Source organism: Tyto alba, unplaced genomic scaffold (assembly GCF_018691265.1).
Source record: "Tyto alba isolate M040663 unplaced genomic scaffold, T.alba_DEE_v4.0 Super-Scaffold_15, whole genome shotgun sequence".
Classification (NCBI taxonomy): domain Eukaryota; kingdom Metazoa; phylum Chordata; class Aves; order Strigiformes; family Tytonidae; genus Tyto; species Tyto alba.
The window spans coordinates 4,272,345-4,344,433 of NW_024881277.1; the positions used below are offsets into that span (position 1 = coordinate 4,272,345).

Here is a 72,089-nt window from a genome sequence, read left to right on the forward strand (position 1 = left end):
GAACCTTTGCCCTATGGGGAAAAACTATTTATTGATGGGTCCTCTCAATGCCTAGAAGGGAAAAGAATATCAGGTTATGCAGTTATCTATGGGCAGAAAATGGTAGTGTTAGAAAAAGGGAAAATAGCTGCTGGGTGGTCAGCGCAGGTCTGTGAACTCTATGCCCTGAAACAGGCGTGGACATATTTGAAACATAAGGAAGGGACAGTGTACACAGACTCAAAGTATGCATTTGGAGTAGTCCACAAATTTGGGGAAGTGTGGGCTTGTGAATGTAAAAGGGAAGGAGCTAGTACACGAGCAGGTGGTTAGAGAAGTTTTAAAAGTCCTGAATCTCCCCTCAGAAATTGCAATTGTGCATGTGAGAGGGCATCAGAGGGGAGCATCGATGGAAATAAGGGGGAATAACTTAGCAGATCAAGCAGACAGAGAAACAGCTACAGAGTCATCAGCAGTAGTAACGCCAGGGGATTATGAGAATTAAGTCGGGAATTTCACAGAACAAGAGGAGAAGGATATACTTAAAATAGGGGCTGAAAAATATCCAGAAGGAAAATGGACTTTACCAGTCCATGGAAAGCAGATTTTAAACAAAACATTATCACGAGAACTTCTGTCATTAATGCATCAGTAAACACACTGGGGAATGCAAGCGCTTTGTGATTTTTTCTTACAGAATATGGGTATATAGGAATAAACACGGCAGCTAAACAACTAGCTGCTGATTTGTCAAAAAGTGAACAAAAAGGTAATGAGAGGAAAGGTGGCTGGGAGATGGGAGCTAGCCATACGGCCTTTTCAGAGCCTCCAGGTAGACTTCACAGAGGTACCTCAAATACAAAGGTGGAAGTACCTGTTGGTATTAGTGGCTCACTTACCTCATTGGGTGGAAGCAATCCCCACACCAAGAGCAATGGCAAGCGTGGGATCCAAGGTGTTATTGGAAAACATTATCCCCAGCTCTGGATTAATAGAAAGAATAGACTCAGACAGAGGAACACATTTCACTTCAAAAATCTTACAACAACTATCTGAAGCTTTAGGGATCGAATGGGCGTGGCACACCCTGTGGCACCCTCAAAGTTCTGGAAGAGGAGAAAGAATGAATCAAATTTCAAAACAAACCTCGACTAAGTTAATGATCGAGACTCGGACGCCTTGGATTAAATGCCTGCCGTTGGCCTTATTAAGGATCCGTACTCAGCCACGAGCGGACCTGGGAATTTCTCCCTATGAAATGATGTTTGGATTACCATGTATGAGTAATAACAGGGATATTGTCAGCACAGAAGTAGAAAATCAGTATGTAAGTGTGAAACGATCAATCCTTAACTCCCGAGTGGGAAGGTCCATTTCAGGTGCTGCTGACCACCGAGACAGCGATCCGAACAAAAGAAAAGGGGTGGGACTCCTGCCTCCCGAGGAAAAGGACCGGTGGAAAAGCCTCGGGAGTGGACTGTGGTACCATCAAGTGATAACTACGAGTCTACCTCAAAAGGACTAAATAAATTTGTTGGGAGGGGACTGGGTTCGGGCGTGACACTGAAAATTTACTTACTCGCTGTATGGGGAACCACAAAAAGATATCAGGGAAAAAGCTGTTTGGTAATAGACTATGAGCGTTTTGGGTTAGATCGGGCATTGCTAGAAAATCAACCTATTAGGGTAATACCACGTCTCGAGTGCATACACGAATTTCGTGAAGCGTGGGTTTTGTGTGAGTGTGAAACGTGTAACCGCAGGTGGTATTGTATATGGAGAAAATTGTGTTATAACTGTAACAGGGACTGTGAGTATAGGGAAGGGGCACGAACTGTAACCTTGATTTGTGGGAAAAGGAGGTTAGTCCCCGAAATTTGGGATGTCCCTGAGAGTCGGTGGAAGGACACTGACAGAAAGAGCCAAAAAACGTTTGCTTAGAAACAAAGGAAGTGGCTACAAAGGAGCTGCACTTGAATTGACTGTTAAAACACGGATTTGTTACATTTGAAAACAGTAGAGGGCAAGACCAGGTTAACCTCTGTGCTCGTCACCAAGAAGACCTTTATCTCAGCTGTGGGCTGCATGCCCATGGGCATGAGAGGTGGGAGTATATGTTATACTGGACCTCCGCTCATCATCCTGATCTAGTTCGCTCTAATAGCGGCAAATCCGTGCAACAAGTGATTTATTGTTATGTCCAACATCAGAGTGTGGGAAAAGGTTGTATTTTACGTCCTTTGTGCTGTCACAGGCTGCTTGTTTTTACCATGTTTAATACCCTGCTTTATATGGCTAGTATCTCATGTTATTGAGGGGATGCAAATAGCAGCTATGCCGGTAAACCCTGAAATGGCTGCATCAGCTGGTGCCCACAAAGATAGGATATTCAGAAAAGAATGAGACAAGTGTTAGTAAGCTCAGGCAAAATATGGTATTAAAAAGAAAAGGGGTGGTTTGGGAGAAGTAACAGAAGAATTTTGCTTTCGCTAAAAGTGATTAAACAATTCCTTTTATTGAGTTACTCTTATTAAAGCAGTATTGTTAAAATTATAACAGTTAAGCAAGCCTTTTGTGATCACAAGTTAGGCATGTGGTTGAGCATTGTGGGGAGTTGGGCAAGCAAGAGGATGGGGGGGGTGGGGTCTGTGGTTAGGTGTCATGTAAAGGGGAATCTGGATGGGGGGGCTGGGGAGGAATGGCAGCCAGCAGAAAAGGGTTAAGCAAAGAACTCCTGATGGAGAGGGACCTGGACTTCACCCCCCACACACACACACACTAACCACCCGAGAGGGCAGTGGAAAAGTACTGAGAGAGACAGCCTCGGAGAAACCAAGAAAAAGGAGCTGGGCAGGTGTCAAGAGGAGAAAACCCGCCGTTTTCGCTCAACCAGTGAAATCTCCTGGAGGCTCTACAGAAAGAAGCCCCAGCTGGGGCAGACTGCGCCACTGCGCCCAGCGCTGTGTTCTTTGCTCCACTGACTTTGTCCCCAGTAAAACTTTTTTTTTTTTTTTTTTATATACATGAGCTTGTTTCTGACATGGCTGAAGCAAAATGCTTTATATTACATTCTTCACAGTAGTTCCCGTGCAATTCTGCCACTGCTGCCACAACGCGTGTGGTGGCACGCCCCAGCCAGGGGAAGCCAGGGGCTGCAGGCGTGCCCTGGCCAGGGTCGGAGAAGCCCCACCTTCACAACCCGGTCCAGCCTCGTCGTTCTTGATGCCTGAGGACGGTCGGTGACACCTCGGTGCCAGGGAAAGGTACAAGCTGGACACCCAGCTTGAGGCCAGACGCCAAACTTGAAGGCAGCTCAAATGAAGGGCTGTGAATTCAGTCTCGGTTGGTTTAGCTGCGCCTGCGTCTAGTCGTGCTTTGGATCGGTCGGTTGTGGTTGTCCTCTTGTTTCGGGGCACTGCGGGCTCGTCAGTGCCACTTGTGAAAATGCCCAGAGTATGGTTGCAAGAGCTGGCGCTTCAGTCCACCATGCGTGTCTGTTACCCTGACCGTGGGATGGAGTTGACACGATGGGAAGTGCTTCTCAGAAGGGCTCTTTCCCCAGCTGAACTGGCTACAGCATCTTCCTGTCCCCTCTGACAGATTCTGTCATTTACCATCATCTTGCCGTTTGCCAAAAATGCACTAAGTGGAATGCGAACAAGCTCACGTGCAACCTCCTAGTCTCCCAGCAGGTCAGGATTTTCTGTCTGCTGGTTAAAGTGGAAAGGGTCTAGTGCTTAAATTGTCCTCCATGAATGACATGTCATTGGGACTAGGCACTAGGTACACCCCCAAATGTCCCGGCTTTGTTTCTAAGCGTCATGAAGGGATGTTGAGAAGTATGGCCTCCTGGAGATACTGTGTTCCTGATGAGGAACGGTTACTTCTAATTCAATTGTCCTTCTTTCTTTCTAAAGAGACGGACCAAGAGACTGTGGAGAACGAGGCGTTTCGGGGAGGACGCAGTCAGGCAGTGAGAGTGTCTGATGCAAAAACGGGGGCAATTCAGTCAACAGGCCTCCCAGGTAATTGCCGTCCTTTGATCCTCCAGCACCACGCATCAAAATCACTCCGTGTCTTCAGGCTCTTCCCCCAGTGCCCTCTACCGCGCGTCCTGTCGGCAGCACAACCCAAAAGAGTTGGTGGTACAGAGCGAGTGCTTCAAAAGCAGCAGCCAGGACCGGCTCTCTGAGGATGCCGGTCACCTCTGGGCTGTGGAGGTGCTTGCTGTCAGCGCGCCGGGGAGATGCTCCCTCGTAACCCTCCGTGGATGCAGAGAGATGCTCACCTCCCACCACACCCCGCTGACAGGACTTTCAGAACTTAGTCATTTGGGGAACAAGACCATCTGAGCCACGCTCAGCAGATGATGGGAAATGCGACTCTTAATGGAACGTACCCCCCTGCAATAGCTGCAGGCCAGAGCTTGCCCTGGGTCCCTAGAGGCCCCAGGCACGGCAGCGGGGGATCCCTCCTGTGACCTGAGGTCCAAAGGGATGCACTGACATGTCGGGCACAGGCTTTGGGGAAACCTCCACCATCCTCCTGCAACCTCTGCGCCTGAGCCATTTCCCTTTCTCTGAGGTTTTGCCTTTCTCTGAGGCTTTCCCTTTCTCTGGTTTCTATGCAGTTCTGTCCAAGCCCGGGAACGCCCACCGCGCCAGGATATATGGATTTTTTCGAAGCAGTCCAGGTACTGAGCCATCTGGCAGGGGGCCATAAGTGGGAGACGCGTCCCCAATTCTCTGAGGCTTTCCCTTTCTCTGGTTTCTATGCAGTTCTGTCCAAGCCTGGGAACGCCCACCGCACCAGGATATATGAAGTTTTTCGAAGCAGTCCAGGTACTGAGCCGTCTGGCAGGGGGCCATAAGTGGGAGACGCGTCCCCAAAAGCGGCGGTGTGCAAGCAGGGCCCATGCTGGAGGGAAGGCGAAGAGAGAGGGCGAGGTTCAGGTGTCTCCCGAGAGGGCCTGACTCTGTCCCCTCAGGGTGTGGGTGCGGAGCTGGGGAGGGAGAGCTGGGGGTGGCACTCCCTGAGGCAGGGATGGCTTTTGTCCATCTCACTCAAAGGGTCGATCGGTCCAACGGGAGCTGTGCTCCCCGACGTGCTCTCCATTTGGCCTCATGAGTTCAGTTCAGTGGGACAAGTTGTCCCAGAGGGCCAGGGAGAGCCTCCATGCAGCAGCACTAGCAGCGAGCCTCGGAGAGTGGAGGTGGGCGAGCGCAGCAGAAATTGTGCGCAAATGCGGAAGGTGACCGAGAAGGGGGAGCAGACCGGGGACACTGCGAAAACTGGGTTACGGCCACCCCAGAGTGCAAGCAAAGCTGAGAGCAGAAAGAGAGGCTCCAGAGCGCGTTGATTTGCAACGGCCTTGGGAGTTTCCTTGGCTTCTACCGAAACCAAGGAAACAGTGCAGCCCCAGGACGTTCACCGGTTCAGGGAGGCCAAGCAAGTGCGAAGGAACATTTCCTGGCAACGTCAGACCTCCTGTGAGATCACCAGTAGCGTGCAGGACACGCTAACGTAGAGCATTGTTCCTCCAGGTGTGGGTGGCAAGACAAATGCAAATGCTGCGGGTCATGGAAACTTCATGGAGTACTGCGTGGAGGGTGCCGTGGCAGTCCTGGGCTCCATGCTGCTTGGGATGGTGTTTTGTTGTGTGTTCCACCTGTGGAGGAAGCGAAAACAGTGAGTGTTGCCAAACTTGTGTGTCAGATGGCTGCTATTAGCCACGAAGCATCTAGAGGCCAGGTATTCTGGCGTGCCGAGATAGTTACCGGCCAAACGCTCCGACAGACAAGGCTGTCCCCTTGTCTGGGCAGGGACGGGCACGGGAGCCGAGTGCTGGTCTCTGGCAGGCACGCCGAGAAAGGAGAACAGGAGGCTCTCCTGGCCCTGCAGTGCCGTGCCCAGCTCTGGGCCCCTCGCTCTGCCGGGGTCAAGTGCCCTTGGCGGCACGTGCAGAGCAGGCAGGTCAGGCTGCTCAGGGCCGAGAGGAGATGAGCCGTGGGGAGGCGAGCAGAGCCCCAGCCGAGGGGCGCAGGGCACCCCTGTTTTCTGCACAGAGCTCTCTGTGCCCACAGCTCCCACGTGCAGCCGGGTGCCCACGACCCGTGGGGTGCCCACGCTGCCCCGCACCCTGGCACCCACCCGGCACCGCAGCCGCCGCGGGGCCTCAGCAGTCTCCTCTCTCCACAGGCGCCCCTCCGCAGCTTCAGGAGCCTAGCCCAACCCCAGCAGCCATCCCTCGCGCCCGGACAGCCGTCCGGACGGCCCACCCCGGCACCCCTGAGAGCTGGACCTGACACCAGCGGCCGTCACCTCTGCCTGGAGAACTGGCCGGCCTGGCACAGCGCTCCAGGGGACCGGCCCTCGCCAGCCCGGACAGATGCCTGGCCCGCCCACCTCCACCCCGGCCTCCACGTCCGTCCGACAGCCGGCGAGCTGTTGTGGGACCAGCCCAGCACCCTCCAGCCCCCGGAAGAATTGAAACCACCCCCCCGTCCCCCGAGCCCATTGCCCCAGCCCTCCTGACAGACTCCTGACCCACAGCGCCAGGGATCGACCATTTATTTCAGAATAGTGGTAGTAGCAATAAATAGAGGTCAGTAGCACACTTGTCTGGGTCGTAACGGCAGCAAGCTCAGGAACTCACGGGTTCTGGGTCGAACTTTGTATCGGGGCACGAGGGTCAGCGAGGGAGGTCCCCGTGGAGTAGATCTCCATTTACCCTTTGTCCTGGGTTGAGTGAGTGGTGGAGTTTTTTGGTGGCAGGGGAGGGGGCTATCGGGGAGGCCCCCTGTGAGAAGCTTCTCGAAGCTCCCCCAGCTCCACGTCAGCTCTGTTTGGGAAATTGAGCCAATCAGCTGCGCCTCTGCAATAACGTATTTAAGAAGGGACGTGGTGACAGGCAGTGGGACTTGTGAGGAGGAGTTGCTGCAGCTGCATGAACACCAAGGTCAGTGGAGGAACGGAGGAAGAAAGGAGGGGGGAGGTGTGCCGGAGCAGAGACCCCCCTGTATCCTGTGGGGAGACGGCAGGGCGGCCCCCCCCTGCCACCCATGGAGATCTACGGTGGAGCAGACATTGATTTATGGCCTGTTGCTCCTGCTTGCCTGATCAAGGCTCTGTGCCCGAAGAAGGCCAGGGTCTCATGGGAAAAGGTAGCCCCACTGCTGTAATTCAGCGCGGGGAGGACTGCAGCATGCGGGGGAGTCCCACGCCGGAGCAGCTCGGGAAGGGCTGCAGCCGTGGGAGGGACTCCAGTCGGAGGAAGTTAGTGACCCATGACAGAGTAGTGTGGGGAACGCTGCGGCCCATGGGAGGAATTCAAGTCGGAGAAAGTTTGTGGAGGACTGTCTCCTGTGAGAGGGGGACCACGATGGAGCAGGAGGAACAAGTTTCGGACACTCCCCTCACCGAAGATAAGGGAAATGGCAGCGCTGCCTGCACCCCCCATTCCCTGCCCCTGCGCCACTGGGGGAGGAGGTAGAGATATCGGGAGCAGAGCTGAGCCCGGGAAGAAGGGAGGGGTGGGGGGAAGGTGTTCTCAAGATGTGGCAATGCTTCTCACTGTCCTACTCTGTTATGTGTTGTGAGTGTCTATAATAAATGTATGTTCTTTTTTTCTTCCCCTAACGAGTCTGCCTTTTGCTCATGATCATAAAAGGGGGATTTTCCCCCATCCCAGTCCTATCTTGAACCCCAAGCCTGGCTCTCTGTCCCTTCTCATTGCCGGAGGGGAAGGGAGAGAGAGCTGCTGCATTGTGGTTGGCTGCCAACCAGGCCTAAACCACAACAATGGTATCGTATCAAGCGGATAGAGCGAACATATTGGGCTCTTCCAAAAGGGTCGTGATCTTCACTCATAAGTCAAAGGACCGATTGAAACAAAAAAAAAAAGGCCCAGACAATAGGCCTCAAACCAAAGTCATTGAGAATTGTAACAAGGTAAAGTTTGAACTTACTTAATTTCAAGAGAGTTGGATTGTTTCATTCTTTCCATATCACATTTTACCAATTGTGTTTTGAGATGATCAATTTCTTCTTTGTACAACTCAGCACCTTTATCTAATTTTGCCTGAAAATAAAAGATTTAGTGTGAAGAAAGGCTTGTTACTTAGCAGTGAATCTAAAGGTTGCTTACTTTGTATCTTTACTAATACCTGCTAGATTTTGCAGGTACAGGACTGGGAGCAGGAAGTTATTCTGGAGTAAGAACACCCATGTTATCAACTAGCGCCACAGTATTAGTTGGTATCCTAATTCTGGTGTATTACATGCAATCATATTTTAGCAACTTTTGCTGACTTGTTTGCATATATAAGTCTGGGCATTTTGAACCAGTATGGTAATATATTACATAGAAAAAACAGCTCATGCTTCAGTTTCCAAGTTCCAGATTTTCTTACAAGGTTTCAGAAATGCATCATGTACAACTGAAAAATTTAGCTTCTAATATAACAAGGGTTCTAAATTTTGTCTCTGAAGGCTGCATTGGTAGAATTTGAAACCACAGGCCAAACAGGCAAGTAGAGTGTTTTAATTAAGAATGCCATACAGAACAATAAAGAGATGCTAGAGAGCTATGTTTCATCTACAACCGTTCTCAAGCATGCTCACTCTCTCCCTCTGAGATGAGAGGAGAATGAGAAGAGTGTTTTGCTCATACCTGAAGACTCTGATTCTCTGTTCAGGTGGTTTTGAGGCACTTCTGTCTCATTCACTCTGGCTTGCAGTTGGGTGAGCTCACTTGTTGCTGGTTTTATTCTTATCTGTGCTTCTAATTTGTTTATCCTGTCATCTTTGACATTTTTTCCCCACTTCATTTATGACACTTTCCAACTTCTGAATTTTTATTTCCATAGCCTATTCAAAACCACTGCATCTCCTAGCATATTGCAAGATTAAAAAAGACAACCCAAAACCCCACACCACATGTGTCTAACAGAGTAAAAAGAAAACCCTAACTCCCCACCTCAGCCCCCCCCACTAACGTTTTCTTAAATTACAAAGGTGGATTAAGGTAACCATTTGTTTTCTGAAGACTTAGCTGATGAGCAGTAACTAACTGCTGACATTTAGGAGAACAGAAATCCCACCGAATGCCAAGAACTTACACACAGCTTTGTAGAAGACTTAAAAGCTTCTCCATGTCCCCTGCCAAACTCATTTTCAGCACCTTCCTATAAACTATAAATTCCTAAAAAGATTAGGCACTTTTTACGCATGTTCCCTTCTCAGAAATTTGCTATGTTTGCAGTAGCAAGACTGAGTCATTTGTAGAAAACTGAATTCTCACAACAGCCTACCTTAAAAAGGTGATGCAGGATTTTTAACTCAGGTTTGAGAATATTACCTGATATTTCCTTCTTGTTTCATACAAGACCTAAAAAACTTACTTTCAACATAGGAAATACAACAAAAATAAAACATACTCTAGAATTACCTTCATGGTTTAGAAATCAGCTTTATGTATAACCACACACATAGGTTTGTCGGTTAAAAATCAAAGATAATACAGTGCTTTACATCTAAGAACAAGCTGTGGAATGACAAATTCTACCTGACTTCACTCAGTTTTACTCAGGAAAATTCAGAATTATTAAGTACTACAAAAACATACATGAAGATTTGCAAGACTTCCTTAAAATGCAGTTCTTAGGTGACTTCTGACTCAAGATTATCTCCCTTCTAAATCAGTTGAATCTGTTTAAAAAATAAGCTTGTAGGGAAGATTCTTTTCCTTCAACACTGAAGGAGGCTTTCTAGTAATGACATACTCATGTTGTTAGTGTTTTAACACTTGGTCATTTCACTAGAAAGATCGCTTTTTTACAACACGTGTGAAACAACTAAAGGATTTTAATTATACCACCTGAGCACACTTGATCCTTTTAATAAGTGTAAATACGAAGTAGCTCAAGAAACTGGTTAAAGTGATAAGTATAAAGCTGAAAGCAAGCGGCAAGGTCCCGTACCTACTATTACATGTTCCGCCAGCATGCTGATTTGTCTCTACAGTAATTTCCTGTGCACGTGAGCCAGCTCTTCATACCGCCTCTGCTAATTATTCTTAAGAACCACATCACCCTCCATCACCTCCTAATACCTCTCAGTGAAGAAATAAATGGGTGGATTGATCTGTTGGTTTTTGTCGGTTTATTTTTCATTCTGTGTTTATTGGGTGTTATTCTGCAGGAACTAACACAAACTGCATCCTCAGAATTTGTTACCTCTAAATTCTGTTATACCTACAATCACTAAAAACAAACAGTTATAGGCATTATTTTTTTTCCCACTACATTTTCTTTAAAGATCTATTTGATAGCACAGCAAAGAGAAGAGCTGAAGTATCTTTAAACTATTAACTGTCCTCTCTTTGCTAAGACCTGAAGGGAGCATTCAGGTGGGGTTTTTCTTGTTTGTTTGTCTGGGTTTTTCATGGGTTGTTTTGTTTTCTTTTGGTTTTTAAACTACAAAATTCACATGATGGGGGATGGTGGGAAGGCACAAGGGGAGACTGTAAGTTAAACTTAGTATTTAGAAACTGAATTACAGAATTAGCAATTACAACATCAGAACATATTGTTTATCTTGTTTATGGTTCTGCATTGATCAATGTCTACTCACCTATCTTCAAACTACTTTTCACGGAAAACAGTTTTAAATGACTAATAAACATTGTATATGTGCCTGCTAATCTCATCCTAAAGATTGTTTCTCAGGGGAAGGAAAACAACAAAAAAGGAGTATGGTAACTCACCTCTGTACTCCATACGGCCTTTCCAGAATAGGCTCCTTAAATGGGGGTGGAATATGGCCAAAATAATCTGGATAGGCCACTTCTGAATATTCAGGAATAGACTTTGTGGTTTTCACCATTTCAATATAAAGATCACAGTCATGAACTGGTGATACATCAGAAACTTCAAGCATGACTTGTTCCCCTGATGAACTAGATCTGGAATCCTCCTCCTCGGAATCCACTCCAGTGCAGCAGAGTTTTCCCAGCCAGACAGATGATCCTTCAAAGAGGCTACTTCCACAGGGTGAAACATGTTCACAAGGTTTACTACAAGCAAGTGTGGTAAGGCCCGTTTTGCTTTCCTTCTTTATTACACACCCAGTACCATAATACTGATCATTTTTCGCACTGTTCTGCAGACTGATTCTGTCCAATCCTTTCACAATTTCTTGGCTTAGACACTGGCAAGTTTCTTTGGAAGCAAGTTCTGTTGCAAATACCTTAATAAAACAGTCGGGATCCTAGAATATTATTTTGATTTTAGTTTAAAAGTATGATTTTGATTTAACATGAAGCTACAGTAGTTCTGAGAATATAAAGTACACTGAGGCCCTTAGGATTAAGCAACTAGTATGCTGTGTGCCTTGAACACTATGGACTCTGAATTAACACAATGGGTACTGGTTATGGATCTTGACTTGAAACAATAGGTACCAGAGGAAAACTGGTACCTATTGTTCAAGTTCCCTTGGTTCACCAAGGGAGAGGTGAACATTAACCAAAGATGGAGTGAGCATGCGCAGGGATGGAGTTCAATCAGCCGACACAGTGAGGAAGACTATCGACAACCACCAGAGGACCCCGTCCAGTATAACCACGCATGCGTTAGGGACATTTGCATATGATAATAATTCCCAGGAAATAACATGAATATGTTAATCACTGCCCTCCCCCCATTCTATTTAAATCAATCAGTAAAGATGACCAATGATCTCTGTAGAATAGGAAGAGAGGTAAGATGAGGTAACAGAAAGCCAATCATTATTAAGGTCAACTTAAACTTTATGAATTTTGTTGATCTTCTGTAACCATGACTCTGCTGAAAAAGTGTATAAATATGTTGTGCTTTGTACCTGTCGACGAACACGTCTTTGGCGGAGCTATCCCCCGTGTTCCCCAGCACTGGAATAAAGAAGTGCCTGCTTATCTGCTGTGTGTAGGTAAATTCTTTCGGATTGCGACTGCTAACAGTTCCTTTGATCATTTTGCTCATGTAGACTACTGTCTTTAATAGTTTCTTTCTTTGGTAGTTCCAGAAAGGCTGGCCTTCTATTGGATTCCTCTGTCAATAAAGGATTGCTCTCCTTCAAAGCAACTCCTTTTGTTGACTTGTTTGTTTCAGCAGAGTGCTCTTCTCCTGCTGTATGAACAACAATAGGTCCACTCAGATTTGCATCAGCTACAAAAGGCTTTGGTTCCTTGGAAACTAACTCACATTCCTTAAAAAATAAAAGAGAAAAAAAATATTAAAAAAAAAAAAAATTAAACAGTTCCTAAAGTTTCATTAATATTAGAAAACCTTCTATTGCATTGTTCCTGAGGTATGCTTCGCAATAATCCAAAATAAGCATAACTTAAAAGACAACAGTTATTATGTTTTAAACTTACATGAACATAGCAATGAAGTTTCAGCTTTTACAAGAAGATAGTGTCACAGCAATAAACAAGTAGTTATTAAGTAGCAAGCTATCAAGTCAATGCAATTCCCCAGGTACTTCAACCAACTGCTTTAAAGAGGTGCACAGCATTTAAGGAAATACCTACCATGATGAATTTTTGTCAGAAGTCTCACATCCTTTCCTACAATTTTACTTCCTGCTGTGTGCAATAATCAGACATTAGAAAACAGTTTTCCTTTATATCTGCCAACAGCCCCCTTTTCAGTCAACCCATAACATCTAACTGAATAACTCACTATATAGCACTCTCATGTAGCTCTAGAACTGCTGACTCTCACTTTTTGGCTAGAGGAACTAACTAACCCACTAACATCTCCCCCTCCCACCCCCTCACCCCCCCCCCCCCCCCCCCCCCAAAAAAAAAAAGCAGACTATACCAGGGTCAATGCATCATGATGAGGGATGTGTGGGTAACACATACTTTACCTGAAAGTTTTCTAAAAGTTCCGGGAAAAATTGCTCATATATTTTCAGCTCTTCTATGGGTCTTCCCAATTCCTGTCTAGTTTCAGTTTATTAATATCAGTCTCAATATCATCATTCTGAAAGAGCACCAGAATAAATTAATCTTGCGTCCAGAATTAATGAACTTCTAAAATAATTACATTCACCTTTTAATTCTGATGCAGCCATTCCCTTAAAAGCTGAATATCACTATTTTAAAATTAGCTAAACTATCTCTTTCACCAGGAAGGTTTAAGCAGCTCAGTTTTACTAATATGCCAAAGCCCCCGTGTCAACAGAAGATTACAAACATCTAAATTTTCTTGCTTTCATACAAATATATTATGCACAGACATCAGACGACACTTCACATGAGATCTGTGCACAGTCCAACTATTGCAACCTGGAATGTGGAGATTTCATCTGACTGCAGTGACAAAAGCCTAACTGCTTCTATGGAAGATAATCCCTTCATCAGGGCTCATGAGATCCTTGAATAAAATTTGCCTGTCCATACAGTTCAATTAACTCCTGAATGTATGTTCCATAAAAATATAGAAAAAGGCTGTTCTGACCAAATGTTCTTTTTCATGTCCTGACTGGCAGCTGGAGAGCAGAACAAGACTTTCCCAAAGTGCTACAATACTGAGAGGTCTGATCTCTACCTCTACAGCTGGCTGAACTTCAAATTTACTGTGCTGAAACACTGGCCTAGTCAATCCCAGTCCAGAACGGCAGAGAAAGTTAAGAGCAGCTCCTACATACTGAGCAGCTCAGGTGGGAAGAATGGTCTAAGAGAAATACAAGTTAGGAACAGAACACTGCTAAGACTTTGCAGCTCTCTTCCACTGTACTCCAGACACATCAAGTGTGAAGCAAACAAGTTTTGATAAAAATCTGAACAACAAAGGCTGACATTTTCAAGCAGAACCCACCTTCAGTTTCAGCAGCTTCTTTAATTTTAGGAACTTCCCAGGAAACCTCTTCAAAGTCCTTTTACACTTAGAATATATATGGCTGTATACATGATTCAAGCAACTTAAAAACCCATTATGCCTGACTTCTGCCTGTCCATTTTATCTCATACCAACCTTAAAATGTTGGTCCTTACCATCATCATTTTCGGTTTCAACTTCTGGTTCTGTTTCAGTATCTTCATGATCATCACTTTCATCTACTGCATCATCCACTGTGATACAAAAAAGCTTTGTAAGGCAGATTACACATTTAATCCAAAACATTTAATCTATGACAGAGTTACAACACCGGTGGATAGGGAAGAGCAACAGATGTCATCTACCTGGACTTCTGCAAAGCTGCTGTACTGCATGACATCCTTGTCTCTAAATTGGAGAGGTGTGGATTTGATGGATAGACCACTCAGCCGATAAGGAATTGGCTGGGTGGTTGCACTCAAAGGGTTGTGGTCTATGGCGAGTAAAAAGCAGTGACGAGTGGCATTCCTCAGGGGGTGGTGTCAGGACCAGCACTGCTTAACATCTTTGTTGGGGACACGGACAGTGGGATCAAGTGCACCCTCAGCAAGTTTGCCTATGACACCAAGCTGGGCGGTGCTGTCGACACGCTGGAGGGCAGGGATGCCATCCAGAGGGACCTGGGCAGCCTTGAGAGGTGGGCCTGTGCAAACCTCATGAAGTTCAACAAGGTCAAGTGCAAGGTCCTGCACATGGGTCAAGGCAATCCCAACCACAGATACAGGCTGGGTGATGAGTGGATTGAGAGCAGCCCTGAGGAAAAGGACTCGGGGGTGTTGGTGGATGGAGAACTGACTGGGAGCCAACAACGTGCACTCACAGCCCAAAAAGCCAACCACGTCCTGGGCTGCGTGAAGAGAAGTGTGGTCGGCAGGTCGAGGGAGGGGATTCTGCCCCTCTATTCAACTCTCGTGAGACCCCACTGGGAGGGCTGTGTCCAGCTCTGGTGCCCGCAATAGAAGAAGGACATGGACCTGTTGGAGTGGGTCCAGAGAAGGGCCATGAGGATCATCAGGGGAATGGAGCACCTCCCCTACGAGGACAGGCTGAGAGAGTTGGAGTTGTTCAGCCGAGGGGAGAGAAGGTTCCAGGGGGACCTTACAGCGGCCTTCCAGCACTTAAAGGGGGCTACAGGAAAGATGGGGAGGGACAATTATCAGGGAGTGTAGTCAGAGGGTGAGGGGTAACAGTCTGAAACTGAAGGAAGGTAGATTTAGATTAGGTGGAAGGAAGAAATTCTTTCCTGTGAGCGTGGTGAGACACTGGAACAGGTTGCCTAAAGGGGCTGTGGCTGCCCCCTCCCTGGAAGTGTTCAAGGCCAGGTTGGACGGGGCTTTGGGCAATCTGGTCTAGTGGAAGGGGTCCCTGCCCATGGCAGGGGGGTTGGAACTAGGCGATCTTTAAGGTCCCCTCCAACCCAAACCATTTTATGACTCTCTGATACATAAACTCAAAAAAACTTTATGTTCTGGATTTACTTTCTTTTTTACTTACCACTTGAAAAAGCTGTGAAAACCAACTAGTAAACATTAATTACTAGTACAAGATCTACAAAATAAAATGCTTGTTTGACAATGTTGCAGACCCAGTTTATTACACTTCCATGAAGTTTTAAGTAAAATCAAAGATCTCTGGTTTAAACAAAACTAAAAAATACCCAACACCCTTCTGCCCCCAAAACCCCAGCAAGACAGCAGATGGCTATTAGAAATACTTTAGAATGTGTATGTGTCGAGAACATCTCAGCATGGCTTGAGGTCAGCACAAAAGGAGGTGGCTCTGACATGTTTTCCCAACACAAGTAGTAATGACCACATCCAACGAAACAACTGAGATCTCGGCAGCTTTTAGTCATGTCAGCTAGTGTTGCCCCTGTATCAGGGAACAGTGGGAGGAGACACCCTCTTCACCTTTTTTGTCTTGTTTAAGTGGGTGCGTAACAATCTAAGGAAAAAAAAAAAATCAGGAACATATCACTGGAGATTCAATCGGTGCGGAAAATACTCAAGGAGAGTGGTCACTGCAACTGCTCAGCCTAGACAGGCTGGCAACTAAATTTCACCCCCAAAGCATACAGCAACATGTTATTTTTTTAGACACGTGGAACCATTGGGACACTAAAGACTAGTTTCCACTTAATTTCTACTTACTTTGATGTATTTGGACTCCAGTTTATCTAGGACTTCTTCCCTTTTTAACCCAGAAAAAGAAGGGGAAGCAAACCAATTTACACATGACTAAGAAGAAGTGGGCTAACTCCTTAATATGTGGAAGTGAGCATTAGCTGGTTATTCTGGCAGGTGTTCTGCTCACTAGTGGCAAATTTGATCTTTTTTCTAGAGCTCTCATGTGGTTTGAGTGCTGAGGTTTTTTTGTTATGCTTTCTGAAAGGTTTTCCATGCAGAAAACTTTCCGAATGCCAGTAAACAGCTCACTCAGAGGCCTACAAATTATACTGATCTTCTAGTGTATTCAGAATGATTACATGTCTTGATTTTACAATACTAACTACACAAGAGTATACTTTTAATAAACTCAGATCTGTACCCACCCCAACATTCTACGTGTCTTTTAATACAGAAGTTTTTCCTGAAAAATAAAATCCTATGTATTCTATGCCCCTAGGTTTTTCATTTCTTTTTAAAATAGATAACAAATCTATTAAAAATAACCAACCACTATTGGTAGCCTACTTCAACAGAATACAAGGTTTCTGGTAGTAGTAAGTAGAGGTTTAATTTCTGTGGATTTTGGAACCCATTTCTTTGAAATGTCGAAAACACACTTGGAAGACAAAACATAAACAAACTCTGACCTCCTGCAGTTTGAGTGTGATCCATCTGAACCCCAATCAGATAGAGGTCTTCTTTCACGCAATGACCACATTTTATTTCAGGAGGTACTGTGAATAAGAAGATACTAAAAAGTCTGACTTTGCCTCTTCATTTTAAAGTAACTTCCTGACAGCAACTTCATCAGTTGCTTACTCAGGTACCAAGATATTTCACCATATCTGAAAATGCATTCAATATTATCCAGAACTAATGAAGAGTGTTCACAATGGGATGAATCTATTTCCAACAAAGCACCATACAAATGCTCTGCAGACAACTGTTGCCTCATAGACTGCAAGAGTCCAAGAAAGCAGCTCTACCTTTCTCATCATGCAAATGAAGGACTAACCACAATAATTTAAAAAACAGTGCTTCAAATGGCATGTTAATCTAGATTCACTACATCCGTTTTTTCCGAGTAACAGAAAGAAATCAAGGAAGATACACTCCTGTAAAACAGGGTGTACACTAGATTACATTTCACATAGGAGAATGCGAGTTAAAAAGAGAGCCCATTGTGCTGGGTTTGAGTGAGTGGGGAGGTTTTTGGTAGCAGGGGAGGGGGTGATAGGGGTGGCCCCCTGTGAGAAGCTTCTCGAGGCTCCCCCAGCTCCAAGTCAGCTCCACCTCTGCACCAAAACTGAGCCAATCAGCTGCGCCTCCGCGATAACCTATTTAAGAGGGGACGTGGTGAGGGGCAGTTGCTGCAGCTGCATGAACACCAAGGTCAGTGGAGGAACGGAGGAAGAAAGGAGGGGGGAGGTGTGCTGGAGCAGAGACCCTCCTGTATCCTGTGGGGAGATGGCAGGGCGGCCCCCCCTGGCACCCATGGAGATCTACGGTGGAGCAGACACTGATTTATGGCCTGTGAGGGACATCATACAGCCGACTAAGGTGGCTGCACCCGAAATCAGCTGGGACTATGTGGGAAGAAGCAGCCCCTTCTGTTGTAGCTCAGTGCTGGGAGGATTGCAGCACGCAGGGGTGTCCAACGCTGGAGCAGCTTGGGAAGGGCTGCAGCCATGGGAGGGACTCCAGTTGGAGAAAGTTGGTGTCCAACGCCAGAGCAGTTTGGGGAACAATGTGGCCCGTGGGAGGGACTCACGTCAGAGAGAGTTTGTGGAGGACTGTGTCCTGTGAGAGGGGGACCACGATGGAGCAGGGGGAGAAGTTTCAGAAGTTCCTTCCACCCCCTCCCGCCCTGAAGTTGGAAGAAGCGGCAGCACTGACTGCACCCCCAGTTCCCTGCCCCTGGGGTAAGGAGGTAGGGATATCAGGAGTAAATCTGGGCCCAGGAAAAAGGGAGGGCTGGGGGGAAGGTGTTCTCAAGATGCGGTAATGCTTCTCACTGTCCTTCTCTGTCTAAGTGTTGTTGTTAGTAACTGCATTAAATCTACGTTCCTTTTTTTTTTTTTTTTTTAACACCTAACGAGTCTGCCTTTTGCCCGTGACCATAGTGGGTGATTTATCCCACCCTGTCTTACCTCGAACCCCAAGCCTGGCTTATTTTCTCCTTCTCAGAGCTGTGGGGCAGGGGGGGAATGAGCGGCTGGGTGGTGCTCAGTTGCCCTCCGAGCCCAAACCACAACACCCATTTAAGTTTGTGGACTAATATGTGTAGCCTATGATTTACAGTCCAGGGTTTGATGAACATGACATTTTAGTTCCCATTTTAATTTTTTATTTTATATATCAGAACCATAAAATATGTGTAGACAAAATTTTAATCAGTTAAAGCTTAACATTAGAAACTGGTGCTCTACACTAACAGCCACAGGCCCTTTTCTAGCTGAGAAGAATATCAGAATCCAGGTTTTAGTGGAGAACACAAAATAACTGCAGTTGATTCCACCTTACTTAAAGCTATGCTACATACTCAAAGATAAAATACTACAAAATGAACATACCATCAGGAGGCAAATTGTACAGCTGAGCCACAGGACCACTGGCAGGAATAACTGGGAGTTGGAAATGGAAAGCACTTCTAATAGTTGGTAAAGGAAGATGATTTTTAGGAAAACATTTTCTCATTATTAGGCTGGCCGTGTTGATGAGAGGATCAAAAGTTCTTACTGCAAGGCACTCCTATTAACAGGGAAATAATGAAAGCATGATAAAAATTTATATAACACACACACACTGTGCAGATACAAAATTTGAAACAAACTTCTTACTGCTGTCATCCATACAGTTTTGCAGCAACTATCACTCAAATTTGAGAAACTCAGGGTACCTCTACCCCCACTACTGGCTAATCAGTATGACAACTGGACTTGATACACCAGAGATTAGTGTTTTTATGAAAAGATTTACTCATATGAAAGTGTAGGAATTTACAATGTCAAAACCCCTCAGGACTGAATAAAACCTCTCAAAATAAATGCACAAGACCTTCTGTTTTAAAGACACACCATTTCAAGATTTAATTTCTTTCCCCAACATTAAAGTTTAACTGCTCATTTACAGAACAGAATATTAAATATTTCTGAATTATTGTTCTTTCCCTCAATCTGCCAAAGAGAAATCCCAACATTAGTAATTACACAAATCTGTAAGACCAAGGTATCACACTGATCAAAACATGAGAAAACTCAGCACCCTGTAATAACTGATACAGAAGTTTCCTGTAATTTGTCTGAAATGGCTTTCTGCAAATCTAATCATGCCTCGGTTCTTATCCAACTCCACTAAAACTACTAGGAATGCTACAGGTTTTATACAACTGTCCGGAGAGAACGAGTTTTTAACTCCTTGTCAGTTCCAATCCTGGTGCAAATTCTGCTGAGATCACATTTGTCAGGATCCGCTGCTGCCAGACAAGATAGCCAACGTCTGGGGACAGACGATCGTTTCATTACCCTTGGTTCCACCGCTTCATGAGCATCACTGACAGACTCGTCACTAGGACCCAAAACCTAATTATTCAGAAAGGTACCTGAAGAAACCCTGCATTTCTCCCTGCCATCCAACAGCTATTTTCAGATGTACGTATAAAGAAGATGTGCAGGAGTTATGCTAGAGATGACCGTTACTGAAGGGCTGAGGTGAGCGCCTGTAAAAGGCTCTTTCTCCACCCTGGATCAAGCCCAGTTCTGCAGAAGCAGCACAGCCTTTCTGGTGTGCAACTGAAGAGACGGTAACTTATTATTAAACGTATATGTACATACCACACAAATATTAAAGCACCAAAGACTCCAGATAAAACTACCCTTATTTCTAAATTTCCTAGCCTTGATTTTGTTTTAGCCACAGACTTAGTATTATCTCTACTCTGTGTGTGTACACACACACACATATACATCTCAACTAGACAAACAGTTTCTTGTAGTCAAACACTTACCTGATTTTAGCAATGCAGCAAGTGTGTCTAAAGCAACCCTGTCAACATAACAAGAAAAGTCAAACAACATTGTAAAGCTACATAAAATATTTACGGCTAACAGATATGTTTAACATCTACCCTCACATCCTTCTGGTTGCACTGTATCACAGACTTTGCTCTTAAAATTTGGTTTTAATAAAATATCATGCATCTCTGATATATCTGATGTATCTCAGATATATCTGAAGTCTGATGACGAAATCTAAAAATATCATTGCAATGGCTAAAAAAACTTTCCGCCTTTGCAAAAAAACACCAAAAGTAACAACATAATGTTTATGAACCATAATCAATGGATGAGATCCATTTGAAAGTCATGTTTTTATGTTAGCAGCAGAACAAGTACTCCCACACAGGAAAGGACATAATTTTAAAAAAATTAGGTCAAAACTGGCAGTGTATAAATAGATTGAGAAGTAATGCTCATCAATCTGTACTACAATACAATGTGTAAAATTTTGCTTGTACACAAAGATCTTGTCTCAGTTAACTCAAGATGTACAACTAGAAGATGTATATACTTCTTTTTACCCTCTTTGTAAAGGTAGACTTCATGTATCTGATCTTAGACCATAAACAAGGATATCACGATTACTTACATCATGGAACAGTAAGTTAATATGTCCAATTTTACCTGGGGCTTAAAGGGGAAGGGCATTTTGTTCAAAGATACTCCAGTGCCCACAGATAACAGATTTAGATAACATAACACTATTTTTTTGCACTGAATTCAGAATATGAACAACATAAGATTATTACTTTGCTATCCAGATGAAAAGTCCAGTTTTCCACAGGTATGTACTTCAAAAGAGGTGCTAATGTATAAAGAAGGGGCTACCTCCAGTTAGACCTATTTATCTATTTTTACCCTAAGTTCACTTAAAAAAAAAAAAAAAAACAAACAAAACAAAACAAAAAAAAAACAACAACAATAAAAACACAGAGGGAAGCAAAAAAAAATTTTAAGTCATCACTTTAAGGTATGCAGTGAATTTATTTCTTTTTCTAACACACAATAGCCTACTGCACAGATATTGCTGGTGCTTGCTACTCTATGTTTTACGATTTTGCTCTGAGAGTCTATAATTGCTTTGAAATAAAACAGAAAGAAAATTCTATTACAAAATAAAACAGATAGTGTCGCTCTAAAAACTCAATGAAGATATGGGAGCCAATTCAACTAATTGAAAAATGACGGGATTATCTTCATCTGTTTGTCCTGATTTGAGGATAACTATTGTAGTTTCCATGCAGGAATCTTAGAGACAAAAAATAATATTTATATTCTTCTACCAGTACTGTGAATAGACATTCAAATATTTTCTGTTACCTTACTGGGGAAAATTAAACTGTCAGATTTGTGGTTCTGCTTGCCACCTCCTTCCACTCTGGCTTTCAAATATGAGTTACAATTAATTTCTCTAATATTATTTTCCATTTACAAGTAAGTTTTGAAATGTATCTAAGGTTTTTCTATATACTATATTAAAGAGACCTTACTTACTTCAGAAGGCTAGTGTTCTTTTTACTAAAAGGGCCAATGAACTTAAACGTCAGTTCTACTACTCCATTCTTTCCCAAGGACACTGCATTAACAGCTGCAAGAGTTAAAAACAATCCATTTTAAGATAGTAAGGAAGGCAAAAGAAAAAAATAAACTAAAATCTACGCAAGTTCATTTTGAAGTACAAAAAATGACAGATATGTTTGTGCTTTAAGACATACAATGACAAGCAAATAGTCTCTGTGCATAATTAGTGTGATAATCCAATCCTGATAAAATTTGAAAGAGAAGAAAAACATTATTACTTTACAAATAAAATCATATACTACTTCCAATGCATGCTTCTGCTCTCTTTTCTTCCAAAAAATTTCTTCCAATTTTCTTCCAAAAAAAAAAATCTCTGTTTGTCAAGACAGCAGGGTTTCTAAAATGTCAAATCTGACAAGTTTTATGACTTGTTATTATCCTTCAGTATCAGAATAGACAGGTACGTCCACCAGGATTTGAAAGCCAAGCATTCACTGTAAAATTTGGAAATGCCAACCGATCCAAGCTTTCCTGAGCTACATGTTAGGCATGTATGTTCTCAGAAACAAACAAACAAAAAAATCTATTTGAAAGGGAACAAAATAAATTATGTTAAGACCTACATTCTGCTCACTCAGTGCATACATGGCTGAAGCCCAATGCCCACTGAAAATACAAACTGCTGAAACAGGCACAGAAATTCAATTCCCAAGCAAGTCTAGCAATATGCACTCCTAATGAAGCAGGAAGAGAGCAACTAAAAATTGACTTCAGCATAATGAATGCTGCGATTAGTGTAGAATTTAGTACTTGAACCCAAGTTGCAATTTCATCATCATGAGCAGCAACATTACACCACTGGAATCTAAGAAAAGTTAGGACTCTATCCTGGTGGCAACTGTACGCAATGCTTAACCAGTACTACTTATCGGAATGTAATAAACTGCTACTTTTTCTGTTTATAAGGAGTGGGAAATACAAGATAGAACTGGTCTACGCAGAATCCAAATTAGACACTCCGTTCAATTTCCCATTTTCAGGATAAAGCAACTTTTCACCTAAGCTGTGTAACTATCTGTATTCAACGCTCCCATTTAGAAGCATTTTACCTCATTATCAGAAGTGCAAGAGAAATAAAGTTTCCACATTTTAAAAGAATTGGGACTTTATGAATTATAGGTGCTCATCTGAATGTCCTGAAAACATAAACTTACAGATCATCCTATGGATTCTCTTGGAGGAATGTGATTAAGTTCTCAATTTCTCATATTTATTTAAGAGGTTTAATGGCCACTTTGAGTTCAAAGGAAAAACTTAAGAGCATCTAAGCAACAGCAGAGATACAGCAAGAAACACACTACTTTCCTCAACTTCCTACTGCCTGCCCAGACAACGAATTCGGCTCTTGTGGAAGAGTATTAGCCCAATAGTAGGGCACTTCAACACAATGAATAAGGGAAAGGTTAAATAATTAAAATATGTCCTGTGTGAACCAAGTTTTACATTAGTGATCTACAATGAAATAAAATAGTAAAAAGAAAAATAAGTGAGCGTGTATAATAAAAAGAATAATTATTTAATTTGAAGTGCTTTCGCAAGCATAATGTTAGTATTTCTGGTTTAAATCTTAAAGGATCAGCATTTATGAAAGTTAGATGACTCAGTTTCACACATCCAATAGCACTGGTTAAAACCCCCGGCAGTGTTTGTATATATATATATATAAACACACAAACTGAATAAAAATCGAAGACACACGAGATGTACAAGCACGCTTCACAGCTTTTATTAGAATTCAAGCAATTTGAATTCTCAGATAAAAATAATTATTTTAAACATCTAACATTGAACAAGCATGTAGATCGGATGTTTCAACTGTATCTAGGTAAAAACTTTTGTATCACATGGGAAAAAAAATAACTATCAGCAGTACTTACAGTTGGTTGAGTAAACTCTTAATACTTGAAGACATGGCAATATTAGCCTGTGGTTTTGCAAATTCTGCTTCACTAAATTCAATGATATGTTTAGGGCACCATTAATTCTTGCTTTCATGCCAATCTTTGTGTCTGACGTCAAAGAAATACAAGATTATTCACACTAATTTTGAAGTTGTTATCAAAAAAAAAAGTTAAACGAACTGTGAATTTCTTCTGCTGTCAACTCTGCTAACCTATTTTTCATCATTCTTTCCTCCCCTCTATTTTACTCATCTTTGTGTTCTCCTTTACCAATTCTGAATACATGCACGCTTACACAATAATAGAAAGAAAATTTTTTTGAAGTTACAATCATAAAACTACAAAGTATTAAGCCATATTATGTATGTATATCATTATCACCTTTTTGACCAATTTTTGCAAGAAGAGTATGAAGAAGCACCATTAATTCTCCAGTTGGTGGAGAGTCTTTGCTGGCAGTCAAAAGCAACTGCAATAAGATCTGTGTCCCTCCTTTAGTGACTAAGACGCCTGCCCTCCGACCGCCACCTAGGAATTAAAACTCAACTGATATCTCCGAAGCCAAAGAACAATTAAGAACCTAAGCTACAGTTATCATAAGGAAAGTCTTTAGAACAGAAATATTTTCCTCATATGTGACTGCACTATGAAAGAACCTGCTGGCCTTATACTTACAGCAACGTAAATTATTTGTGTATGATTATTTGAAAGGTGGCTTCAGTCTTTGTGTTCTTTTTATTCTGCATACAAATCACTGTTAGCAAACATTCGAAACAACCCCAAAAAATTACTAAAAAAACACAACCCTGCCTCCCAAAGGAAAAACACAACTTCTGCAGAAGAATACAGGAATATAATCACAAATTGCAAACTGCTCCTTAATGAAAACTTACCAACTGACACAATCTCAATGAGGATATTCGATATATTTCAAATACTTTGAGGATCTTTTGTATTCTGCAATGTAAAATAGAGGGATTTCTTTACTTAATGTAGAAGTCTAATACAGTGGTTTAAATACTTACAAGCTCAGAGAAACTGCCACCACTAAATCAAACAGAATTTAAGATGTAACCACCCAGCTAATCATCTACTATGCAGCCTGAATTAACCAAAAAAAACAATTAAAATTTAGTTTGCAATATGGCATATTAATTAGAACTGATAGTTGACAAATAATTTCTTACAATATTTAAAAATAAGGGAGAGAAATTCTTAACTAGACCATATCTAATCATCACAGTCCTACACAAGTGTTGGAGACTAGATAGGATAACAACGTATTTGTAGTAATACAAAGCCCAGTGATAAAATGAAAACTTGCTACGTACCCATAACCACACAGATCGGAAGGTTTTACCTCTAGGGCTGACAGGATAACTTCTATTCCAGTGGAGCCCTTAGAAGTCATCTCCTTCTTGGTTTTTTCTGCCAGTCAGAAAAAGACCATTTTTCTTTTAATATACTAGCTTGTGGGCAAAATGCCCTGTGATCACATACAGATTGATCAGAAAATCTACACTACACTGTAAATAATAAAATCTATTAAAAACTGCATATATGTAGATAATACTAACTAAAATAAATCAAAGAATTAAGTGACTTTAAATCTCATTTTTGCTTTCACTTGTTCAACAACCTTGTCCTAGAAAAAAAACACTCTAAGGGTAAAATCTGTAAGAAAGCTCTCTTCCAGATACTTCTACTTCTCATATATATATATACACATGTATACGGTGAATTATCACTTAAATTATAGCTGTTTGACAATACAAAATGCACTCAGTGTAACCAATACTATATCAGACAACATTAAACATGGCCTTAAACAGGTGCTTTAAACAATCAGTGACAAAAACAGACGGCTAATCAAGTCCACCGAACAGAAACAAAAATTAAAGTCCACCTCGGAAGAAATACGAGAAGGATGGCTCATCAAAAGAAAAACTACTAAAACCATAAAACTGAGATATTTACCTTGACTCTGAACCAGATGAAGGATCTCTGAGGTAACATATCTGGCATTGTCTGCTTCTCCTAATACAGAATCCAAATTGATCTTCTCCAGCTGTGACAGCAGAGACATAGTCTGAGAACTGGTAGAAACACTACAAGAAAGAATTTTTACATTCATTTTTCCACCTCGATCAGAGGAAAAAAACACTAACGACAGAAATCCCACGTCAGAATAAGGGGAGTTGCTAATTCACCTTCATACTTTATCTCAACTGGAGAACAGTCTTAATTCTCTTTAATTCTGGCAAATTTACAGATTTTACAAAGCCTGCATTGCAGCAGACTAACTATGTATAACAGCATCTCCAAGAGCAACAGTGAACAGGGAAATTAGTTGCAGCAAATAAAATCCAGATGTAGGTACAACTGTTGTTAGTTCTTCTGATCCTTAGAAGGATCCTTCTGTGCAAAGAAAAGAAGACGGCTGATCTACAGCTACTTAGTTTCTGCTCCCCGACTCCCACAGACAGACACAACCACTATGTTTGTCATCTCTGTCTTTCACTACTTAACCCAGATCTCATGTGTTCTGAAGACAACCGATAATTATTATACTGGGGTGGATTTAGACTTTTTTTAGCATCCTCAGGTGAAGTTTACCAGGCTTGTTTGATCCCCTACACTGCATGTCTCCATGGGCAGGAAACCCTTTCTCCAGCCCATGACCAAAGGCCACAGCTCCAAATGCCCCTCACAACAGCATCTTTCTTGCAAAAAAGAAGCAGGAACAAGCCTGACACCACCTCAGCTGCTGCCAAAGCGCACAGTGTGGCTCTAGCTACCCAGACAGCTTTGTGGATTTCCTCTTTCTCTGGTTAGGAAAGCTTTGAGTAGATATAGAGGAAGCACCTGCCCCGACAGTGAGGAACAGAGGGCTTCAGGGGTTCATGTTTAAAAGAGAACTCCCTCAACAAGAAAACATCTTCTCAGAGAAAGTCCCCTTGCTGCAGGGACGTTTCTCCCAGTCTCACCAACTCCCCAGAAGTTTAATCATTATTACTCTGATTACGATGAAGTGCTAGATTCACAACTCTCCAGGAGTCCCTGTACAGTACTTTGCTATGCAAATGCTAAAACACATCATTACACCTTCCTAAGTGTTTCTTCACAATGAGAAAGAGAACTCTGACGGCTGTCATGGCAGCTTATAAAAATTTAGTTATCTTAGGATGGTTTTCAGCTATTCATCTTGCAAGAAGCCTCCCAAAAGCTAATAGTCAAATGAAGGAAGTAATCAGAAACCTTCAGTTCACCAGCTGTACCTACTTCCCCTGAAGCTGCTGTTTGCACTCAGCCAGCGCGCTGCCATAGCAGGGAGCGTCTTCTTCCCTCGCAGCAAACAGGCCTGCTGTGTTTCAGCATGTTACAGGGAGCTTTTTGAAAAATATTTTGAAGTAGGCAGGCTTCTCATGAGTCTGGTTTTGTTTTATTCCAATGCAAACCAATTCCAAATTTTTTTCTCAACCACCTGCAGTTATCACGTAATCTTTAGAGAGCTGATACTTCTGATTATTGTACAGAGATAGCCGTGAACTAAAGTCACCATAATTTATTCATTACTTTGGGAACCACAGTTTTGAATTGCAGGGATGGAAGCTTTCCTTTTAACTCAAGAACTAAAGAAGAATAAACGGCACTTAAGTAGACACTTTGTAGAAATCTAATATTCTTTGTGATAGTATACTTCATGTATTATAATTAGTAGTATTTCCAATAATACCCACTGTTGATGGAGAGTTTGAGTTTGCTTATCATATCGCCTAAGGAACTAATACACCATAAATAGAAAACATAATAGTTTCTTTACTATTTCTTTTGATCCATCTCTTACACAAACAGGAGCAACCAGTCCCTGATATCTAGCTGTTCCACTGTTAAACTCCGCAAAAGCAAAGACGATCCTACATGCAATGGTTTAAACTAAAATTTGTAATTCCATCCCAACACAGAAAATTAATCCACAGTAGAGCATGTCCTTCATGCAAATTCATCCACCCATTTAGAAGATAATTGGTATTTCAGAGAACTAAGGCTGAAGCAAAAATTCCCTATTTTCCCATCTACAGAATTTTTTTTTTTTTTTTTTTATGATTAGATGGTCTGTTTTAATGAGGTGCTTTAACCTGTCATAGCTTAGGAAAAGAGTAAGACTGAAATCCTTTCCTGACACTTAAGAGATATTTTGTCTTCCATAGATAATCTCATAACTTTTTCAAATATTTGCTAAAACAAGTCATCATGAAAATAACAAACACAACTTTTCAATTCTTGAAACCTTCTGTAATCCCACTCTTGTTTGTCCTAACTGTTCAAGGTTTGTATACATCTTAGGACAAACATCGTGGCTTCCTATACAGTATTATAAACTTGTCCTTTAATTCATTCAATATAAATCATTTTATGTTTTGCCCATATTTGCTTGAAAATATTAAATTAGTCGATAACTGTTACAATGAAATGTAAGGTATATTTTATATTTTAACATGTCTAATACTAACTGAAAATTGTAAATTTAAAGAGTCATTTATTAAATATGAAGCTACTTTATGCTAATCAATATTGACTCCCTTGGTGTATCAGGACACACATTCTTACTAGGGGCTCATAATGCATATTTGATTTATCTTATTAATAAGATAAAGTCTGCTTTTTCACAAATCTCAAATAGCTTGATGTTGAGAAGTCACTATGGTTTTAAATTCACCTTTTTTCAGATCACGCTTTTGTTTTGTTCATATTGGAAACCTGATTCTTCAAATCACCATCTCCGATAACCTGGAGGATACCAAACAACTAGAAATTACCAACATCTTTTTTTCTTTAACGATGAAATGCTACTGTGATATTGGACGTCTCTACACTAGAAATGTTAAATAAGTTAATTTGCATTGATTGCATTTCCCCACATTGTCACAAGCTCTTCTCTCTTCAATCTATCTGATACAGCTTTTAAAACAAACTATTGCAATGGAACTATGGAGTATGAATCTGCATTATAATTCAGTCCTATGAAGTTCAGAGATAATCTGATCATAATGGAACAGAGATTTGTATCAGTTACTTAACAGGCAGTATTTTCATATCCGTGACAGAATTCTATCACACAAAGCCTTTGCTGAAGCCAATGAGCCCACCCTCCCCAGCAACTCCCATGGTAGCAGATAAACAAACCACAGGGCAGGTCCGGTCCCACAAGCAATCTGAACAGACAGAGGGCAGGTCTCAACCCCCAGGGGCAACGTTTCCTGAGGGGGGGGCCCTCTGGTTTCCTTAGATCACATTAACTGAACCTCAGTACTTCCATTTGAGATCTAGGATGAATGACAAATACTCCCACTGTGGAAAAAAAAAAAAACAAAACAAAACAGAACACCAGTGTCCTCAAAGGGCACAGTGGTTAGTTTTAAGGTAGAAGACAGAGTAAAGGAGAAAAGGATGTTCAAAGACTGAGATGGTGAGCATGAAGAAGATAAAGCACTTGTTCTCCTGGCAAATGCAGGCAAGAAATCCAGTGAGGCACACACAGCCCCCTCACAAAGAGAAATTCGTAAGACTTCTCAAAAATCCTTGTTGTTCAGCGCATAATTGGGTTTTTATTACTGGTAAATTACACTCTGCAATCGCTAAAAGCCTAAAGCAGATGAAGTATGAAGCAAGGGCATTTCCAGACTGACCTGAAAGCAGAATCTTTTCCCAGCAGCCAGGAAGCAAATGCTCAGCTTTTCACAAGGATTCCAGATTGACTCGAGTTAATAGGTGTCCTAGATTTGCCCAAGTACCCTTCAGGTGTAAACTACCTTGACTTCCTTTAAAGAAAATCAATAGTTACGAGAGAATAACTGTGTCCCCCACAATGCAGACAATCTCACAAATTAAAGAGTCAGGATTATTCGGACCTGGTCGCAGGTCTTACTGAGCAGGAAATATTAGATTCTTGAATTCAAGTAGCCAAGCGCTGTTTTGCTTGCAGCGCTGACCCCCTGTCAGACAGATGATGAACAGTCTGCCAGTGCCAATAGTGCCTACATATCACAGTGCACTGAACTGCTGTACGAGTGGAGCCAGCTGCAGAGCTGAACTATCTGGAACTGCAAGGTCTTAATTTGTTCTGCTCTAAATGTCCCACAAAGCATTTCAGTAAGTGCTAATGAGCAAATGCTTGAGATCAAGGGGGAAAGACAAGAAGATAAGAAAAAGCACAAGAACCTCTGCAAAAAAAACAAACAAACAAAAAAAAAAAACAAAACAAAAAAACCCCACAAACAGTGTGAAGGAGCAGGGAGAAAAAGGATAGAAATGTATATATCAGCAATCCAGAGAGTTGTGGTGGAACAGTTATGCATACGAAAGTACCAAAATCTCTCTTTAAAATTTTTCTAGGTGATGCAAAAAAGCCACTTCCAAACTATTTAAAAAACTTTTATTATTATGCTTATTTTGAATAAAGGGTTGATAAGGTAAAGGCAGAAGGTGCATGAGTCCCAATTTAAACATACTTTTAAAACACATTTAATGCCACTTCCCTGCCAGTGGTAGCAGAGCAGTGGGTAAATTAGCATCAGATCATCTGCATTTAAAAGACCACCACCACCAATTTTACCAAAAAAAACCCAAAACAAACAAAAACCCACCCCCCCTCCAAAAAAAAAAGAAAAAAAAATGGCCTTAAGTTGGAGGGGAACAGAGCAGAGCAGGGAGTGTTGACTACTAGTGAAACTTCAAGTTAATATATGCTGGATTCTGTGCAACCTCCACCTGCCTTTTCACACTGTCTGTGGAACATTGCTCCCTCCATCCTCCCACCTGCACAGGGGAAACCGGCAGCTTCTTCATAGGGAATTTCTCCAGACAGGTAAAGTTCAAATCAGAAAGCTGCAGTTCCTGTAATTTATCTTCATGTTGGTAGCATTATTAAATGGACTGCAAGAAGTTATATATACAGGTTTCACCTTTTCCTTTCTCCCCAGAAACGCAAAGACATGCCTTATGGGACTTGTATTTGCCTCCCTCCCAGGTGAAGTCTTTGTCACGGAGCCAGTCACCTTCTCTGCTGATCCATCTTTTCAGCCCCAGGAAACTTTGCCACTCGCTGGCAAAGCTCCTGCCAAAGGGTGGGGGATACCACCCCCACCCCCCTACCCCCGATACTGACCTTTCATGTAAGTTTTGGCATGTGCTGAAACATAACAGTAACACAGAACCCAGACTCCTACTTCTTGGATAAATACTCTAACCACAAAGCTACTGCACAGCATGGCAAGCACTGCCACAAAGCAATTTTCTTTTGCTCAAAAACAATGGCTAAAGAAATGAACTGGCACCATTTCATTCACATGTGTCTGTGAGGCATTACTGGGAGTGTCTGTTAGACTACAGAGGATTTGTAAGGACACCATCTGCCTGAATACTAGATTGATTGATATGCATTAGAAGAACAGCAAGATGCTTAGCCTCTCCAAGCCAGCAATAATTCTGGTCAGATCTTGTCACAGGATTCGGAGGAAATTCTACTGACCCAAGTTAGGTAGCGACCTGCAAGAGGGGCAAAAGGGGAATTAGTGATTCTGGTACTGTGCTCTTCATGCTTGACCCTAATACCGTTCTGCTAGCACAGGTGACTTGACCTCAGGGCTTCTGCAAGGAAACATAAAGGGATGATGGCTAGGATCACAGAATCCAGATGTTGCTATCCTCTTTTATAAACAACGTCAACCCCCGTTGTTCTCATGTGGATGAAGAAACTTCTAGATTTGGGCTTTTCTTTGCTCTGCCAGGTTTGGGGTTTCCTCCCTCCCCACAGCCCCTGAAGATCGCACATCAAATACTCGTGATGTTTCTTGTCCAAACTCTTCACTAGGGACACCAAATGAAGCCCTCTTTTTTTTTTTTTTTTTTTTCTTTTTTCTTCTTCTTCCCCCCCACCTTGATCTCACCTATCTGTACCACTGAACAGTCAAAACCAGCTCCTGTTCTTACAGAAAGCAGTGTCTCATTCCCATTTTAGGCATTCATTTACTTTTGTGATCCTATATCTGCTGCTTTGGGGGAAGAGAAACCCAAAATTCCATCTGTATCAAAAGATAAGAAAATAAATAAAAATCCCCTTCACCAAAATCAGGCCAGTGCCGGTCCCACGTCCCTTGTTTGTCTTCTCTCTTAGAGGAATCCTTTTTCATTTCCCCACAAATATCGGGAGCTTCATACCACAGCAGAAAGCTACCTGATCATCAAATTTACTCTCCATCAACTACCTAATAATGGAAAAAGGGAATTAAAAAAAAAAAGTAAATGCTACTAACCAAATACTCTGCATGCACTGTCACATAGCTCTTCTTGCATCTTATTTAAGATTCTGGCAGTTAAACTGATGCATGTATTTCAGGGAGAAGTGAGTATATCCCTTATTTATTGTAAGCCACCCAGGTGGAATTTCTACATGCTCTAAACAGCCATCTTTCAATAAAACTGAAAAAAATCAAACCACTCAGTACAGTAATGCATGACTCAACTGCACCAGAACCTGCAGTTAATTGTATTCACTATAAATTGTTTTCCCTTTTGTCTCCCATTAATCACTAATGAACAGTAAAGAAGGCAGACAGAAAACCAAACTGCCATCCTTAGCCTAACTTACAATCATAGCATGAAAAAATGCATAGTCACCATTACAGTATGTCAGTGTTGAGCACTTTCACTGTCATTTGGATAACATCCTATCTGAGAGAAATTCTCGTATCTTAAACACATCGGAACCTCACACCTGAGGCTCAAAACTTTTATTTTAACCAACAGCAACTCTGCTTTCATGTTGCTCTTTTATTTTTCCTTTTTCACCAAAACTGGAAGTTTTTTGTATATGTAAGAAACTATGAACTAGGGTATTGTTTATTGAAATTTATGTTAAGCTCAATGTAAAGGTTAGGCGGCAAAAGACAGAAAAACTGCTTATGCAAACAGCTGCCAGACACCGCTTGTGTGAGACAAGATAACCTGTGAGACAAGATAACCTGTGAGACAAGATAACCGCAATTGCTTACACAAACCAGATACCACTTGTGCAAGCAGAAGGGGTACTGCTCAAAGACAACCACGGATGTAAAAATGTATAAAAAGGAACTGTTTGAACTGATCAGTACGGCAGTTGGCGGAGCGCAGACTCCCCTGCCGTCCAGCGCTGTCTTTGCTCATATTCTACTTGCTATAATTAATAAAATTATAATTGGATTATGATCCACTGTGGTCTCAATTTATAACAGTATACACAGTTAAAACATATATATTTATATTTGGAAATTATACCAGACTGTCTTGCCATCAAGACCATTTTCTTGCAATGGAAAATCTCCCCAAAAAGTATGTTTTCAAACAACTGCCATGCAAGACAAATCTGCCAGTATCTGGCAAGCTAATGGCAAGCAAAGGGAGCAGTACTAGTCAGACAGGGCAAGATGACTCGGCCAGAAAACCAAACGTGTACAGAGCATGCCAGGTAAAGCCTCTCTGGAGACCATGGAGGCTGAAAAAAACCACAGCTGTTATGCTAAAATCCTGCTATCAGAACTCTCCGATGGAGAAAACAAAGCTAATCTATCTGCTACTGATGGTGGAGGATGTTCTAACAAAATTCACATGCTTCAGTTGACCACAACATTTCAACATAGATCATGCCAACCTTGGAAGGATAACTGTAATTAAAACATTTAAGTATTTTTGTATTTTCTTTTCTTAACTGTCCTCTAAAAAAAAAAAAAACCAAACCAACACACACAAACACAGAGAAGAGTAACAAAACATCACAGAAAAGGAAGTCCTTAAAAAAGCCAGAGACCTCCGAAATTTACCTTGGTTAATACTAGGACTTTTCTGGAAAGTACTTTGTAACTTTGTACTTCATTTGTTTCCAAAGACAACAGCTCTTTTCATCAAATCAAACTAGAAAAATCAAAACCAAGTATGGAAATGCACAGTTTGCTAAAACTATTAAATCTGTTCTACTTGAGTGTATTCTATTTTCTGTGGGTTTATTTTCCAGAAACTCCTTTTCTTAACTAATATACTTTATATAGAAGTAAAGGCCTATTTTTCAAGTCTGTTCACGATGTATTAAAAGAAGGTATTTGATTATCATAAATGAGTTGCAAAAAACACCTATCAGATCATATTCATGAAGAGACAAAACAAAGATTCAGTTTTATTGTGTATATCTATCACAGTAAGTCTGAAAAACCTGTAAGATTGTTTGTCTCTATATATTTTCAATGTTTGCTTCGTCTCTGAAGCTAGGGGCATCCCAAAGTGTTTTCAAAGCCAGAACTCAGGCTTCACTTATGCCTATCATGGAGTTACTGATTTGAAAGGTTAAAAAAAGTAACCATGAAAAAGTGCACAGCAAAACAGTGATTTCTTTGCTGTGTATTTATCAGGTAGTGGAAGAAAGTAGCTGAGCAAAATCTTTGTAAATGATACAGATTAAAAAAAAAAAAAAAAAAAACAAAAAACCAAACCCAAAACAACAAAAAAAAACAACCAACCAACCAAAAAAACCCCAAAACCAAACTACCAGCTAGTACACGAAAAAGGAAGGAATACAAAAGTTTAGAGGAGAATTGTGTCAAAAAGCAATGAATTAAAAAAAAAAAAAGAGAAACTCTGGGTATGAACTGATAAAACATGCAATGATTTAAAATTTCATAAATGCTAGGCAGAAAAACAGCAAAATCAAACCCCTCCACTAGATGAGGTAATTCCATTCTGGGGTATGCTTCCAAAGGATACTTCTACCTCTCACAGAAGTACATGTGGTTCGTCCCAGTCCCAGTGCAGAATAAACTAGAAGCAAACTGGCCTTTGAGAGTGTACCATTTAACATATCCCAAAGTCTCCGAAGCTGTTCATAGGTCAAAATATTCTTTTTTAAGACACTGAAAAAGCCTGTTTAAACACAACTGTGTAAAAAGACCATTGCATTCTTTGCCTTTGAGGCAATCTTAATTCCAGAATCCTACTTGTGGTTTCATTGGTTAAACAAAGAAGTAAATTGTTTGCAGAAACAGACTGCTTACCTAAGTAAATTTATACTTTTAGGAATAGGCCCCCTGTTCAAAATTCAGGATGAGCAGCAACATGTGACAGCAAGAGTCACTGCCTCAGTACTAACAAGCAAAGCACCCAGACTGCTTGTAGAGAGCGGGTCAACACTGGGATAACCAGCATCCCAAATACGGCAAACCCCCACGATAGAATTGACTGAAGGCCAATTTCATAATAAGCATGCAATTTCATTTGGGTTCAGTCAATTTAGGGTGAGGAGCAATAAGCAAAGCAGCGCGGGGAGTCTCAGCTCTGCCACACGCACCCCGAGTTCTAACAGCAGTGGCTTTTGTACTCCTGTACCTGCGTCTTGACCAATCCCCCGTTACCAGACAGTCAGTCCTGCTCCTCCTCCATGGGACCATTTGAGTTGCTGGGGTGCACGGCCGTCCCTTCTTGGGTCCTTTGAAAGTCTGGAGGCCTCTGCCTCTCGGCGCGCTGTTCTCCTCTTGGATCTTTTGAAAGTGGCGGGGTTTTGTCTTTCGGGGGGCTGTTCTCAGCAGAGGTTGCATCAGCTCAAGGCGGAGTTTCTCTCCTCTTGGATCTTTTGAAAGTGGCGGGGTTTCTAAAAAGCGGTTCCGTTGTTCCCAGCAAGAAGCACGCTCGTCTATATTTTATGCTTGCATACTCTCGATTTGATCCCAACATTCATCCCAATTATTATACAGCTTATAGTGATCACACATCATTTCAGACCCACACAGGGTACAACAATTACACTTATCACACCATATCCTATTTTGACACCAACCATGCCTATGTTTTCCACACCCACAAATATCCCTGCCCAGTATGGAAAACTGAAGCATGTTACTTGAGATTACATCTGAAACATTCCCTGAGACAGCACAGTGCTCTTCCTTTGGCAGCAGTTAAGAACTGACCACTGCTATTAACACAGTGGTGCTGCCATCCACCATCTCATCCTCTTGTACCATAAGGAGGACTGTCCCTTTGCAAAGGGCTTAGAAATTATACCCTAAAGAACCTCTTTGGCCATTTAATAATTTACTCATTCACATAGGACATATATTTTCCTAATTCAGTACCCCAAGTGACAACTTCCACAAATATTTTTTGAAAAACTGTTTTGACAGAGAATACTTCTATTTTAAAGCCATACAAACTAGCAAAGTTAATGGAGGTGAACAACTTCCTTAATAAAAACATGAGCTTTAATGCTAGATGAAAACTCTCACAGACTGTTTTGAGTTGCCACAGTTACTTGTACAAACTTCTTTGTATCCTGAAAGCTCCATCCACGGTGCTATACATGAAGGTTTTGGTTATCTATAATCCAGCTTAAAACTAGTGATTGAAAACCTAGGGAAATCCTTCAAGCTCCACAACTAAATTGTAAGATGGCAATTCCTACCTCGTACTCAACCACAATTTAGTAAACAGAACCCATACATGTAAAGAGTTATGACTAGTGTGGTACTGAAAATCTGTTTTCTGAAATGGCCTATTCCTAGTCCAGTTCCTGAACCTTCTTCTACAAGCACTGGGAAACAAAAACAGACTTCCCACCCCATCCCCAGTCTTACTTTGTGGAAGTCTCATAAGAATTAAAGTCCTAGTCAATAGAGCAGAGAGAGACAATTTTCAGGACTAGCTGTTTCCTAAATTAAATTAAATTGTAAATTAGGACAGATAGCTTCAAGTCAAAAACAAAAAAATCAGCTGATTAGTTTACCCATTGCTGCATTATAGCAAAGTGCTGACTTTTGACATGAGATAAACTGCAGTACATAATCAGACATTCAAAATGACATACATAAAGCTTCACAGAAGACTGAAGCACCAAAGCCCTGTTACAGCAGCTTGCCAACTAGGTCATGCAGTGGACTACCAGCAGTCCACTTCACTGTAAAAACAAAGTCTGATACACGTAGCAAAAAAAAGCTGTAAATATCTACACAGTGATTTCCTTTAAATGTTTGTTTTTCTACCTCTTAAAAAAAAAAAAAAAATCAGGAAAAGAGCAAATTAAGAAAATCGTATTTCATTCCTTGCCTGGAAAGAAGCTCCTAGAAAGTTACTGGCATGGCAAGCAGAAGGTTACTCCTGAAGACATGACAAACTTGCCATCCCCAGGCTTACAGAGCATCACATTCACAGCCGGCATGACTTAAATTGACAGAAATACTGCAAAAGTCAGCTACTTCCTGCCCAGCTGGTATAACCCGCTTATCAGGTAGAAGGTGAATGGCACAGGGAGGGAGAGGGGGTGGCAATAAAAATAGCCAGGAGGAAAAGGACCATGATAGCAGAAACCAAGCACTTCCTTACACCAAAGAGGGAAGAAGAACTGGAGACCCAGTAACTTTCCCCAGCTCTTGGAAATGCTTCATTGATTCAGTGCTAAATGTCAGAGGTGCTTTCCAGCACCTAACCCAGGGACTGCTCCCTTGGCTCACACTGTCTTGATGGCTAAGGTCAGTCTGTAAAGAAGTCAACCAAACATTTAAACTTGATAGTTCACCAGCTGAGTTTAAGCAAACCCTCAACCCTGGTTTTAATCTAGGAAAAAAAAAGTCTGCAGCTCCCTGTTGCTCATTTCTCTACTTAAATATACTTCCAGCCCTTCAACCTCATTCATACACAGAAACACAATCATCTCACAAGCCATAAAACCCTCAGCAACCATTCTTACCGTCAAAACCTTGATTTGTACCATTCTAGCTTATGAATTATACTTGAAGCAATTAAAACAGTATTACCTACCTCCAGTACACAAAACCCCGGACACCCTGCTTTTCATGAACTGTAAGGTTTTTCAAAGATGTAGTAAAAACTTATATGTGCCTTTTAATACGCTCAGCTTTTAGGATGACAGTTGCAGGACTGTCACTTCTGCAGCTGTTGCAAAACAAAGGATGTTTGGGTGCTCCCCTCCTCCCCACACCCCCTTCCAGTCTTTATATGTTGAACTGTTACAAAACTGTATTTCCAAATGTAACCACGCTGAATCACCTATGTATCCAGGACACAGGCTGAACAGTTCACAACCTTCTTATATCCTGCTTAGCACAGGATATAAGGGACAGTTAAGCTGCGGGTAGTGGCAGGGCTTGAAAACATCGCCGGAGATACACTGTCATTCTAAATCCCCCCTAAGCACTCAACACAGGCAGCTGCCTTGTTCAGCACTCACACTCACTCCAAGAAACCTGACTTCCCCTCTCAGTTGTTTAAAGAGTTCAAACGCTTCAATTACTGCAGTTACACTCCAGGGCCAGGGTGACTTGAGCAGCATTCAGTTCTTTTGGACATTAGCAATTCCTATCACAGGAGCAACCTCTTCAGAGCAAGCAGCTTGCAGACACTGGAATTCAAGGAGAAGTTTCAAGTAACATACTGAGAGCCAAAAAACAGGTGGTTCCCAGATACGTCTAGCAAAGTATCACCATGAATTTTAAAGACTGCAAAGTCTCTAGTCATAAGACACATTGCTGACAAGTTGTTGAGTGACAAGCTGAACGCCCTTCCTAGACTAAAACCTAAACAGGAGGTGAAATAGCAAGCTCCTTCTGTATACCAAGAGGACTTCAGAGAGCTTTCTCCCAGGTTTCCCCCTCTCTAATTGTACCTTCTCACACATAATCACACATAATTTCAGGGAAATTGCTCCCAGCAGCAGCAAACTAGCTCATATACATCAGCTGATTATGCATTACCATCCAGTAGATAATTATTTAACCCAACAGGATGAGGGTGGTAATCACTAGGGGTGTCAGGAGCTCTACCTCCTGGGGGGTATACCAACAGAAGAGCCCTTGATAAATTTGAAATTAAGTCCCCAGGAGGAAGATTATGTAAAAGATACAGCCTGGGCTGTATGGGCCAAAGGCAAAGGGTTTTCAGTCCCAGTTATAAAGAATGGGTTAATACAAGGGGAAGATCAATATGCTGTTAATGATCTGTTGTTAATGCCAGGGGTAGGATGTAATTTGCTAGGTAGGGATTTACAAGTGCAATTAGGAATAGGTGTGGTGCTGGATGAAGGAAAACTGGTGGTTAAATTACTAGAATTATGGGAAGAGAATCAGGGAGGATATTCAGGAACGAGAGCATCACTGTGTGGATTTTATAAGTTATCAAACGAAAATAAGAGAAGATCTGTTAGATGAACCTTTGTCCTCTAGGGAAAAACTGTTTATTGATGGGTCCTCTCGATGCCTACAAGGGAAAAGAATATTGGGTTATACAATTATCGAGGGGCAGAAGATGGAAGTGTTTGAAAAGGGAAATTACCTGCTGGGTGGTCAGCACAAGCCTGTGAACTCTATGCCCTAAAACAGGCATTGGTATATTTGAGAGATAAGGAAGGGACAGTGTACACAGACTCAAAGTATGCATTTGGAGTGGTCCACACATTTGGAAAAATATGGGAAGGAAGAGGGCTTATAAATACAAAAGGGAAGGAGCTAGTACACGAGCAGCTGATCAGAGAAGTTTTAGAAGCCCTGAAGCTCCCTACAGAAATTGCAGTTGTGCATGTGAAAGGACATCAGAGGGGAGCATCGATGGAAATAAGGGGGAATAATTTAGCAGATTAAGTAGCCAGAGAAGCAGCTACAGAATTATCATCAGTAGTTTTATTGGTAATAACAACAGGGGATTATGAGAATTTAACCCCAAATTTCACAGAACAAGAGAAGGTTATACTTAGAAATAGTGGGGGAAAAGATCCAGAAGGAAAATGGACTTTACCAGATGGAAAGTAGATGTTAAATAAAACATTATCATGAGAAATTCTGTCATTAATACATCAGAAAATACATTGGGGAACCCAATCACTTTGTGATCATTTTCTTAGACAATATGGGTGCATAGGAATATATACGGAGGCTAAACAACTAGTTGATCGATGTCTGATTTGTCAAAAAGTGAACAAAAAGGTAATGAGAAAAAGGTGGCTGGGGAACAGGAGCTAGCCATACAAAGCCTCCAGGTAGACTTAACAGAGCTACCTCGAATACAAGGGTGGAAGTATTTGTTGGTATTAGTGGCTCACTTAACTCACTGGGTGGAAGCAATCCCCCACACCAAGGGCAATGGCAACCATGGTATCCAAGGTGTTATTGGAAAACATTATCCCCAGATATGCATTCATAGAAAGAACAGACTTGGGCAGAGGAACACATTTCATTTCAAAAATTATGCAACAACTACCTGAAGCCTTACGGATCGCCTGGCCGTGGCACCCCCGGTGGCACCCTCGGAGCTCTGGGAGAGTTCTGCCCTGTGTCCCGGCAGGGGGAGAGCGCAGGGCGAGCTGCCTCCCGGGGCATGCCGGGAGCTGTAGTCTGCCGGCACTGGACGGCGGGCGCCATGCTGTGCTTGCCCCAGGGCATGCCGGGAGCTGTAGTCTGCCGGCACTGGACGGCGGGGGCCATGCTGTGCTTGCCCCAGGGCATGCCGGGAGCTGCAGTCTGCCGGCACTGGGCGGCGGGCGCCATGCTGTGCTTGCCCCAGGGCATGCCGGGAGCTGTAGTTTTCGCGGGCCCGGCCGCCGGACAGCTGCGCTGCTCTCTGCGGTGCGTGGCCCGGCGCAGCCCTCTCTACCGCCGCGGCCCCCGCAGCGCGGCTCGAGGTGCAGTTTTGGTGCCGGTTTTGGGTGTTTTCCTGCGGGCTCCCGGCTGCTCCCCGAAAATGCGGTCCTGCAGCCCCGGGGCCGCGCAGGCGCGGTGGGGGCGCCCTCTGCCGCGATCGCTGCTGCCTCCGCGGTTACCGGCACCGTGACGCGGCGGTGCTTGCGGAGCGGCGCCGCCTCGCCCGTCGCTTCCTCCCGGTCAGGAGCCGCCGCCGCCGCCCCCCCCCCCCCGTGCGCGGTGCCGCCGGGCGCTCTGCGCGCCGATCGCGGTCCTGCAGCCCGGCGGTCGCGCGCCGGCTCTGGCCCCTCCGGCGCAGGCGCGGTGCGCGGGAGAGAGAGGGGCGGGGCGGGGCGGGGCGGGGCGGGGCGGGGCGGGGCGGGGCGGGGCGGGGCGGGGCGGGGCGGGGCGGGGCGGGGCGGGGCGGGGCGGGTGGCGGTGAGGGGAGCGAGCCCCTTGGGCGGGGGGGGGGGTGTCTCCTGGGGGCGGGGGGGACGGGAAGCGGCAAATTGGGCTGTTAGCGGGAACATTTTTGTTTCACTTTGGATGATAGTGCTAGATGAGTAGTTCTTTTTTTTCGTTTATGCTCTTTGAATTGTTTTTTTGCCAGTTTCTTTTATGATATATTAAAATTGCTAAGTGTTTCCTAAAAGCTGTGGGACTTTCAGATAATTATTTTCTGGTGGCTTTATCTGTGCAGGGCTTTTTTTACTTTATTCTTTTTTTCTTGTGTCAGCTTTTCTGTTCTTCTGGTGGATGTGCATACTGTTTTCAGCTCCACTGGATTTCAGAAAAGGGAGGGAGCAGGGGAAAGCCAATGCATGATGTAGTGTAGGACGTTTGCCCCGGCTCTTTGTGACTTTCTTTACCGATGTGTCTTCCTTCACCTTCCTTCCTCCCGTGTACTACTTTTCTAGGATACTGCTTTGATATGTCTCAATGTTTTTTGAGAAACAATGATGACCATCATAAACTAAAGATCTTGGCACTCTTGGTCTGCCCAAAGGCTTTCTTATACTCTGAATTGCAATGGCATAGCTATCATAAAGAACAAACATTGCAGAAGTTGCTAGTGTGACTGTGAACAGTAAATGGGACAGACCCGTGACACTAGCAGTGTGCTGCAGCTGGATTAGGCTTCATACCTCGCCAGCACTGAAGGAACCAGGCCTGTGTGAACTCAAACCGTGAAAGGAGATGTCCAGATACAATTTCCAAGCGGGTACAAAATGCTGATCACATACATACACTCTGAAACACTGTAAATATTATCTGACAAGGAAATTGTGACAAATTCACATTTCTACTGACTCACACTGCTACTGTAATGCTTTAATAACAAAAGACTACAGCGCCCACAGTTTCCTTCCCACTGGAAATGGAATAGACTGCAGCATATGCTTTCACTGATAGAAATTAAAAGTATTCTGACATTAATTATTAACATTTAAATCACATTTTAAATATTAAATGCAAGAGAAGTCATGTTATTTCCCTGGGAAAGCTAACTGCTTTCAGGGTCTAATGACAGGGAAATGAGCCTTCAGTGCTGCCAGCCTTTTCGGCTTCTTGCCCTCCCAGGGCCGCAGAGGCCCTCAGTAGATGGTAAGGTGTCCTGCCTGCAGTGGCACTGAATGTGTTTGAGCCATTCAAACATGTTCATGTCACCTAAAACATTCTACCGGTGGTGATTAGGCAACGGATACAAAATGTTCTCCTTTTTCAGAAAGTCGGTATTCAAGATACTCCTGTGGGATATGTAAGTATTTTTTGGTGAGTGTGCTCTCCCACCGTGTGTTCTGTGGGTCTGCGTGTGCCTTTCATCACACAAGTGAAAAGGCTGCTGAGTAAAGGGCTGCAGGGTGGGGAACATCGACAGGATGTGGTTTACACAGCTTTTTGTTGAATTGTTTTGCTTAGTTTCAATTTTTTTTTAGCAGTGAAACGAGAACACAAGCTGAACCCATAGCGTTTCTTTCAAGATAACTAGAATTCAGTAATTCAGTTACTGTGGAGGAACGCCTAGTGATTCCTTGTACAATTAAAAGTCATTAGACTAAACACCTGGCATTTTAGTGCACCAAAATCAGAGGCCTTAGGTGAACAGGATTTCAGATACTAGAGAATCTGCCAACCAGGATAGACCTGCCCAGTCAAACCTCCTACGTACTGTAGATGGAGATAAAGTCCCCATAGGGCACATTAAAATTATGCTGGGGGAGACAGTCTGGGTTATTCCTGCCTCTGGTAAAGGTAAACTCATGCGTGGGATTATTTTTGCCCAAGGACCCGGGTGCAGTTGGTGGGTAATGCAAAAGGACGGGGAATTCAAATGTGTGCCTCAAGGGGATTTGGTTTTGGGTAAAAATAGCTGATGAATTGAACTGTATGATGTTAATTGCTAAATAACCCTGTTATTGAAGATGGTCATCACTACGGTTGGTACATATTATACTAACGACATCAGATTAAGGATCACCCAGGTTAATGAGAAATGAACTTTGATAGATTCAGGACTGAATTGGTGCCCAGCAACTTCCTTGAGATCAACATCTTCAGCCCGCAATCTGTGAGCATGGACCACACCAGATACAGCTGCTAGGAGCTCCAGATGTAGCAGAGGCTACGTGCCCTCCTCCTGCTGTGCCCAAGACCACCCGCTCCACCCACCGAACCAACAGCACATCACCCCGCCTGACTTAAAAGACTGTCATGACAGTGGACCCCAAACTTATGGACTATATGAACTCACTATACACTGTTAGAGGGATGGCCTAGAGCCTAAGGGAATGATATCTGTGTGTATACCTCAAAAACCAGGAAATGGGATGGTGATTCCTTAGAACGTACTGGGAAACATGGAACCTGAGCATAACATAAATGGGATGGAATAAGGGGTGGATACTGTCCTGGTTTTGGCTGGGATAGAGTTCATTTTCCTTCTTAGCAGCTGGAGTAGTGCTGTGCTTTGGATTCAGTAATGGGTGTGGTAGGAGAAGAATCTTGCTAATACACTGATGTTTTCAGTTGTTGCTGAGAGCTCTAAGACTCTCCAACTCCCCATGTCCTGCCTGTGCGTGGGTGCACAAGAAGCTGGGAGGGAGCAGAGCAAGAGCACCGGACACAAATTAGCCAGTGAAATAATCCCCATCATGTAATGTCGTGCTCGGTGTATAGAGGAGGGGTGGTCGGGAAGGGAGGGCTCTCGCTTCTGGGATTGCAGTTTTGGGATCTTCACTTCTCTGGGATCACTGGCTGGGAATGGGCTGGGCATCAGTGGGCAGGTGGTGAGCAATCACATTGTGCATTACCCCTTTGTATTTTACTGAAAAAAAAAAAAAAATTACACTGTTTTTATCTCAACCTACGAGTCTCTTTAGCTTTACCCTGCCATTTCTCTCCCTCACCCCCGAGGGAGGGGAGGGTGAGTGAGCAGCTGTGTGGTGCTTGGCTGCCGGCCAGGTTTAAACTACATCAATCACTATCTCAAAAATCATTATTGGATTAATTAAGATACGCCCACTCACAACTTGAAAAGCAGTCAGAAAAAAGGAGAAAAATAATAATCTTGGTTCTGCAGTTACCATAAGGCAGTATATTTAGACATCTGTAAGGTTCCAGTTTCCAACAATGCTGGCTGCCTTTTGATTTTTTGAGATAAGTACTGTTAGCAGTAAAATCAAATGTTTCTATTGGAGTTGTGTTCAGGGCAAGCATTCAGTATTCAAGTAGTTTGTATTTACCGTAACAAGACATTCACTCATTCATTCATTTAGGTAAGGGCTTTGCTATTCTCTATATATTATGAACTGCCTTGGCTTTCTTTCCAGTTTTATAAAGGACTCTTGTGAGAGGTTTCAGTGATAGCAGATAGCCACAGCCTGCAAGGGAGCCGTTCCTTGTGTTGCCCTCACTGCAGATGAAAGCCCTTCGTAACAGAGAAGGACAGAAGCAGGTAAAGTGCGGAGCCGTGGACGAACGACACGCTGAGACGGGTTCAATGTGGGTGATACAGCATCAATCTACATGTGTGTGTTTATTGGTCAGGGTACATATATTTATACAGACAACACTATTATGCCTACTAGTCACTAGCTGATTGGCTTAAGCTCTAAAGGTTGTATTCGCACGGTCCACCTACTTGCAGTCAGCAAACAGCACAAGCTGCTCATAACACTAAGTTTCTCATGCCACTATTTCTAATTCCTCTTGACTTGTTTTCGATACACAACAGTACCGTAACAAAATGTTTCTCAGACCACCGTTACCATAACACTGGGTTTCTCAGACCATCGTTACCATAACACTAGGTTTCTCAGACCACTATTTCTAATTCCTCTTAACCTGTTTTCGACACACCACGGTACACAAGGCCGAAGCGTCCTTGACATTCCTCATGTATCAGGCAGCTGCGGGCAAACCCTAGTGAGGCCCAGCATCAGCGAGGCAGCATCAGCCCTTAGAACAGGATCTGATCGTACAACTGCTCGGTGGGCTCAGGACCCTTGTCTCTGAGCCATTCTCCAACAATTCCCCCTTTTTCTTTTTGTATGAGCAGAGCCTGCCCCAACGTATGTTCAAAGATTTTCTTAATACATGAGAAGGCACAACTTAAGCATGCAGGCTTACAATCTATTGGCTAAAGGCACTTATCACGCACCCAGAAGTGCTGTGATAGGTCTGCACCGTTAGCACGCGTGAACAAACTAAATCTACTTTGTGGTTAGTGCATCCAGGCATTCAAACAGGGAGGAAGCACTCGCTTGACTTCCTCCTTCTTGCCCTTCCAGGTGACCTCAAGGGCAGGATTACCACGGGGCAGTTTTCTGCTCAGAGACCCAGCCTGGATTGTCCAAACCCTGTAGGATCAGTGCATGACCCTGATACCCCCCAAAAAAATTCCTACCAGCTTTTCCCCCTTTTTCTTTTTTGGACAATCCAGACTCCTTTTCATGTTTGAATCATAGCATTCATAAAGCATTTCCACACAGACCCCAATACCATCATGACAATCATAATGACAATCAGCATTACCAGTCCATACATCAACAAAGCTTTCAGACAGCCAGTAATTTCCAAGTTTTGTAGATTTTCAACCATCATCCGTCCATTTTCCAAATTCCCAAGTCTCGTAACCAGTCTGTCAGTCCATGTTCCAATCTTATGCAGTCTTATGTAGCAGGAAAACCACCCTTACAGTTCAAAAAGTGTCAGCAATTGTAACCACAGAGTATGCAATACAGAATTTCGTACAGGTTTCAGCATGCTATGTTCTAAACATTGCACTGAACCCAAAACATACAATTAATCTGATACTACATGAACAAGTTCTTGATACCAGTGTTGATCTTGAAACACCCAGATGACAGTTCAGAGTTCTAAAGTTCGTAAGGAGTCTCCAGACCCCCTGAGGAGAATCTTGTGATCCTGTGTTCCCGGGTGTCCCCCATCCGTTGTCACTACCGGGCAGGCCAACGCCCCAGCAGCATGCCAGTCCCCTTCTAACAAGGCACCCCGAATCCCCCCACTCCATCGGGGCTGAGCTAAAAGCGGAGCTGGTTCTGGTGAGGGTGACGGGAGTGGGTGTGGGGGGGCTGCCGGCAGCGCTTCCTCTTCTTGTCATTGTAAATGCAGAGTTCTGCTCTGTAGCTCAACTTCTGTAATTTTCTGTCAAGCTCCCGGACTCTGTCCCTGTCCCTTACCGGTGTGTGACCCTGGTGCTTTAATTCGGACACAGCCGCCGCTTTTCTCTCCGACTCAGACGCTGACGCGCCGTCAGGGGCGGAACCATCCGAAGGGGGGGGGGGGGGGGCAGAGGTTCGGGCGGCAGCCGCTCCCCCCTGTCCCCCCGCGCCGCCTGATTTCTCTGCCGCTTCTTGCGCGGTGGAGCAAACAGGAACACTTGGTGCCGTGCCCTTAATAGAGCGGAGCTGCTGATTAACCCCGAAGAAGGTGGCTGATCGGGACGGGCGGTTGGTTTCGGCAGGGACCGGCGGGGATGGTACAGCGCCGACAGCCGCCATGGCAGCAGCAGCTACTTTCTGTTCTGCTGGCATCTCCCCCAGGGCTTTTACGGGCGTTCGCCAGACCAGCCCTTGCTGTCGTGCTTCACTGCCTTTATTGCCTCCAGTGATGGTCTCGTCCCACAATAAATCACCTACTTCGTGCCACTCCTGTTGGCTAAATATTAGCGAGGGGCCATCGTCCCTCTGCTCCTTCGCCTCTGAGGTGGGGGGGGTGTGGGGGGGCATGACTGTAAGGGCACTGGGGGGGGCTGGCCTCCGGACTGCCCCTACTTGTGTTAACTGAAACCGGCACTGCTGTGGATGGTACAGGAATACGATCACTGTCAAAGGGCATAGGTCCGGATGCATCACTTTCTGGGGCAACAGTGGAACTTTCTCCCCCCAACTTTGTGGTTACCACAGCTGCAAGGTTCTTTTCAAGCTGATACCGCTTAATATTATTCACCACGTCCTGCCACGGTTTCATCATTTTCCTTGTAGCTTTATCCTCGTCAATTACCATATCCCATAAAATATCACCTAATCGTCTCCACTCCTCGACATCAAAAAGAGAATTAGGATCTTGAAAACATTCTTTGACCCGTCCTAATGTTACTAAACCCACGAGTCATTTTATACAATCCACTCCCCGCTTTTCTAAAAAGTGCTGTAATAAAGCCAGGGCTACCTCCTGTTCCATCTCGTCAACCTGGTGCTCCTTGGTTAAGGCACCTCCGGTCCTGTGCTCCTTGGATAAGGCACAGTACCGTTACTGCCGACCCACCCCTGATTAAGGCACCGTCGGCCCTTTGCTCCTTGACTAAGGCACAAAAATACTCCCACCAGCCTGTGCCCCTTGTTTAAGGCACAAAAATACTCCCGCCAGTCTGTGCTCCTTGACTAAGGCACAAAAATACTCCTGCCGGCCTGTGCTCCTTGTTTAAGGCACAGAAATACTCCCGCCGGCCTGTGCTCCCTGATTAAGGCACAAAAATACTCCCGCCGGCCTGTGCTCCTTGATTAAGGCACAAAAATACCCCCTTACTTTGATATCTTGCTGATGCTCTGTGATTAAGGCACCAGTTGCAGCTCTTGCCAGCAGCCCTTGCGGAGAGCGACCCTCTATCTCGGTTCAGATCCTTGGAACGACCCGTCGGAGGCCCACTGTCTGATCGTTCTTGATCGGCTAGGCGCTGCTGTCTCTGATGTTTCCCCGCGTTCGTTTCTGCTGCTGCTGTATGCTGCGCCTTTCCACGTCATCTTCCAGCGCCCCTCTGTGTCAGTTTCGGCACCTCCCCGCTTCCGCTTCAGGGGGCCACTCTGCGTTCGCTTCGCGTCCGCCCCTGGGGCTGCCGCAGTCGGCTCCTTACCGCTTCAGTTCCGGTGCCACTCCACGCCCGCTCTCGGGGCCGCTCCGCGCCTGCTTCCGGGACCACTCTGCTTCCGCTCTCGGGGCCGCTCTGTGCCCACTCTCGGGGCCGCTCCGCCTCCGCTCTCGGGGCTGCTCCGCTGGCTCGGGGCCGCTCCAGCCGGTTTCTCTCCGCGTACTCTCCCGGGGCTGCCGGGGCCGGCGCCTCTCCGTCTCAGCTCGTGGACCCCGGACACTGCTGTATTTGGTGTTTCTCTGGGTCCGTTCTCGAATTCCTCAGTGTTTGCTGTTTTCTCTGGGTCCGCCGCTCCGTCCGTGTTATTCTTCTATGCAGGTCCCTGTTCAGGCGCCAGCTTGCGGAGCCGCGGACGAACGACACGCCGAGACGGGTTCAGTGTGGGAGATAGAGCATCAATCTACATGTGTCTTTATTGGTCCAGGGTACATATATTTATACAGACAATGATAATTATTATGCCTACTAGTCACTAGCTGATTGACTTAAGCTCTAAAGGTCATATTCACACGGTCCACCTACTTGCAGTTAGCTTACAGCACAAGCTTCTCATAACACTAAGTTTCTCATGTTACTATTTCTAATTCCTCTTGACTTGTTTTCGACACACAACAGTACCATAACACAATGTTTCTCAGACCACCGTTACCATAACACTGGGTTTCTCAGACCACTATTCCCAATTCCTCTCAACCTGTTTTCGACACACCACGGTACACAAGGCCGAAGCGTCCTTGACATTCTTCATGTATCAGCAGCTGCGAGCAGCTGCGGGCAAACCCTAGTGAGGCCCAGCATCAGCGAGGCAGCATCAGCCCCTAGAACAGGCTCTGATCGTACAACTGCTCGGTGGGCTCAGGACCCTTGTCTCTGAGCCATTCTCCAACAGATGTCCACATCTGAGCTGGCCTCATGTGCTCTTCATGCCCACAGGGGTGTTCAGAGGCACGAGTCCTTCCCTTGCACTCGCAGAGGCAGTGCACTCTCACAACTGTAGTGTCTCTCTGGCCTCCAGTTGCCGCTCCCAGAGGTTGGCAGGCACCTCAGCCTCGCAGTGTACCACCCTGCTCTGCACTCCTCTGAGGTGCCCCGAGGCATGAGGAATGGACATGGGGACCTCAGCTCAAGGAAGCACATCCCAGTGCTGCATTCTGGTGGGTTCTCAGGGGACAGTACGCTCAAAGTGAAGTGACTGTGAGACACTGTCTGTCCCACAGACGTTCATTGGATACCCAGGAATAGCTGAGGGCATCTGTGCTCATTCAGGTTCATCTCCCCACGTGCACACAATTTGCATACTCACGACTCATCTGTACAATGCAAACATGGACTCCTGACCTGGTCACTCAGTGTCCCTCCATGGAGGGATAAACAACCTCTCTGAGCTGGGGTGAGAGGCCCATGCTGGAAATGGTGGTTGTTACTGGCTGGTATGTGATGATTGCCCTGGGGCAGCTTCCCCCGGGTGTCCAGCACACACCAGCAGAGAGCAGGTCCTGCTCTGATGGTCCTTAATGTGTCTCCCAGGAGAGGCCTGGCTGTGGGAGGACACAGCTGTGTGCTCTGACCTTGCACACTCACACATGTTAGGGGTACAGCAGTGTTTTACTTTGCCCAGCACTTCCAAGCCCAGACATCCCAGCCTTTCCAGCTCTCCCCACTCCCCAGCCTTCTCCCCAGCCGAGCAGAGCAGCCCAGTCTGGTCTGGCCCCACAGCAAGGAGGAGATGGAGGTCAGTGGCAGTGTCTCTCCTGCTGTCGTGGACTGGAGATCCCCTCCCAGGAGCCTGCAGCCCCCGGGCCAGCCCCACTCCCCAGGACAGCGCAGAGTCCTTGCCCTGGGATTCCTCAGGTAGCTCCCACTGCCCCAGCCACAGGGCACCCTGCCCTCAGCTGGCACCCACAGCAAAGAATTTCTCTTTCCACGTCTCCCCTCCATGCACACGGTTTCCTGCTCTTCTCCCAGGACATTCCGCCTCTCCACAGGACCTTTCCTCAAGGTGGGCACATCTGTGCTGGCCTGGACAGCCAGTTCTGCACCCGCTTTCCATGCTCTCCACAGCCCCTGAGCTGCTGGTGCTGCTCTGCAGAGCAAGTGGGCTTGCCTGGGGTCACAGGGTGACTTTGTAGGGCTATTCTGGTCATGCTGGGAGGCAGACCCATCTCAGGGACATCACTGCCACCGACTGCCTCCCACAGAAGCTCTTATGTGGCCATGGAGGGTGCTCAGAGGTACCCTGCCTTATTGCCAACACCACAAGATGTATTTGGGTGCTGCACTGGATTCAGGCTACAAGAGTCCACTGATGGTGGAACAAATCACTCACCAGGCTCCTTTCCCTGTGCCTGCTGTGTCCCTTGGGGGTGCAGAGCCCTCATTCAGCACTTCACACCTAGATTTAGCACTTTAGTCCTGGGCCCCCCCACCTTGAACACGTTTATGCTCAGTCACTGCTGACCTCCTGGCACATGCTGATCCTGCAGGTCCCCTGCACTCTACTGGCAGCTCCTGATTCCTTCCAGAAAAAAAACCCTCATCTGCCATCAGCCCTATTACATGCTGTAAAGCCCCAGGCAAGTTAACTGGAGATTGTTCATCATCTATGTGGGTACTGTCCACCAACAGGTAGCACCTGAGCAAAGAAACAGTCTATTCCTTGGGCATGTTCTTCAGAACAACTTTGGAAGAAGACTCATAATCATAGCTCTCAGCATCCTCCTACTCCACGCTGCCTGGAACCTCTCCCTGCCTTGCTGCTCTGCCCTGGGTGCCTGCAGGCAGTGCCCCCAGCCCTGCTGCGCTTTGCAGAGGAGCTGCTCCTGGGCAGAGCTGTCTCTCTGCAGCGCTGCCCACTTGCCAGGAGCTCCCTCCAGCCCAGGAGCCCGGCCCAGCTCAGCAGCAGGGGACCAGCCCAAGGTGGCACTTTCTCTGTCCCCTCTGGGTTCCCTCCGGGTGTCCCTGGGGCTCCAGGGGAATCTACTTTGAAGCAGACTGAAGTAAACTCTGATGTTCCCCTTAGATGGGGAGAGAAACTTATTTTCAGCGGTGTCATTTCTTTTATCAGGAAAAGACTTAAGTATAAAAACCATCTTTTATTGTCTTAGTAACAGACAGGGCTTCCAGACAGTGACAGGGAGGGATATCTTTTACCTGTGTTGAGGAAGTTATTGAAGGCTCAGAGCTCTTCTCAGGGCAGTGTTTTGTGGGGATGTGCAATGCCAAGGGCAGGATTATGGTTGTATACCTGCCAGGCTCTTGGGTGGAGACAAGGGGGCCATGAGGCCCCAGTGCTGTAAGGATTAGGTGTCTCCTGGTAGGCCTTGGTGACACAGCCAACAGCCAGAGCCAACAGGAGGAAGAGCTCAGCTCTTCTGGGGGCTTTCAACCTTGTCAGCTCCCTTGGCCATCTCCACCACAGGCTCTCCTATGGTGGCCTACGCCTGCACTTGTTTTCTTGAAGTCTGGGGACATCCACCATGCTTACCAGCCTTGCTCTCACTTGACCATCTTCCTACCCTTACTGATATCTCTCCATCCTCACGGGCTGTTGGTTGGAATGCAAAGCTTTGGCTAATCCAGACTCTTTCTGGGTGGCCTATTGTACTGCACTTGGAGAGACTCTTGATGTAACTCAACATAACACAAAATCCTCACGTCCAGTCTCAACTTCCAAAGCTTCACTTTGTGCCATTCTTCCTTTCTCATGTTGTTTCTCAATTTTGGGAAAAACCTCCACCATCTCTGAAACCACACTTCATCCAGTCTCAGGATAGTCTGGGTGGCCATGCTCATCCTGGTGCAGACCTGTATGCAGGTGGCCTTGTTTGTGGCCAGCATGCACTGCTATCTTGTATGGTGTCCTCGTAGTGCCCAGGCTCTTCTCCTCAGGGTCCCTGCTCAGCTACTCAGGTACAAGCCTGCCCTGAGAAATGAGGAGATTATTCTTCCTCCTAATGCAGGACTGGACACTTCTCCTTGTAAACTTCAAGAGGTTTCTGTTGGCCAGAATCCCAGAGTTTCTCAGGTTTCCCTGGGCTGAAGCTCCATTTGGTCAGCTGTTAGTGCCTCTGTGCAGATAGCTCACCTTGATGGTGGTGGTGTCTCTCATGTAATAACAGCCTGAGGAGTTGCAGTTGTATAGAGATTGAAACAATAAGGATCTCTCCAGAAGCTGGTTTTAGGTTCTCCAGCTGTCTGGGACCTGGATCCCCCCAGTTCCTCCACGCACAGACAAGCACGTGCACACGCAAATGTCTCTCTCCAGCACAACATCACAGAACCGCTGAGCCTGAAATGCAGTCAGCTTCCACCTCCTCTGTCCTTCTTCTTCATGCTTGGTTTCTGTTAGGAGCTCCTTTTTCATCCATGCCATCCTCCTGACACCTTTTCTTGACTTCCAGCATGTCTGTGTGGACTGTTCTGGAGTGCAAAGAGGAGATCATTAACCATCAAACAGTTCTCTGCGCCCTTTCCTCTTCAGAGCTGTATCCCATGGGATTCTTCCAAGCAGGTCCTTCAGCAGGTCAAAGCCTGCTCTCCTGACGTCCTGCCCCTTGCTTTCTTCCCTTCTCTCAGCATCCTACGCTCCACTTTCTCACCCTTGATTGTTACAGCCCTGAGAAGCTCTTCCTTGTTTGCAAGTATCAAGTCCTGCTGCAGGGCACCTCACCTCACTGGCTCCTCAGTCACCCTTGTCAGGAAGATGTCACCAGTGAGATCCAAAATCCTCCTGGGTGGCTTGCACTTCTTTAGCAGAGGCAGTTGGGACAGTTTCAGTCTGCCATGAGGTCCAGGGCCTGCAGACATGAAGCTCCTTCCAATTGTCTGAAGAAGGCCTCATCTACCTGATCAAGAGGTCTGGAGCAGAAATCCACCCATCCTCCCACAATGCTGCCCATGTTGTTCTGCCCTCTGATCCTGGCCTATCAGCTCTCATCTAACTCACTGTTAGTCCCCAGGAAGAGCTCCATGCATTCCTGCTGCTCTCTCACACCAAGGGCAACCTCCCCTCCAGGTCCAGACCTGTGGCCTTATCAGTACCTGACTGCAAGACCCCACATTTTCTCCAGGTGCTGCTTTGGGCCACTTTCTCCCTTGAGCAACCAACTCACAGATCCTCTGGGCTCACCAGGGTCTAGTCCAGACATAGGGTCTCAAAATACCTGGCTCCCAGGACTCTCCTACTTGCTGGTTAAGCTGGTTTGATGTACACTAGTGGTTCCACCCACTGACATACCCACCAACATGACACATGCACACAGCCTGATCTCTCCAGTTGCTGGCCCTGAAGGTGCCTGAGCCCCTTTGACTCGTGCTTCCCACTCCAGGGATGGGCCCTTGGACCTCTATCTGTACCAAGAGCAGACATCTCCTCACCCCAGAAAGTTGTGGTGGATGGAATTTCATAAGAAGACAGGACAGACTGGAGTCATCAGTTCCATGGTACGCCTAAACCAGTATACTGACCAGCCACATGTGACCAGCTCCTTTCATCTCCATTTCCCCTGTTTTCCGATGCTTCTTTCTCCCCAAACCACCTTGGTCCTTCCCTTTCCCTGCCTTTGGTTCTTTCCTAGGCATGCCACAGCAAGCCTGGCACAATCCCCAGTGCTCTCTCTGGCATCCCATAAAGACTCTCAGACCCCCAGAGGCAGAAACCCCCACCCTCAGTCGGCAAGGTCACCCTGGGAGGCTCCTCCGATTGACCCACTTGTTAAATGTCACACCCAGATATTTTGGACCTCTCTGTGAACAAGTATTTTTCACTTTGGGTTTTAAATTGTTTCTCTGAAAACAGGGTGATTCTGGTCCTAAGAAATGGAAATTATTTTCGTTTGTGGAATTGTTGGAGATTAGGTCAGATAAACATGTCCATGTGGGGTATATGTGAAAAGGAGCACAGTTTGTCTGACCATGACCCAGTCCTGATGACATCAACTCCACGAGGCATTTACTGGCACTGATGACACATGATAAGGACCGTAACACGCATCTACCCTGATCACCTGGTAAGTCCTCTTCCATCCCGTCCACCTCCGTTTCTGTTATCCCTTCCTCAAAGGCTGTGTCACGTACACAAGACCTAATGAAAAAGATTTTAAAGAGTCGGAAGTGCAAGCCAGGCCGACAATAACCATTTTTCAGTGGTTAAAACACACTCAATATGTCAAGCAGCAGTCATACCCTGAGATTAAAGACACCCTGGAGTATTTGAGGGCACATCATAGGAAGGATGACCAGGCACCTGTATTTGGTTTACATGGCAAGGTTTTTTGTTAGCAGCAGGGAGAGGGGCATGCAGGGGTGACTTCTGTGAGAAGATGCCAGAAGCTGCCCCATCCTGTCAGATGTGAGGTGCATGGGGTGAGCTGAGTCCTGCTTGAGCCCAAGGGCTTCCAGCTCTGGATGAGATGCCCACATTGCCTCAACCAAATTCCTGCCCTGCACAGGGGAAACAAATTCCTTCTTTATCCCTCCCTATGCATCCTTTTTTTGGTTTCGGACAGGAAAATTCCATTTTCCAGACAGACGCATTGACAGCTTTATCAGGCCAGACCATGTTGGAATCAGTCTCTCTCCACTGTTGGGAGAGGTACATTGGTGATTACTTCAGCTGACTTCAGAGAACATTCCCCAGGGGTAGCCCCGCTGCCTTTCGGGAGCTGTCAGCCCTCGAGCACCAGGGATCTTGCGAGGGACAGCAGCGGGGTAGAGAGAGTGGTGCCTTGGGCTGGGCCGGGCTCCAGGGGCAGGAGGAGCTGATGGCAAGCGGGAAGCACTGGAGAGAGACAGCTCTGCCCGGGAGCAGCATCTCTGCAGAGCACGGCAGGGCTGAGGGCACTGCCCACGGGTGACAAGGGGAGAGGAGAGAAGTGAGAGGGATGTAAGACAGTGTGGAGTGGGAGGATACTGAGAGTTCACTGGGGGACAAATCATCACAGCTCCTAACACGGTAAGTCTCTGGCTGCAGGTGGGTACTGGTAGAGTCTCTGGGAGGGTCCTTCTAGAGCTGGCACATGCCAGGGCTGATGCTCTCTGGAGCAGTGATTATCTGCCGAATGGTCGGGGGGACGGGGCATGTCATCTCCCTTTTCCTGGGGACGGCTGCAGGAGCGTGAAGCTGGGTGTGCAGCCAGGGGCACCCCGGGCTGTCCTTCATCACAATCACCCCTGGTAGGGCAGGGTCATTGTGCTGTTGAGGAGGTGAGGTGTGGGTCAGGGCTGCCCACAGCTCCTGCTGACAGCCTGGACAGCTCTTGGGGGGAAACTTGCAAGAGAGAAAAAAGGGAGGCTTCAGCTGCAAGGGAAGGAGCCTGTGCTTTCAGTTTTCTACTCTGGGTTGCCTGGGTGAGCAGTGAGAGATGGGAATGACTCTCACTGGTTTGGAGAAGGTACTGACAATGCAGATCTGTTTCACTGAGAGGTGAATGAGTCTGGGAGCATCAGAGCAATCTCCCACAGCTTACAGATCACCAGCATCACCAGCAGCAGGCTTGGCAGGTTTTTCTCTGCCATTCCTACCTGAATTTTGAAGCAGAGAGAAGGTCCTGGGCAGTGCCCTGCCCCATTAGGTGTCTGCAGGGCAGGGCAGAGCTGAGCACGCAGCAGCTGGGATGGGGTCTGTGCGTGCAGGAGATGGGAACCAAGAAACCAGGCTGCCAGCAGGCACAGCTCCAGGCAGCAGAGACGTGGGCAGGGAGTGAGATTTTTATCAGAAATCCCGTTTCAGGGGATCTACTAGCACCTCCTGCCATGCCCTGCAGTGCAGGTCCCTTGCCCTGATGTTTGAAAATGGGTGAAAAAAACCCCAATTGTTTAGGGTAGCATAAGAACTTAAGCAATCAGTCAAACACCTGTAACACGTTGTCTGTTGCACTGAAGTCCTTCAGCTAGGCAACTGTGATAAACACCTCGTGGGGAATGCCTAAATGGAGAGGCTCTGTGTGTAAATTGGGAGACTCCTAATGAGAAGCCCTTGTCCTTGGAGATTAAGGTGCTCTGAAAAAGAATGAACTAGCTGAATCTAGTTTGGAGATAAGAAGTGCATACATAAACCAATGAAGTCCAATTCTAATATGTAGGAAATGTTCAAGAAGGGCTCCTCTCCAAACACCACCAGAGACTGCTAGAGACCACCAATGACCCCCATGGAAGCCCCTCGGGGACCTAAACTGCATGCCTAATAACTATGTATATATGATAATGAGTTTTAGGAATTTTGATGAATATGTATGTAAGAGAGTGATATAAGCTTTGGCTACTTTAATGTACGGTGGACATGTCAGGTGGAATGATTCCCTCATGTCCCCAGCCACATAAAGTAATGCCTGCTCGTTAATGCTAAACCCAGCATTAAGGACTTTTCATTCCCGATTTCTGTGACACTGACATTTCTCCCCTTCTCTCTCCCACCCAGCAGAGCCTCTGCCCTCACAGCCATGGAGTCCAGGCCACCAGCAGCCTCCTCTCCCCCCTGAGCGCCAAGAAGAGGTGAAGGGCATCTCTCCTGCCCCGTGCCCGTGCAGCACAGGGGCTGAGGGTGACTGCCCTGCGGTGTCACCGGCTGGGAGGTGGCGGGCAGAGCTGGGACAGGGGAAGGCTGTCCCAATTGCCTGGCTGTCTCTCTGCTGGCCTCTCCCAGCTGGGCCATTACGGTGCATCTCGTGGGTCCTCCCACGCAGACGTGTCCATGGGAACCCGGTGTCCCAGCTCTCCTTGAAGCTGTGGGGCTCTGTGCTGTGCAGCCCATGCGGGTGGGGACTGAGCTGACTTCAGGAGATGCCACCATGAGGACACTTGGTGACTCCTTGGGGTGTCCTCCCAAGCTGGGAGCCGCTCTGCAGACTGGAAATCTCTCCCCCAGCATTTGTGTGTAAAACGCATTGGAGAATCCCTGAGATGCTACAAGAAGGAAAATGTTAATTTGTTGGAAAAATGAACTCTGTGTCTTTGGCAAGGAGTGGGGTGGTAAGACTTTGCTAAAGTACTGGGAGACAGAGTGAAATATTTAGTGATCTGCAGTGGATCCCTCTGCTCTCAGCGGGGTCTGATTGCTTCTCCAGGTACCGCAAGAGATCAATCCCCCTCCATTTCAAGGGGCAGACACAGGGCACTCGGGAACAAGACAAACGGACAGACCAGCTCGCCTGCCCCTGTGCTAAGCCCCAGCAAATCCTTTTTCCTCCCAGGACTTGTGGCTGCTCAGACTGAGCACAACAGAGATGCTGAGCATTTCTGATTTCACAGAAGAGGCCCCAGAGGAGATGGGGCTGGGGTGGGGGTGGTGGGGTGGTAGGGAAGAGCTTTCTGAAAGAAAAAACAGAAACAAAAGCCTGAAACTCCTTGATGCAGTCAAGTTTCCTTGGAATTGGGGCTGTAGATTTTGTCAAGCCCTTTAATGTTCAGAGGGAATTCACCTGAGAAAGTCTGTGAGACCTGGCCCCTACGTGCCCCCTGCTCCCAGGCAGAGCCTGGCCTAGAGCATGTCCAAAACATCTGGGAGCCCACAGGCCCTGCTCTTCACAGCAGCCCCAGCCAGCCCAAACCAGAGTAAGTCATAAGAAGCAGGAAAAAGTGAGGGGTAGTGTGTCTAAGGGGCATGACTATTTCAGGGATTTCTTTGGTTTTTCACAGAGAAGTCTGTCCTCACTCATTACTGTCTTTTCCCTCTAGTACAGGCACCCAGGTTCATAGGGAGACCATGTCCAACAGCAGCTCCATCACCCAGTTCCTCCTCCTGGCATTTGCAGACAGACGGGATCTGCAGCTCCTGCACTTCTGGCTCTTCCTGGGCATCTACCTGGCTGCCCTCCTGGGCAACGGCCTCATCATCACTGCCATCGCCTGCGACCACCACCTCCACACCCCCATGTACTTCTTCCTCCTCAACCTCTCCCTCCTCGACCTGGGCTCCATCTCCACCACTGTCCCCAATTTCATGGCCAATTTGCTCCAGCATACCAGGGTCATCTCCTTCTTGGCATGTGCTGCCCAGGTCTTTCTCTTTGTATTTTTCTTTGGAGCAGAATATTCCCTTCTCACCATCATGGCCTATGACCGCTACGTTGCCATCTGCCAACCCTGCACTACGGGACCCTCCTGGGCAGCAGAGCTTGTGTCCACATGGCAGCAGCTGCCTGGGGCAGTGGATTCCTCAATGCTCTGCTGCACACTGCCAACACATTTTCCCTACCACTCTGCCATGGAAATGTGGTGGACCAGTTCTTCTGTGAAATCCCCCAGATCCTCAAGCTCTCCTGCTCTGACTCCAGCTATCTCAGGGAAGTTGGACTCCTTGTGTTTACTGCATTTTTATCCTTTGCTTGTTTTGTTTTCATTGTGCTGTCCTATGTGCAGATCTTCAGGGACGTGCTGAGGATCTCCTCTGAGCAGGGACGGCACAAAGCCTTCTCCACATGCCTCCCTCACCTGGCCGTGGTCGGTCTGTTCATCAGCACTTCATTTTTTGCCTACCTGAAGCCCCCCGCCATCTCTTCCCCATCTCTGGATCTGGTGGTGGCTGTTCTGTACTCAGTGGTACCTCCAGTTTTGAACTCCTTTATATACAGCATGAAGAACAGGGAGCTCAAGGATGCGGTGAAGGAATTGATCCAACGCACCTTGTTCCACCAGCAGTAACCTGCCTCACCTATTCTGCAGATTACTTGCAACTTGGATTAGGTCAGACTTCTGATTTATTTTTCCCTTGTTATACTTGTCATAAGAGGTAACTGCTTGGCTTCATTCCACTTCTCTAGAGGCTTCATCTGTTGTGTCTGACCCTTTCACAAATGCCTTGAACACTCTACCAGATCCGGCCTCCCTGAGAGCATCTCAGCAATAAAAGGGTCTCCTGCATGCAGTGCCTGAAGGCTGGGCTGTCCTAACTAAGCTGCTGCCACGAATAAACCCAAGGAATTGGACTTTTAAAAATGTCTTTTCTCAATATTTACTTCCTGCTTTGGGGTGATAAATTTGTGGCAACTGTGTGATCTATTGGACACCAGGTGGTGCTTTCAAAGACTATTCCTGGTTTCCAGGGGTTGTGTACATGCTGCAGGAGCTCTCCATTACCTCTTAGGTAGACACATGTATAGCAGGGCTGATGGCATGTAGTGTTCCCTGTGGAAAGGAGTCTGGAGGGGTCAGGAAAGAATGGAAACTCTCTGTGTGCCCTGGGGTGGGCAGTGAATGGACAATCAGGAGATGAGACACCCCTCAAAGGTGAGGATCACCCAGAGTAAAGCACTAAATCCAGACACCCATAAGCCATGACCCTGCATTTTGGTGGGAGCCAGTGAAAATGCAGCAGGCACGGGGAAAGGAGACTGGAGAAATGTGGAAGCTGCCTGAGGAGCCCCAGGGCAGGGGGTCTCCTGCTGTCCTGGGCAGCAGGTCTGGTGGGGAGGCAGAAGGGGAAGAAAGGCAGCCACGGCTGAGGGTTACTTGCAGCATAAATGCAGGACAGACAGAGAGTGCCTGGCCTCTGTTTCCTTACGCCCTTTGGACCAGCTCAAATAGTGGGAACACTGAGGAGGCTGCTGTCCCTCTCTGGGATGCTCCCTGGGGGTGCTGTGCCCTTCAGAAGGGTTGGAGCTGTGGGGTGAGTGCCCAAGTCCCAGCCCACTCCTGACCTCTCCCCTGGCTCAGTCAGACAGAGCTTTTTGATCAGGTCGTCACCCGAAGGACAAGGCAAAACATGTAGCACTGACCTGCCCGCCACAATGGTTTTACAGGTAGCTGTGAGATCCCTCACAAGCATGGGGAATTGGATGTGTCGTGTCCCCCCCCCGAATTTTTGGTGTCACACCTCAAAAAGCAGTTTGCATTTCACAGGCCCATTGTCTGTTTCTCCTCCTTCAGGTGGTTCTTCCTGGGGATCCCCTTTAGGTCTTTTCCTCTTTGTTCCGACGCACATGGCCTTCCCAAGTTGGCATTTTGCCCTGGTTTTCCATTTTCGTAGCCCACATGGACTGTGTCTTCCTGCACAGTTCAAAGCCCAGACTTGGCCCCAGTAACCCTGCATGGCCGGTCTGGGATGTGGGGGCCTCCCAGTCTGGCTCACTGGGCTGGACCCCTCTTTACACGTGACAGGATTTGTTATGGGGGCCCCTTGGAGTGTGACACAGTGGCAGTGTCCTCCTCTCTCCTTGCATCTCTGGTCTCTATGTGAAACATTCTAACTCAATTCTAACTCTATTTTCCTTTGTGGTTTTCCTCCATGCAGTAATTAGTAGGGTGAACATCACCATCAATCTTACTGAACCTTATCAAGCCCCTGTCAAAACTTTGTTCAGTTCCATCGCACTTATGGAACTCTGTCTATTTAGTACTTTACCTCAATAAAACATATTGCTGCTTCCCTCTTTTGAATGAGGTGCATTCTGCTCTTCTCCAACACCATGGAGGGCCAAGGTCCTTCTTTTCCACTCTCTCCTAGTAGGACCCCTAGGAGGAAGAACATTTCTCTGTGTTCATTGCTTAAAAGAATGGTGAAGGAAGTTCATCGAGGTGAACCACGGAGGTGTGTGTTTCTGAGTGTATTAATATTGCCTAAATGTGCTCTGTGCCTTCTGGCAGTTGAGAAATGCCTTCTTCCCGAGGGCAACATTGCTGGTGCTTACAGAACCCCTTCTGACTGTGCAGATGAGGTGCTCCACAGGTGTGCTTCTCTCATAGCGTGCATTTGAAGGCAGAGGCCAGGTAGCCAAAAGAATATCATACTGGCAATGAGCCTTTCCAAGGTTGTTATGAGCCAGACTGGGAATGCAGGGAATCATAAAGGTTCTGTGGTCCCCTTGGGTTAAATTAAAGTGAAATGACACCAAATGACTGGTTAAAATGTTTTACTTGCAGTAGAAACAACTTAAACTTGGAAAAGGATAGCAAGCAATGTGGCCTCTTATTAATAAACCTGTAAGAAAGAAAAGAAAGGAAGAAAAGGAAAAGGGAGAGAGAGAAAGAGAGTCGAAGTTTGTGGATCACCACCCCAAGTTCCAGCATTGTCTCAGGTCCGGTAATCTTGAGTGGTAGGTGCACCCCCAGCAAAGTTTCCTGTTGCCTTTTAAGTTCATTTTCTCTGCTGATATTCATACTAGACAAGGAGAGGCAGGTTCTCCTCCAACTCATTTCCAGATGAGAGTGAGGAAAAGGTGGAATGTGGGTTCTGTGTGTGCGTGGAAGGGGGATCGGGTGCCCCTACCCCCTTGTCAATTGAGTCAGTGGTTGTTCTCACCCCAACACCATTGATTTTTTCCTCAGTTTTTGCTTAGGTCCTTCTGGTGCTGGTTCTTTCTCTCTCTTATCACTCCTTTAACCTGAACATATCGTTTCACTCAGTTTGTTTCCTTTCATTGAGGTTTATCTAAGGAATTTGGCAATACAACCATGAGGGAGTGGAGCCGTGCACCCTTCGATACACTCCGTGTTTCCTTGGGTGGCGTTCCTTAGACTGATCACAATGGTCAAAGCCTGTCAAATTTTTCTGTGTTTATGACTGTTTGAGGCAACAATTCTTTTAGTTTCTTACACATGGCTGACTGCAAAACCCTACGTGGGTCTCACCAAGGGTCGAGTGGTGGTGAGAGGCTGCCACTGCTGGAGGAAGAACCATGGGCGGCTGCCATGGGGTCTGTGCTGGGCAGACATTTCCCCACCCTGAACAACCACCCTGGTCCACACAGTGCCTGCACCATGGGGCTGTGGGGCCATGTGGGGCAGCAGGACTTGGCCAGCCCAGCTGAGGAGGTCCTCCCTGCTCTGCCCACTGCCACCCATCGGCACTGCCACAGCCCCTCTGTGCTGGGCAATGAGGTTTCTGTGGGTGCCCTTCTGTGAGCTGTGTGGGCACCCACAGGGTGTGTCTCTGCTTGGAGCTGGTCGCCTTGGCCTGCCTGCACGGTCCTGGCAAGGCTTGGCCTTGGAGATGGGCTGTGATAGTCCTCAGCCCATGGCATGAGTGCCAGCCTAGGAATGACTCCTGCAGAAGAGCTCACACTGTGCTGGGGGCATGGGTGAGCCCTTCAAGATGTCCTCACACCAGGATTCTTATTGGTACAAAGGGGAACCATGACAGCCTGAAGTGATTTCTGCTGGATGGAAGCTGTGAGGGTTGCACAAGCACTCACAGGTAGAAGGAAAATCTTTTAAAAGGAAAAATTTATTGGGCTCTAATGCCTTCAGTGCAGTGGGGGTGCATACAGGCACAACTCTGATACCCAACTCCACCACCATTATGACCAAAGAAGAAAACAGCTTCATACTGACCCTCAGACCTGATGTGCCATAGCTCCTGCCTAAGTTGATCTCCAAGCCCATACTCAGACAACTTGTGCTAGATCAAGTGCACCAGGCCTTGTCTCCATGAGTTTGGAACATCTCTATTGACCAAGGTCCCACCATCTCCCCTGAGCCCTTGCTCCGCTGTTTGGCTCTGAGGGATTTCTCCAAAAAACCCAACCCTCAAAACCAAACAGCCCACATAGCCTCTCCTAGTACACAATGTGCTCCAGGCCCCAACCATCTTTCCAGCCTCTGCAGGACTGTTCACAGCCTGTCAAGGTCTTTCTTGTGCTGGGGAGACCCACACTGGACACAGCAACCTTACTGGGGCCCATGAATAGAGAAGAAGAGTCAATTCTCTTAAGCTGCTGGCTGTGATTTTGTTAATCCTGCCTGGGATGAGGTTGGCCTGCCTCTTCCCAAGGGCACACTGCTGCTTCCTGTCCCACTTCTGCACCCAGACTCCCAGGTCCTTTTCTGCAGATCTGCTGTCCCCAGCCTGGCCTCTTGTCTGGAGTTGTCCCAGCACAGTGGCAGGATGAACACTGGCATTTGTCTTCAACTTTGTGTGGGTCCCAGGCAGCCCTTTTCACTGAGGGCTGCTGCATCCACCTCTCTCCTCATCCAAAGGGCCCATCATCTCATTGTAAACGGTATTCACGTTGGTCAGGCAGAATTTGCCTTTATTCAGTTTTTACTGGAAGTTCCAAATCCCCTTCTTGTCCTTCAGGTGCTTGGAAATGGCTTCCAGGAGGATTTGCTCATCGTGAGGCTGAGCAGCCTGTAGCTCCCTCATCTTCCTTTTTGCTCTTCATGAAGACGGGTGGCATGTTTGCCTTTTCCCAGACATCAGGAACCTCCCTGACTGCCATGGCCTTTCCAGGGTGACAAAGAAGCCACAAATTACTTTGGCCAGCACCCTCAGCACCCTTGGCTGAAACTCACCCCATAGAGGACCCACAGAATCATGTATGGCCAACCAGCTTGCTGAAAGTCTCTCCACATGTTCTTGGTCACTAGGCCCACTCCCTCACTGAGTTTTGGGCCCGCTTTCTTTTTTTTTTTTTTTAGCCTTGCTGTGGCTGCCAACACCGTTACCGAAGCCCCTTTTGCTACCTTCTGCATCCCTTGCCAGTTTGAGCACCAGTTGAGCTCTGCCTTTCCTAGCTCCATCCCTGCATGTACAGACAAGGTCTCTGTGCTCCCCCAGGGCAGCCTGATCCCCTTCATTCCTCTGTGCAATTCCACCCCATCCCACAGACAGGCTGGTGGCAAGAGGTTGGCATCTGGGGACAGCACAGAGGTGCTGGGAGGAGGGGCACCAACAAGGAAAGGGGGGTGTGAGCCATGCCCTGGGCTGCACACAGGGGCACAGGGTGGCTGGTGCCTCGGTGGTTGGCCAGGCTGTATGGGCTTGGGGTGGATGCCAGATTGAGAGTAGGAGCTCTGGGATTTCCATGGAATTCCAGTGAAAATGTGGCTGCAGCGAAAGCAAGTGGGCAGGCTCAGGCACAGGCAACTGCAGTGGCAAGGCTGCAAAGAAAGTGTGCTGGCCTCCTGCCATGGTTGATCAACTTCATCCATAAAAAGCCCACATAGTTTTTGCATTTCAACAGGGTCGTCCTTGAAGATGAAACAGTTGTCCAAGGCCCCTTTGTTCTACAGGGCAGTTTCCCAAGAAATCCAGCCCAGGAACTTCCTGAACAAGCCAAAAATTTCTCCCTTGTACTCCAAGGCTCTGATTCTGGGTTTGTCCTGCACACCTCTCTTGGGAGTTTAAACCCCACCATCTCCTGGTCACTGCAACCATGTGACACCAACCCTCAGTAGAAAAGCTCACGTGCCCATGGTTACAATTTCCTGGTGCTCTGTCTCAAATATTTGCTCCAGAATGACACGACAGGCCACATCAAGCCTCTCATCTTGCTGCACCCATTTCTGGAGGAACAGAGAAGTGACAGGGTTTGACTGTCCCCTTTTCAGTGCTGAGGCAGGATTTGGGGAAGTGCGGTGCTTCCCCCTGCATCAGCTCCTTCATCTCACTGAGAGGTGGGGCTACAACATCTGCTGGGCACCAGCCCAGGTTCTGGATGCCACCAGTCTTCTCTGGGGACATGCTTCTTTTAGCCACCAGCCGTTGCTGGGTCCTGCTCCACCTGCTGCCAACCCAAGGGCAGCTTCATCGCCCTTCTGGCCTTTGGCAACTTCTGCTCCACGTGGCTTCCTGCTCCTCCGGGCAGCTCTTCTTGCCTGGCTGAGAGCCACTCACAGGTGACCAACAGCCTCCAGAACAGTGGCTGTAGGGGAGAGGGAAGGTGGGCACGAAGGGTTGCACTGGCCTTTCGCCACCAGGAATTGTCTCCTTTGTATCAGCCCTTAGGAAGTCCTGCCAAAGCATCTCCCAAATTCAGTGCTGGCAGGAGCATCTCCTATAGACACCTCTGGTCTGAGCCTCCTCCAGACGTCTGCACCCCTGGCTGGATGCTCTGCCTGGCACGGGAGGATCAGGCCACTCTCCTTGTACCCACACCATCTCCACCTTGGGAAAGAAACACCTCTAAGATTTGAAGACAGGCTTCAGGCCTGCCCATTGCTCCCACCCCCCACTTCTCTGGATATCCAGAACGACCTGAGGGGTGCTTGGGCTACTCTTTAATAGGACTTAACCAGAGTCTTCACATTGTCTCAGGACAACAAATGGCACCATCCAGACCCCAAACTCACCTGCTGCAGGTCCTGTACTGCATGGTGGTGACTGGTGTCAGGACCAACGGCCACTCCCAGCTGTACTGCTCAGGGCTGTGGTCACACCATCAGATGACATTTGGGGCACCAAAAAGGAATATTGTGGTTTGCCCCCAGCTGACAGCTAAGCACCATGCAGCCACTCACTCACTGTCCCCACATCTCCCCTGGTGGGATGTGGAGGAGAATCAGAAAAAAAAAAATAAAAACAACAAAAACCCTCATAGTTTGAGATAAGAAGAATTTAATAATTGAAACAAGATGTAGTAATAATAATAATATTAATGATAATAATAGAAATAATTGCAATAATTGTAATGAAAAGGAAGATAAAAAAAGAGAGAGGAATAAAACCAAAGAAGAAGACAAGGGGTGCCCAGTGCAATTGCTCTGTACCCACTGATCCATGCCCAGCTGGTCCCCCCAAGCAGTGATCCACATCTCCCGGCCAACCCACTGCCTTCCTCCCTCCTCTTTATACACAGGTCCTGATGTCCTGTGGTATCAAATAGCACTCTGGCTAGTTTGGGTCAGATGTCCTGGACATGCTCCCTCTCAGATTCTTGTGCCCCCCCTCACTGGCAGCATGGGAAACTGAACAATCCTCGACTTAGGATAAGCCCTGCTCAACAACAACTAAAACATCCGTCTGTTCTCAACATTGTTCTCATCCTAAACCCAAAGCACAGCACTGTACCAGCTGCTAGGAAGAAAATTAACTCTGTCCCAGCTGAAATCAGGACTTTGCAGATTGCCTTTCTTAGTAAGCCTGGCTCCTTGTAACCCTTTTTGTCAAATAGGCAAGTTCTTATGGGCCCCACTGCCCTCTGCATCTGACATGCACACCAGCTGGTTGGATCATTTGTCCTCTGTGACCAAAGGCCATGGCTCATGCTCATATCCAGGCTGTTTGCAAGCAACAAATTCCTTCCTCTTGTTCTTTGCAGTCACATGAACTAGGATCGGAAATGTCAGGCTGTGCTCTGCCTGTTGTGACAAACTGCTCAGCCCTCATCACCACTTGCCTTCAACCAAAAAGAATTTTCAGCGTGCACAACATTCTTGTCAGGGTGGCTTCTGCATCTGTGCCACTGCCTGCTGGCAGGAGTTTGCTGCAAGTTTTGGAAAGCAGCAAATGCTGCTTTTTGTCACTCCTATCCCTGAAATTGACCTTATTGTTGCCCAATAAGGTGTGGTACTGACCTTCTGAGGCACATAGATTTAGGTCAACCTCACTGCTCATTGTCTTCCTGTGAAGTTCATTGTGACTGAGGATGAGCTACCTCATCGTTACAGTGGTGCTTTCCACCTTCGTCATCACTTCCATTAAATGAGCATTTCTTTTTCTTACCCACACTGCCATACATCCACTCAAGCTATTGTCTTCTCAGAGGAACCATCTGCACACATGCCTTAAATGCTGATGTGCTGGAGCTTCAGTGCACAGGGACCTTGAGATACTTGGGGCTTTGGCCAGCAGAACCTCAAGTTGTACAAGGAGAAGGGGCAAAGTGGGACTGGACCAGCAGAGGAGTGAGTCTGAGGAGAAGGCCCTGGGCACTGTGAGTGATGCCATATGTGCTGGTAAAGACTCACCATGAATAGAGCCGGCTCCTGCATACGGAGCTGCATTGTAGCATGACCATCGAGACACGGGGAGTTATCATCCCCCTCGACTCAGCACTGGTGTGGCCACACCTGTAACATTCTTGGGGCTTTCCATTCTGAGGAGCAGGAAGGAATGGGAGAGTGCCCAGAGGATGTCTGCAAAGGTGGGTTTAGAGGAGCATGAAGCACATGAAGTGTGTGGAGTAGCTGAGGGACCTGGGCTTCCTTGTCCTGATGGTGTGGAAGGTCGTGCAGGAGTAAAAGAGTAGCTTGAAATTAGGAGTTTTGGGTGTTTTCAGAGATTTTGGACCTTTTCTTTGTAGTGGGAAACCACCTGAGAAAGGAAAAGCATCACAAAGTGCACCTTGGGAGGTTGAGACTGGACAGGAGGAGAAAGAAATGTCCCTTGAAGTAGTGCTGTGGTGCCAGAGGTCAGCCAGAGTCTGGATCAGTGCAATGCTTTGTGTTCCAAGGAACAGGCAGGGAGGAAGGAGAGATCTCAGGAAGGCAGGGAGATGTCGTAGGTTGGGTGTCCACAGCCTGGGGGTCTCGTCCCCTTGGCTATGGCAGTTGTCTCTGCTACCAAGGCCTGAAAGGAGACATGATAATCGCATGGAACAGGGGCCTCGTGGCTTCCTTGCAGCCCCCCAGGGAGGCTGGGAGCTGTGGTACCACTGTCCTCCACTCAGCATTGCCCACCCCACCCCACAGTGCCCCAGGAAGAGCCCTGAGCCAGTGTGAGGGACAGGATCCCCCTTCTTGGGGCTGACTTGCATGATAAAATATATCAAGTTTTACTCAGCATCAGCTCCCCTTGCACAGTGCCTTTGCCTACCTGTACTCACAGCCTCCAATTTTCTTCTCTAACTAATCCATGGAGACACCTGGTCTGTAATGGGCCTCAGAGGGGCCAATTAACACTCCAAGACACTTTGGCTTTTGCTTCTGACTGTAACCCCTTCAGAGGTTGGTTCAGCTCCTCTCAGTATCTGAGGTTCAAGCACCAAATACACCCCGGGTCTCATTAAAGTGCAGAAAACCCAAAGGAGCCACATCTCTTCCATCAATTATTTCAGGACTTCCAGGCTTCACAGCTAATTGGAGAGGCTTCAGGAGTCTACTTAAAGTGGAAGATTTTAATGACAACTTCGTACATTTTTTTTTTTTTTCATTTTGAAGGGGTTTTTAATCCTTTTTTAATTTTACAGAAGTGATAGAAGCTTTCTCCAATTCAGAGGGTCTTCTAAGGAGGACAGGAAATGTAGCAACAGCGGTCTCCTCATGGTCCCCCACTGTATGGGCAACTTTCCTCCCCACCTCCCCAGCCCCACCATTTCCCTCAGGGGCTGCCTGGGACTTGCATTCTTCTACATCAGCTTCCTCACTGATGTTCACAGCTGAATGTTACAGCTCCTTTGCACCAATTCCCACCTGATTTACCCTGAGACTTGACTGTGAATAGTCACAGGAATCTTATTTACTTGAAGAAAGAGAAGTAAAACATGATACAAAATTTTAAAAAAATCAACAATAAACTCCTCAACTGTATGCCAAGTCCAAGCCTCCACTAAGGTCTACCTTCCTCAAGCGATGACCATAAAAGAAATAGCTAGACAAATAGATAGGAAATTATAAATATACGCACAATTAGCAAGTTGGCTAAAGAGAGAGTTTGGCAGTTTAAATCAACTTTTCCACCTTCTTGGCCAAATTTCTATCCCAGAGCCTTGTTACGACCTCATGCCTCTAGTGATCTCCCTGCCTATCTCCTGTGCCTCCTTAGCCCATGCCCACCTCTAGCAAATGAAGTTGGGGTGTTGTGGGCAACATTTACAGTCAACTGAAAAATCATTTGTCAATGTTCAAAGCATTTCTGAGGTGTAACTGAGAAAGAAATGAACTTGTGTTACATCATGTGGTTGTTAACATCATTATATTTAGCAAAACCCATCCTCGAAACAGCCTGTTCTAAAAGCCCTCCTGAAACTGGACAGAAATTAAGATGCAAGAATAAACTAATTAGCGTTGCTGCACTCTAACAAGCTCCCAGGGGAAAGTTACTGAGTCTGGAGAGCTATGGGAGGAATAAAGAGTCTTTGGAGTTTAGTGGGGCGTGCTGAGGGGTTTGGGTGAGGAAGCTCCCTCAGGAGATTGACGTGAGCCTCTCTGGGGGCTGATTAGAGCAGAAGAACAGAGGCAAGTGACTTCAGGGTGACAAAGAAAGGAGACAGAGACATCCTGTGTCGTGCACCCCCTTGGATGTGCCTGCCAAGGGGCTCAGTGCTAATTCCCAGCCCATCTGAATGGTGATGCCTTTGGTCATCAGCAGCTGAGGCTTTCCCCCGGTCACTCTGAGGACAAATACACGCAGAGTGCCACATCCTTGCCCCTCAGGCCTGGCACTTCGCAGCTCCCCCTAAACCTTTGCCTATACCCTAACACCTAACCCTGAAAGGTGAGCTCTCATCCTTAGCCCTGCCCTGATCACTGAAGCTGAAACCCTCACCAGATGCCAGAAATCTAAGCCCTACCTACCTCCTAATCCTTTCCCTCAACACCCCTCATCTTCAACCAAGTCCTTCCCTGGGCTGGCCTAACCCTGGGCAACAGCCCGGGTGGGGTGCAGCTCAGCAGAAAGGCCCTGGGGGTCATGGTGGACAACAAGCTGCACGTGAGTCAGCGGTGACGGCTGGCAACCCAGAAGGCCAACAGCATCCTGGCTGTCTGAAGAGGAGCATGGCCAGGAGATGAGGGGGAGGGATTCTCCCCTTCCATTCAGTGCTTGCTAGACCACATGCCCAGTACTGCACTGAGTTTGGGGCCTCCTGCCCCCAGTACAGGAAGGACATTGATCAACTGGAGCAAGATCAGTGAAGAGGCACCAATACAGTCGGGCATGTGTAGACGTGCAGGGGGCTGGAGAGCTTCCCACCTGAGGAAAGGCTGAGGGAACACTGTCCAGTATGGAGACGAGAAGGCTTTGGGAAACCTGTAGGAGCATTTCAGTACCTGTCAGGCAGCTAAGAAAATAGAGCCAGGCTCTTCATTGTGGTGGATGGTGGGAAAAGGAGAGGCAAGGGAAAAATGGAACGAACGTTCAGGCAGGAGATGAGGACCATGAGGTCATAACCATGAGGTCACTACACACTGGAAGAGTTATCTTGAGAGGCTCTGCAACCCAGACCCTTGGAGGTTTCCAAGCCTCCTTTCCCCCTACATATGGTCTCCCAACATTGAACAAAACGCTCTGGCTCAGGCAAGAATGAAGCAAAAGCCTATGGCACCAACACGAGCTCTTCCTCCCCTGGCCCTTCACTTCTCTGTGAGAGGTGTCTGCCACCAATCCCACACTTCTTTCTTCCTCAGCCTTTGCAGCTGCATGTGCCTGGCCTGCTCACTTGACTTTGCAACCATCACCTTTGTATTTAAGGCCCAACACATATCTTGTCACGCCCACTGTAAGCTGGCACCCACCCCGCAACTGGAGCCCACCTGGCCACAGGGGCAGGGAGAGGCCAGGCCCACTCTGCTTGAACTGGGCACAGCTTTTTCCTGGGAACGTCCCCAAGGAGCTCTCCTCACGTGTGTCAGGCTGGCCTGGCACGGGTGGCACAGGGTCAAGGGCTGCTGGGTCAGGGCTGAAGTAGCTCAGCTGGGAGAGCGTTAGACTGAAGATCTAAAGGTCCCTGGTTCAACCATGGGTTTCAGCAATGCTTTTCTCCCTTAGGGTCTTGCAGAGCCCGTCTGCCTTTGTCCATCCTGCCCTGGCCCTCCTCGCTCCTTCCCCTCTTGCCAGAGCACTGCCCGTGTGCTGTAGCTGCACATCTACAGGTTAGAAGGAGCCTTCCTCTTGCACCACAAGCCCCCAGCCTTCCGCTGGGCAGGACTCTCCACTCAGTGTGTCTTTGGGGTGTTCTCCAGCTGGGTCTCCTTCCCTGCTCCACAGGGATCGGGATCTCTCCACTCAGGGGTCTCTGCAAAGACTGTCTCTCTCCTCATGGTCATTCTCACTGGTGCACAGACTGCTCCCCTCCTCACACACATCCTTCACCTCAACCTCAGTTCCCAGACCAGGGCACACTGCCCACAGGGAGGCCATCGTCTCCGCAGTCCCAGGGAGAGGCACTCCTTGCAGCTGAGCAGCACAATTGTCCCATGTTTACTACCACGAAGATACCACCCCTGCATGTGGTCAGGCTCTCAGCCTTGGAGTTAACAGCTGCCCGTGCTCAGCACCCTGCCACGGAGACCCCAGCCAGTGCTGTCCCAGGGCACTGCTTTGCTGTCAGGACAGGCCTCAGCACTGGAGGAGTGGGGAGGTCCCTGAGCCCAACCCACACCCGCAGCCCCAGGGAGATGGAAGCCTGCTGTCCACCTCACCTCCTGGGATGCTGGTGGGAGGAGTGGTGCAGGGCAAGGCCCAGTGACTAGAGGAGGGGTTATGGGATTTCTGCCCCTGTGTGCCCCCACCACACACCCTGGGATGTCATCAGAGCCTGGGGGCACCTCGCCCTGTTGCACTGCTCCTCCTTGGGAACAGGGAGCCCAAACTCAGAGAAATAAGGCTGCTCTCCCATGGGCTTTCCACATCTGAGCTCTGCCCAGTGTGGGGCAGCGGTGCTGAGGGCTGGGGTCTCACTGCGACCCCCCTCAGGTAGATCATCAGGAGCTGCAGGAGCAGACACAGATCTGGGGCACAGTGGCAATCCTGCTTTGATGCAGAGAAGGGACCCATCTGGGAGGGCCATCCTATTAGGTCCCAAAATGCATGAAACAGGTTCTTTCTGCTCAGGGGTGCTGCCCCCTCAAGCACACCCACGCCTGGGGCTTATTTCCTCAAGGAGAAAGAGGCAAACCTCTACCAGGTGCCAGATTATGGGAAAAATATTACACCTGTGGGAGGGCAGAGCTGGTGGGGCAGTCACACCGGACAGGCACTGGGCTCTTCTCCCCAGTTCCCACTTGGGGCACCTGGAGTGTGCAGATCAGTGTCCATACTGTCCAGAGGCCCCCACCATCCCGTGTTCAGAAGATAACACTCCCCTCTTCTTTACTTCACCTTTATACCTTATTTCTCTGAGATGCAGGGCTGGAGCTTATCCCAGTGGGAGTTGTCCAGGCTGTGTTTGCAATGCCCATGGATGTCACGCATCATTGTGGGGGTCTTGCCCTGGGAACACTGCTCTCCCATGGGGGCTGCCAGCAGGAAGGCTCTCAGGTGTGGGGCAGAGGGATGTGTGAACCTCGGCTCCCCCCAGGTGCCCCCAGGGTCAGCCAGGGGTGGAGGAGCTCCCAGCAGGGAATGGGGCAACACTGCTATAGCAGAAGATGTTGGCAACGTCTGCCTCCTCTCCACTTCTGCTCCAGGGCCAGATCCTGCTGTTTGCAGCACTATGGAGCTGCAGCTACTCCCCACAGGCAATCCTGCCACACACCCAACACACCTTCCAGCCTGCAGCAGAGAAGCCCATTGGTGAAGAGCCGGTGGAGTGCGGAGACCCACCAGCGGGAACAGGGAGGGCAGTTGGGCAGTTTGGGCGCCAGGTCCTGCCCAGGTGCCAAACTCTTCTCCCAGCCTGGCTTCTGCACAAGTTTCTGTGCCGTGGGTGCTGGGGCAGGTGAAACCCCAGCTGAGGAGAGAGGGACCCTGGCTCAGCTCCCAGCAGCACCTGTTTTAGTGGAGGGACACAAAATCTCCACTGCCATGGAAATGTGCCCACATGAGCATCCTCCCAGATGGGTCCTTCTCCA

General features: G+C 46.5%; 1 protein-coding gene, 1 long non-coding RNA gene and 1 pseudogene across 2 annotated transcripts; 2 read left to right on the forward strand and 1 right to left on the reverse strand.

Annotated features, from left to right (window-relative positions):
- Positions 1-10,740: 10,740 nt before the first annotated feature.
- On the reverse strand, positions 10,741-29,366 carry LOC122153005 (annotated as a pseudogene).
- A 10,789-nt stretch (positions 29,367-40,155) lies between these two features.
- Positions 40,156-43,056, forward strand: LOC122153144. Its single transcript, XR_006164985.1, has 3 exons — positions 40,156-40,515; positions 42,042-42,074; positions 42,824-43,056. It is a non-coding gene; the product is annotated as an uncharacterized LOC122153144 (long non-coding RNA).
- Positions 43,057-57,791: 14,735 nt separating this feature from the next.
- LOC122153006 (olfactory receptor 14J1-like) lies at positions 57,792-58,343 on the forward strand (the record flags this gene model as incomplete). The annotated part of the gene is made up of 1 exon (XM_042789135.1): positions 57,792-58,343. A coding segment is annotated over one exon (552 nt), but the record flags the coding sequence as incomplete, so codon positions are not given.
- Between the last annotated feature and the right edge of the window lie 13,746 nt (positions 58,344-72,089).